The sequence below is a fragment of the Saccostrea cucullata genome, unplaced genomic scaffold (assembly GCF_032062105.1).
Source record: "Saccostrea cucullata isolate Sc308-1 unplaced genomic scaffold, CSIRO_AGI_Scuc_v1 ctg4508, whole genome shotgun sequence".
Taxonomy (NCBI): Eukaryota; Metazoa; Mollusca; class Bivalvia; order Ostreida; family Ostreidae; genus Saccostrea; species Saccostrea cuccullata.
The window spans coordinates 1291-73379 of record NW_026934015.1 but is presented as its reverse complement, the minus strand read 5'-3'; the positions used below and the strand labels follow the sequence as shown (position 1 = coordinate 73379).

At 35.2% G+C, this 72089-nt stretch overlaps 1 protein-coding gene, 1 long non-coding RNA gene and 1 pseudogene across 5 annotated transcripts; 1 reads left to right on the top strand and 2 right to left on the bottom strand.

Annotated features, from left to right (window-relative positions):
* Positions 1-16538: 16538 nt before the first annotated feature.
* LOC134239804 (uncharacterized) lies at positions 16539-25337 on the bottom strand. 3 transcript variants are annotated; one of them, XR_009986298.1, is made up of 5 exons: positions 25176-25337; positions 24740-25009; positions 24077-24240; positions 21238-21312; positions 16539-17002 (listed from the first exon to the last, which is right to left on the bottom strand). It is a non-coding gene; the product is annotated as an uncharacterized LOC134239804 (long non-coding RNA). The 3 variants fall into 3 exon arrangements; XR_009986297.1 differs by having other exon boundaries at positions 21242-21312; XR_009986299.1 differs by lacking the exons at positions 16539-17002; positions 21238-21312 and adding an exon at positions 23832-23857.
* Positions 25338-26498: 1161 nt separating this feature from the next.
* Positions 26499-45732, top strand: LOC134239807 (uncharacterized; annotated as a pseudogene).
* Positions 45733-53341: 7609 nt separating this feature from the next.
* On the bottom strand, positions 53342-71500 carry LOC134239803 (probable E3 ubiquitin-protein ligase HECTD4). 2 transcript variants are annotated; one of them, XM_062721946.1, is made up of 6 exons: positions 71323-71500; positions 55238-55381; positions 54639-54927; positions 54431-54530; positions 53657-53805; positions 53342-53506 (listed from the first exon to the last, which is right to left on the bottom strand). In XM_062721946.1, exons 1-5 carry the CDS (start codon positions 71347-71349, stop codon positions 53676-53678), a joined length of 690 nt encoding a protein of 229 aa, XP_062577930.1. In that variant the 5' UTR covers positions 71350-71500; the 3' UTR covers positions 53342-53506; positions 53657-53675. The 2 variants fall into 2 exon arrangements, 1 of the variants encoding a protein (XP_062577930.1); XR_009986296.1 differs by lacking the exon at positions 53342-53506 and adding an exon at positions 54076-54237 and having other exon boundaries at positions 53672-53805.
* Between the last annotated feature and the right edge of the window lie 589 nt (positions 71501-72089).

The following is a 72089-nucleotide window of genomic DNA, read 5'->3' as shown; positions in this document are numbered from 1 at the left end:
AGCGACTTGGTCAGGAGAACAAGGTAATTAGCAATTATGTATGCATCTTATATATGCTCATAGCAACGTTTAACGTCCCTGATCTTGTTAGTTAATGTTTCTGATTTAGTATAGATATAACGAATACTCTATGTAGAGCATCTTTGTACAAGCATGGCTAGGGTGGTTTTATACATGGCGCCATTTTTGACCCACGTGTAGTGAAATGTTGATAGATAATTATTTGTCCCATAGCAATTTGTATTTTATATATCAAACCAATTTAATGATTAAATAGAACTGATTCATTATGTAAATTATCGGTTGTGAGATTATTTGTTGTGCACATGGAATTTTGTGTGATTATCAACTTAGAGTTATTGCCCTTTGTACGGTAATGTAAGGCAAGGCGCCAAGTTTGTTTACATGTTTTAAGTGAAGTAGGAAAGTCATATTTTCTGATTGTCACTGGTAATAATTTTACTGAGATTAAGTAGTGAATTAAACTAAACGTATAGATGTTATTTATATTACATATTACTAGTCAATTAGCTGATATTATTTTGAATATTGAACTCTAGTCTACATGTGTATGTATACCAAAGGGTCATCTTAGTGCATGTTTGTGTACTTTTTGTAATTTAGATTTTCTTGTTAATTATTACTGATAAATTTTGTATTTGTTTTACAGTTCTTACGTTGATGTAACCATCCTGAACTAATAAAGACATCATCAGTATATATGAACGTTCCTTTTATGACCAAGCCACTAATACTCTCAGCAGACGTAAAACTGAAATAAATTAATATAACAAAACAAAATTTTACAATTATAATATTGCATAGGGTGTGCATTACTGTGCAAACTGAATGCAAAATTCTCATCAACAACCTATGATGGTTAATTGGCGGGAACACCCCCCCCCCCCCAAAAAAAAATGTATATATACTATGTTTCCCAGTTTGATTTTATTCCCACAACATTAAGCATTATATACATATATTTACATCCACTGAATATTTTCTACCTTATTTCTTAAGAAAACCCATAGCCTTAATCACTGCATGAACTAAATTAGGCATGTAGCCTGTACAGATTTCTTGATCAGTGGCTGTTCCAGCAATGAAACGTATAAAGACGTTCGCATCATTAATACAATAATTTAACTTAATTTAAATCCTTCTTTAAATGATTATTTTAAATATATAGATACATGTATAATACATGTATATATACATAATATATAGATATAGATATAAACAGTAAAATGGCTTACGCGGGTTATGTATTTTTTACTGCAACAGCTCCTTCCGTTAATTCCAGTAATAACAAACAAAGAAAGCATTTTATTGTTTAAAAAGAAAGAGAATGTCAGATGTGTGTTCTTTTTATTTTAAGAGAGAGAGAAGAGAGAGAGAGAGTCTAATAGTCATAACTTTTGATTGAGAAAAGATAGGGCTTTTATATTAAACATGAGTATTACATGTGACAAGAGTTTTCTAAATACACTTTCAAATGTACTGTAGTCTAGTGTAGTCTATGATTTTTGACCTCATGACCTTCCTAACCTTTATCACCTTCACAGTTTGACCTACTTTTCAAAAACTTTTAACTTGGTCATAACTTTTGAATGAGAAGAGATCGGGCTTTCACATTTCACATGTACCCGTGACAAGACATTTTAAAAACACTTGGACTTTTGGCTCGGTGGCCTTGAACCTTGACGTTTGACCTACTTTTAAAATTAAATGGTATTTTTCCTTCTACCTTATGAAAGTAAGTACATCCTTTATTATAGTGACATGTGTTATAATACAATATAACGAGAAACATTGAATACAATTTATATTCAAACACCCGGCCCATTGGACCTATACTCGTATATCACTTTTAACAAAAATAAATGAAAACAAATATATTTTTACATGATAAATATAAAAGTAATTTGCTATCTAAATCTGACATGATAGGAAAAGTTAGGTTGTATTTAATACTAAGAAATAAATCTGATCTGCATAAAAGTATCTCTAAATCCACAAAGTTATGTAAATTTATCCACAGTATTTTAAGTTTAAGTTTAAAGTTAATCATATTAGACAGGGAAAATTGTCAAATCTCCAATATTTTTGCAATTCGAGTATTCTATACAATGTTACAACAAGAGGCACAGGGGCCACATCGACTCACCTGAGCAATCTGGCTAGGTAAAAGCAAGATTTTCCAAAACATTTTTCCTATGTATTCCTATGTTAAAAACTTTGATACTTGACTATGACCCCATCCTACCCTGGGGGTCATGATTTGAACAAACTTGAATCGGATGCTTTCATATAACTATGACTAATAATGGCTTCAAATAGAAATTCAATAATTTGCGACGTTCAGCTATATTATGCGCCTGGATCAATAAATCGGTGTGTATTGTGTTTGTTCTGTCTGTTGTTTGTCTTTTTATCCGTTTGCCTGTTTGTCTGTCTGTTGTCAAATTTAAACCCTCGCCATAACTTTGAACCGTGAGTGATAAGGATTCAGTATGCATACATGTACTCCACTAATGAAGCTCTTTCAAATGACACCAAGGTGAATGACCTTGACTCTGACCTTGACTCTGACCTTTATGCTAAAAATAGCTTTTTTTAAACTCTCGCCACAACTTGTTAACCATAGGAGATAAAGACTGTATATTTGGTATGCATACTCCATTAATAGGTTCTTTCAAATGACATCAATGCCACTGAACTTGTGACCTTGACAGTGACCTATATGCTAAAAATAGATTTTTTTGAACTACTATGTTGCCGCCGGGCACATGGTGGTTCGTAAACACATCTTGTTTAATACATATATTTAATTATAATTCCCAAAAGAAAACACGTGTTTTATTATGCGGTTGTCCTCCATTGTCAGTAAATGGTTCCAGTTTTGTACAGCGTGTCCATGCAGTGTCCATGGAAAGGTAGCTTCCAACCGAAATGTAATGCTGGTATAGATGTAAATTTGTGTACCCCCAAGTATGTGCGATTCTGTACCATCTCAATGCAGTGATTGTTTCGAAGGCCCTATATTTCACTAAAATAGTCCAAAAACTGGTCAAAGTCGAAATCCCTACATCTTTATATGAACGAATTTTGGAAACCATCCCCCCGAAAGCACGTCCATGCACCTCAGTTATAGTAATACTTCTATACAGAGAGAGCATTTTTCATTGGTTTCCGTATTTTATTTTTAGGACCACAGTTATAATTTCAGAATACTGAATTAAAGGAAACTCTTTTTTTTCTAGTGCGCATGATGCAACTTCCTGGATGGTATGAAGTCTGTTTGTCAACATGTAAATCCCCTACTTGTGTCTCCTGACGATTTTCTATCTTAAAAACTGTATAGATGAAATTAAATCATATTTTCACATCTCAAGTCTGTGTCTAAGCATTCAATTTCATTATCTCCTTCATTAATTTTCTGCCGACAGTATAGTGAATATATATTAATTCAATTAAAGCTATGGTTTAATTAGGCTTGGTTCATTTGTTATATAAGAAAGATACTGTAAAAGCACAAATATTCGGGGGGTTAAATTATTTCGTTGTTATCAATTATCAACGAAATTATATTCTACACGAAATTTTATATGACTATATATTGAATAGGCTTACTCTCAAAACAACGAAATTAAATGCCCACGAAACTATTTTTGATGACAAATCAACGAAATTTTATCCCCACGAAAATTTGTGCTTCTACAGTAACTCTTCACACGGTTGTGAAAAGTATTTCAACTGATTGAGTTTTAAGAGTTACTTCCCTTTACGCATGTTTTTGGCATTATAGGTAGTAAGGATTCCAATATTTATTTATGACAAAATTTTAATGATTCTTTAATGATATCTGTTATAATAGTATTATATATTTATTGTACCATGATAGTATTATTGTATTTAATATTAATTTTAGAGCCATTTATATGATAAATACATGTATTGATGATTAATATATTTTTTGTGTTGTTTTAATATCCCAGGATTTTCCATCATAATTATATGAAAAATGGAATTACATGAATACTGATAACATATAATGTATTTTCTGAAAAAAATATAAATTTTCAACAAACTTTAATAATTACTCCCCGGAGGTGCCAACATTGTTCATTCTTAAGTCTTTTTTCTCTTTTTTAAACTTATTCGAATTTGTATTTAAATCTAACTAATGGAAAATTAATTTGAGTTTTTCTGACCTAATTTTGAGAGCTAGATTTCAGACAAAATGTATTTACCACTCAGAACATCCAACTTACTCCTTTTTGTTTAAATCTGAGATAAACACAAAGGTTATATGACATCTTCAAGACCATGCACAAACTGAGAACAAAATATAATTTATAATCAAGTTTTAGGTTTTTGTAGTTACACAAGTCACACAGTTTTATAACTGACATTTTAAATTCAAAATTAGGTTAAAAACTGAGTAAAATTAATCGAATTGAAGTCTGTTTTCATGTGATATATTCTTGAGACTTGTATTTCCAACCTTCATGCCAGAACATTGTACACCTTGACCTCATTTAGCTGATACAAATAGGTCAGTAGGTCACATGACTGAGGTAACCTTTAAAGAAAACTACTGACATATTTGTATCATAGCTTAGTGAGACCAAGGTGTATGTTAATTCTCTGTACTTCAACATAACAAGTAGAATACACACTGTACATGTAGAATACACACTGTACAAGTAGAATACACACTGTACATGTAGAATACACACTGTACATGTAGAATACACACTGTACATGTAGAATACACACTGTCAAAGTAGAATACACACTGTACAAGTAGAATACACACTGTACATGTAGAATATACACTGTACAAGTAGAATACACACTGTACAAGTAGAATACACACTGTACAAGTAGAATACACACTGTACATGTAGAATACACACTGTACATGTAGAATACACACTGTACATGTAGAATACACACTGTACATGTAGAATACACACTGTACATGTAGAATACACACTGTACATGTAGAATACACACTGTACAAGTAGAATACACACTGTACATGTAGAATACACACTGTACATGTAGAATACACACTGTACAAGTAGAATACACACTGTACATGTAGAATACACACTGTACAAGTAGAATACATACTGTACAAGTAGAATACACACTGTACATGTAGAATACACACACACACTGTACAAGTAGAATACACACTGTACATGTAGAATACATACACATGTAGAATACACACTGTACAAGTGGAATACACACTGTACAAGTAGAATACACACTGTAAATGTAGAATACACACTGTACAAGTAGAATACACACTGTACATGTAGAATACACACTGTACATGTAGAATACACACTGCACATGTACACACTGTACATGTAGAATACACACTGTACAAGTAGAATACACACTGTACATGTAGAATACACACTGTACATGTAGAATACACACTGTACAAGTAGAATACACACTGTACATGTAGAATACACACTGTACACACTGTACAAGTAGAATACACACTGTACATGTAGAATACATACTGTACAAGTGGAATACACACTGTACATGTAGAATACACACTGTACAAGTAGAATACATACTGTACATGTAGAATACACACTGTACAAGTGGAATACACACTGTACAAGTAGAATCACACTGTACATGTAAATACACACTGTACAAGTAGAATACACACTGTACATGTAAATACACATTGTACATGTAGAATACACACTGCACATGTAGAATACACACTGTACATGTAGAATCATACTGTACATGTAGAATACACACTGTACATGTAGAATACATACTGTACAAGTGGAATACACACTGTACAAGTAGAATACACACTGTACATGTAGAATACACACTACAAGTAGAATACACACTGTACATGTAGATTTTACATGTAGTACACACTGTACATGTAGAATACACACTGTAAATGTAGAATACACACTGTACAAGTAGAATACACACTGTACATGTAGAATACACACTGTACAAGTAGAATACACACTGTACATGTATACACACTGTACAAGTAGAATACACACTGTACAAGTAGAATACACATTGTACAAGTAGTATACACACTGTACATGTAGAATACACACTGTACAAGTATAAACAAGTGGAATACACACTGTACAAGTAGAATACACACTGTACAAGTAGAATACACACTGTACATGTAGAATACACACTGTACATGTAGAATACACACTGTACAAGTAGAACACATACTGTAGATACACACTGTACATGTAGAATACAGTCACCTCATTACTTTTTTCTCGATGGGGTGATTAAAAAGAAAATTGCATTCAAAGGTTTAAGAAATTATTTAAGGGAAAATGCTTGAAAGTGTTGCAGGTATACATGTATATATCAATTTGTTCCAGATAGCAAAGTTCTGGTTTACAAGTATATATTTAATTAACTCCCCTTTCAAGATTTTTTTTCACTGATATAAAGACCCCAGCACTACTGGGGGAGGTTATACAATTTGGATCATGACAAGGACACACGGCGGGTGTGACCGGTCAGCAGGAGATGTTCACTTCTCCATGGCACCTGATCGCACCTCTGATGTTTCAGAGGTCCGTGTTTGCTCTGATACTATTTTGTATTGTTTTATGGACTTTGAAATTTATTACTGTTCGTTATCTCTATATCCTTCATCTATACTTCTTGGCACCCGGGGGCCATTGAGCAGTGATGGAACTTTTTCTTGCCAACACAGGATATTAGTTTATACAGGTATGGTCTCATCCGAATAACCAGTCTCCATATCCCGCTGTGGGATTTGAACCTGCAATGTGAGGGTCAACACTTTACTCCACAACTCTAGAGAAAAGGCTCTAACCATGTGCAGGCAGCTTATTTACAGACTACATGTACAGTTACCTAAATGGATGCATTCAGAAAAGTACACAACTACCAAATACACATTTATTTACAATAAAAAAACAAATAAATACCTGATGTATAGCAAATAAAAATGCTATGCTAACAATTGCAGGAAACCTAAAACAAATCTTAAGATAATTCCACCCTCCTATGATTTCACAGGTTTTTGCAAAAACTGTAATTAGTTTAAATTCATATCTAAGGCAAAAAAAATTAATTTGGTCTCTCAGGCCCTCCCTCATCTCTTCCAAGGTTGCCTCACTGACCCTTTTTATTGCTAAATCAATAAAATAAAAACCTCCATCATCATTTTTTGAGGTTTTGTTCAATGTAAAAAGCTGCCTCATCATGTTTTAATTAGGGGCAATAAAAAAATGAGAAAAAATGCCTCCCTCCCTCATCATATTTCTTGAAAATAGGCCTGAGAACCAAGTAATTAACTTTGCATGGCCTAATAGAACAATATTTTTTGGAAGTATGCTGACCAATAGGTGTAATGATAAATATTGTTGAGTAAAAATTTTTTAAAATGCATATTTTCTTTATTTAATCAATTTTTCATTCTTTAAGAAATGTTGACAAAGGCAATAACTCTTTCTAAGATCTCTACAGGCATTTGCTAATTGTATACTTCTAATGTAAAATAGTTTCCCTGACATTCACAATTCAAAAGTATCTTATAAGAAGGAAGTATTTAGGAACATTTAGCATCAGAATTATGCGCTTTAACTACTTTTTTTCATAAATACTGTTTACAAAAAATGTGCGTGTTTTTAATGCTGAAATACACTTCTGTTTATTTATGTTTCGCATCTTAAATAATATGGTGACCTATACATTTTTTGCAATAATTGGAAAATTTAGAGTATATTAAATGAAAATAAATGCAGTTTTTGTACTTTGAACCATTAAAATTGAGAGGATGGAAAAACCTTAAGGTGGATGTACATGTACACCTGAAAACAAAGCTTAAGGTGGATGAACCCAATAAACTAAACTGGTTCTCATTTACTTGCCACAAAACCAGTAATTATGAAATAGTGTAGATTACATCATATAATATACTAGGTCAGATACAGCATACAATGCTGCTTTAAAGGCAGAGATTTTTTACCGGGTGGTAAATTCCAGGTGAGGGAGGGGCTTATTTTAATTGTACAGGTGTGAATGCCTTAGGGGCTAGCAGTCTACCCGTGGTCATCTGTCTCCTAATCCCTATACACAGGAAGTGATTTAATACACAGTGAAATACCCCAGGTGTCAAACTTTACCTGTGTTGGGGATTTTGAGACAATTTTAAATTAGAAGTGAAAAGTTGTAAGGAGAGTCTAAATAATCTAAAAGTATATTGATTTATTTTTGAATATTTGAAAATCCATTTACAAAAAATTATAACGATATCATAATATAAATTCAAATATAAAAACAAAGATTATTTTAGATGTTATTGTATGTATTAATTAAAAAAACCCGCCAGTAACAAGCAAATTAGAATTAATTCTTTTTATACCCAGGTAAGGGTCCGATCTATTAAAAAAGAAAGTGAAATTAACTACATTTCATTAAAAATCTTTTTTTTTTTTTTTTTTTTTTTTAGATTTATCCATGTTGTCATAATCTTATTAAGGCTCTTTCACATTCAGTAAAATTGCTTGTAAATTAAATTCTTCTGAATGAAATCTGAATAACAAAGGAAAATATAAACAACCCATGATTAGAAACATTTATGAATATTTTCCAAATTTAATTACTTAAATTCACACAGTGCTGCTCTAAACTTAATCAATAACATTTTAACTTTGCCATTACCATTTAGCATATTAAAATTAAAATCAAAATTTCACTGGAATATTTTTTTTATATTTTTTGAAAAATGAATATTATATCATAATCCTTTTAAATACGAAAGGTATCTTTAATTCGTATATCATCAAGCAAAAATTTTTCATAGTAATGCAGTTTCTCTATACCATGTTCGGTAAACATCAAAGGATCAAAAGTTAATTTGAAGGTCCCCACGAGTCCCTTACAAGGTGAACAGGGTATACACAGGGACCAGTTTAAGTAAATGTCAATCAAGTTCCAGCATCCAATGATGAACCTTCATGCACTTGATTGACAGGGCTACCCCGACAAGGTATTTTTGAAGGCGGTGCTAAAAATCTCTGCCTTTAACCCTTTCTCTTCCGGCGCATTTTACGTGTTTTTGAAGGCCTTTTGACATGTCATTACTAAATTACTTCTAACTTTTTTATCCTAGGTGAAAGCTAGGCATAATTCATACCATTTTGAAGGGGATTACATAGAGATGATATTTTATGACTATTTAGATGCTCAACCACTGACCTTATTAGTAAAAATTGAGGTCAAAGGTCAATTAAGTGCAAAATTTTATGGAATTTTTTGATACTTTTTAATCTTCAAGCTAAATATTAAGTATTATGTATGTTGAAATAGGAAATTTGGGATATACCCACAAAAGAGCATTATACTGTAGTACACGAAACACATAAACTTTTTTTTCAATTCTGCATATAACTACTTAAAAGTGGTTGCTAAGCAACGCAGAATTCTTTAATTTTCGGGCAGAAATTTTCATTTTTTACTCAATCTAGATACATTTATGCATCCAAGCACATATTAAAGTTAGATGTGAGGTCATAAAATTACAAGGGACATACAGTAGATAAATTGTGTTAAAGTTTGACCTCATTAGATCTATTTTTAGGAGGTCAAAGGTCAAATAAGTGCAACAATTTCATCAACTTTTTTCAACACTTTTCAATATTCTTGCCATAATTTTATACAATGGGTGCTGAATTGGAAAATTCTGAATATACTCTCAAAAAGGGATCAGAACTGCAATATCCATGCATCATTTTAGTTCAAATATCTGTTTAATGACCTTTTAGTGGTTGCTAAGCAACAACATTTTAAAGGTTTTGGCTATATACATGTTTGTTATTTCACATTCTGGACACATTCTAGTCACTTTTTGTATATTTCATGATATTGTTTGTAAGATATATATGGGCCATAAAGATGAAAGAACATTTTTGTATTAAAAAAATTGACCTTGACACTCTTGTTCTTCAGGGGGTCAAGGTCATATCAGTACAGAATTCTTCTTTAAACTGTAAGTAGATATCAATTTTGAAATGCTTCAAACAAGGATAAATCATCTAATAGTTGACGTAATTAATAAAAATGGCGAACGACAAAATTTGCAAGCAAAGAATTCTGGTCTGCTTCTTACAAACCCCTAGCAAAACATGTATACAATCTTTTTGTTAAACAAGAAATCCATTCTCTTGATGCCATTAAAAATAATCTTTATTTTTTATCTAACAAGAAAAAAAAACTAAATGATTTCATTACAAGATTTTTCTGGTATAACTGAGCTTAAGGGGTACAATAAAGACTTGACATGTTATCTTGGAGGGAAATAATAATAATAAATAGCATTGGCAATATTTAGCCCAAAACTGTTTAGTCAATAAGTTGAAAATTTGATGCTTATATCCAAATATACAAATCCAGATATATTGCAAGATGAATTCCAAATCAGACTGAAATCTTCAACAAAATGTTGAAGAGCACTTTTACTTTATGTCCACCATTCTCTTATCAACTGTTACTTCTCTGTAAGACTGGAGGAAATTCTTTGACTTGTCCAAGACATTAAAATTTGCTTTCAAGTTCAAGTGATCAGCTTCTATCCTGTAAAAGATTTGAATATTTTGAAACAGATACATGCCATTGTGTATATGAATTTACATTTATAAATAAAATTAAGAATGCTAAAATTACTACATTCATTTGATTTTCCTTTTAAAATTAAGATTGCATCTATTGTGTGATTCAAGTAGTTAAATGATATTGTTAAGTCAATGTATCAGGACTGATAATTCAACAACCTTGTAGTAAACCATTATAATGGTAAAATTACTGAACTAAAACAAACAGCATATATGGCAATCTGACTAAAGCCAGACCTCTGTTTACGCTATCGCAATATGTAAAAAAAAATTTGGCAGTGGATGGAAGATCTAATTTTAATTAGATTGCTACGAAAGCCATGAAGGGACACAGCAATTTTTCAAAAAAGTAGAAAATGAAATCTCAAATTAGACAATCCAATTCCACAGATACTAAATCATTCCCTCGATTTATAATTCGAGATCTCGAATTACACAATCCGATCTTACAGATTACTAATTCGCCCCCTTGATTCATAATTTGAGATCTCGAATTACATACTGGTAATTCATTTTCACAGATTAATAATTCTAGATCTCGATTTGTTACAACGTCAGTCCTATGATTTTGGCAATCTGTGCTCTTGAATTTTATTACATATATGTACAGATACATCCAACTATTTTAATCAAATAGTGCGTTCACTTCTTTTTATTTTCTTTCAGCAACCGGTCATTTCCAACCTCTTTCATAACTAATTCAACGTATATTTATTTTAGAAATATTATGATTACACAGGACCCATATTCACTTTACTATATCGGACTTTCAATTATCTTAATATACACGTAACCAAAAACCTCTACGATTTTTTGTTGTACAAATATCAGTACTAGCATATGGATTTGAAAATGTTCATGTATTTTTCTCATTTTGGTAATATGTAATAAAAGGTTGGATGTAAAATACTACAATATTCTATTCTTTAAACATGTATTACCATATCCGATATGTACAGATAAATAATTTTAATGAAATCATGGGAAGGGTTTACATTCCGAGGGAACGTGTCAATTAAACTAAGAGAATGAATTATACAATCTGAGACAATAGATTGTGTAATTTGAGGGAAGATAATCTGTGAGAATATGAATTGGCAATTTGTTATAACAGATTGTCAATCCGAGAGAATGGATTGTGTAAATCGAGAACTCGGTTTACTTTTATAAATTTTTAAAAATTCTATGTCCCTTCATGGCTTTCATAGATTGCACACCTGCATGGCTGCCAGGGTTGTAAAAAGAAGGGAGACAATAGACTGCAATGTTACTTCAGGGCAAAATTCCTAGGGCAAGGCTGTTCGTGAGCATGGGAGTGTTGATAAACCATCCAGTGAGTTTGACCACCCATATATATGATGTACGATAATTGGAAAGTGTCTGAAAAAATGAGAAAATGGAAATTCTAACCACAAACTTTATGCAGATTGGAAATACAACAGCAGTCTATAAAAACAGCTTGTTTCATATCTCGGCATTCATTCAAATAGATATTACGTGTTTAAATAATGTGTTTGTATGAATAATCAAGCATCATAAGTATTATGTGTTTCAAACACTTATTTTTCAAAATATAAATCAAATGTTTATAAACTCATATGAATGATTTATCATGAGAATGACACAAATGAAATTTGACTTTATTTTTTTAAATTTTAGAAATACAGAACTTTTTAACAACAAAACAAAAATTTACCTGTTCATTGTGGTGTCCTTACATATTAATTGGCATTTGTAGATCATGGTGGGCTTAGCAAGTGGGTCTTCACAGATGAAAGTATTGTTGCATATGTTGCCAGCACCCTAAAAATTTAAAGTGAAAGTGGTAAATGTACACACTGGTACACACATACTGAAAACAACTATCTATTTAATATAATGGCAACTTTGATTTTACTTTGAACTTATGAGTGTTTGTCAAAAGCATCAAAGTTCAAAAGCAACACAAAATTGGCTGAACAATACGAAATACGCACACTGAAATATGAAGATCTAGTACATGTACATGTCTACATTTAGTTTTCTTTTGAACGTGAACTAATTGCGTTTTAAACTTAAACTTTTCAGTCAATATACACGTATTCTCACCTGCTAATACCAAAGGATGTCCGTATTATTCGATTCATTGATGTGATGATCTTCGTCGTGAAATAATCATGAAAATTGACGTTCAGATTTCGGATCACCATCATGTTGTTTGTTTACTGCTACCATAGCGGAAACACGTGGTTCTTTCAATTCGTATCAACTCATACAGTGATGAGTCGTATTTATTAATAAATGCGAATTCTTGTTTTGTTAAATTTCGTGCTAATATAGATCTAATTAATTTGCAAATTAAGTATACAATATAACAAGATACAACTATATTAAAATCTGATTTTTTTTTTAGTAAAGATCGACGTTTAGGGAATCTACAATTTTTCTCAACATTGTACATCACTACATGAAATTTTCATCATTACATGTGGATGAATAAATTGACATTTCATTTCACACAAAAGGCAGAACGATAGTAAATATTTGTTTTTTTAAATGTATTTTTGTATTATGCATTTATTTCAGTAAAAAATATATATTTAAATGGTCAAAAAAGTCTTATAAAAGAATTTGTTGTTTCGAGTAAGACGCAACAATATCGACCTTGACGTTCCATGGTAAATATTGACCGATTTTTCCATAAAAACTATGCGAAGGTCACAAATTCAAATTATCGTAATTAAGAAAATACTGAGCGTAAGAAGGCCTGTAAGGGCTTGTTGGAAAGGAAATTTTCTCCACTTTTACCAGCTTTATTTTGTTTTCCCTATTTCAACACAGAAATAAACGTAAAATTGAGCTTTGTTTAAACATTACAAATAAAACCGAGAAAAAACACATAAGTGCAAGAAAATTCTTGTTTTTAAAACATGCCTTAAAGTAATAACAATAATTTTTACATATTTTAAAAGTAGAGAAAATATGCTTTAAGAATATACCATGCTTTCTTCATAAAGTTAAACAGGAAAAAATTGTCAATCGTCTGGAAAATCGGCAATCGCTTTGGAAAATTACGCCATTTTCAAAAAGTCACGTTTGTCTTTACAACGTAAAATCGATTAAATACCGGCAATCAAGACATAATCTTTTTAGATATTTTAAAAGTAGAGAAAATTTCCAAAAAGATGATATATAGTTTATATACCTTCATGCTACCATTAAATAGATACGGAGATCTTATTTTCGCGAAGTCGTGTTTTAACGCGCCACCGGTCAATTTGACCGGTACGGAAGTGAAGGGGTTAAGGCAAAGCATTCATCTGTGTAGGCACTCAATATGTGCAAGTATTGGTTCAATACACAGCTTAAAGTACTTATTGAAATAAAGCTTTATCACACAAAATAGGTGTGTAAAAGCACAAGTATCCATTGGCAAGAAGGATTGTAAAATGATTGAGATGTTTAGTTCTGGAGAGACATTATCATTTACCAAGCTTCATTAACAATTTAGAACCCATAATGACTGAGCATACTCTGAATCTCTGCAAACTTGACTTACAAACCAGTTCTAGATCTAATCTCTGAACAAGACTTAATTCTCTTCAATGATGCACACCTAAAACAAGTTGGTTAATCACTATTACTTTTACCGAACTATGTGTTCACTAAAAAAAGATCAAGCATTGATCATTATGTATGACTGCAAGTTCATTAATGTGTAAATGCATTTAAATGTAAATCAACCACATGAAAACAAAGCGACATTTTTCATACAATATACAATGTTAATCAATTTTAATCCACAACATTACTTTTCTATTTCTATGCTTCCCCCCCCCCCCACACACACAAATTAGACAAAGAACTATATGCGGTATAATTTGCATATATCCCATTAACCCACAAAAGTCAAATTTTGAAAACTTCCTGCAATGTGCTGAATTCAATAAATTGTATGAGAAATATAAATTAACACAAAATAGTGTCAAAGCAGTGTGTTCTCAATTTTTGTTTTTATGACATCACAAACTAGACCGATTTTATATCTTTTTCAGAAAGTTGACAAAATGGACAAAATTTCAACAATTTTAGCTTTAAAATTTATAGAGCGCAAGTTTGTTCAGAACAAAATTTACATATTTCATTGATATTATCATTCTACACATTATATCAAAATATTGAGCTTGATCAGACCTGTGCTCAGAGACTTTTACTCAAAATATCGACGAAATATGTACATTTTTCTGTAAACTTCATAAAAAACTGAAATTTACGTAATGTTTGTGACGTCATTACGTACATATGGCGTCATTACTTCTGAAAATATTCAATGCTTTGAAGTCAGCATATACTCCCCTGTTTAAGAACTTAATTAAATATTTCTCCATCAAAGTTTGATTTGGGGGGCAAATATTGGTTATTACCGAATAAAGTTCTTACAAAATTGAATTGAAAATGGAATAAATCCCATAACCCCATACACACATTCATAGACAATATGACATGCAATACTAAAAAAAATTCCTGCAACACCAAATCAATCCCCAGTTCAAAACTATTACTATAGCCCCCATAGTGCGAGAAATGTTGTGTGTGCAATACGGCCAATAAAATACCACATCCTTATAATTATAGCCCTAGATCAATTTGACAAATGTGTACAATATTAATACTGCAATAATTATCTTTTAACCCCAGATAAATTACAGAAATGTTATGTGTGTAATACTACATATTAAAGATTTTTTATAACCCAGACATATAATTGAAATGCCATGTATTTGGTGTATTAGATGCTACAGCCAAAATCCCATACTTTAATGTGATATGTAGAGAGCTTAACCATGTTAACGGTAAATTTCAATAATCCTCCCGAGATAAGCCCTATATACATGTAATGTGTATCATATCAATACCACTAAATCCCAAAATTCTAGATGATTAAAATAAATTAATGACATAGTACTACATGTAATAATTATACGCATTTACTCCAATAATGTCAAATGATCTGAAAAGAAATCATACATTTAAAAAAAAACATAATTCATAAAAAAAAAAGACAAGTATACAATACTCTATTATTCTGAAACTATGAAATATACAATATACAATACTGCATGAAAACCCACGCAAATTTCTATGATCCAAGACAAAGTTCATAAATAAAGTACACAATTATACTATATGTCCTGATGCCAACCCCAAATAAATCACAGAACCTAAAAATGAAATTTCCTAACCCCATTCACCCCAACCCCATTAAAAAAAATCATAGAAATTAATAAAGAATGCAAAAGTACATGAAATTCTAAATACATCCAATAATCCCAGATCTACGATAAAAACTAACAAGTTTACCATAATTAATGAAACTCCCTAACACAATTAACAAAAGCTATTAAGTTAATACCTTATGCTTATCATATATACGGTAATTCCCATATCCTCAATTACCCCCACCCCAACCCATCCCCTAAATACCATAGAAACAATAGAGTAAACATTAATATTACTACACAGAGTTTCTATAACCAAATGCATCAAAGAAACTATAAAATTTACAATTTTCTATGCATAAATTCCCTTAATCCCTGGATAACCCCAGTGGCCATATGTGTATTATAGTAACACAAAATTACAATTTACACAAATAACCCAAGGCCAGATAATTAATATATATATCATATAAACTATTAAGTATACAATAGTATGATATTCCCATTGCCCCAATAATCCCAGATAGTTAAAAAAAACTGTAAAGTATACAATACTATGATATTGCCATCGCCCTAATAACCCAGATATATAATTATAACCCAGATATATTAACTGTAAAGTATACAATACTAGGATATTGCCATAGCCCTTATAACCCAGATATATAATAGAAACTGTAAAGTATACAATATCAATTGAAAAAATTCTGAAATCCAATATCTGCAATATTCAAGTCTAAGGTTCCGTCAAAGAGTATTGTGGTGGATAAAATGCTCTGCTCTAGGCTAAATGGTAATCCTTGGAAGAACACGGAAAGTTAAAATATCTCCCGAGTCTATCTCACATGGAAAGCGAAAATTTCTCCTGAGTCTATTTCACATGGAAAGCGAAAATTTCTCCTGAGTCTATCTCACATGAAAAGTGAAAATATCTCCCGAGTCTATCTCAAGACCAATAGACAATCCTTGGAAGAACACGGAAAGCTAAAATATCTCCAAACTCTGCTCCAGGCTCCATCAGAATTCTTGGAAAGACACCTTTAGGGAAAATGTGTCAGGAATCAATCCCAACAGCTCCAGTTTGAGAAAAATACAAGGCAAGGCTCCAGTTGTCCAACACTACAGAAATACAATGAATACATTATATACCATGATATATTTAAAGAACAAAGCATTTCTGGTACCTTATTTATGATGATATTGATAGAAACATTCTCATTTTGCCAATTTTTAGACTGAAGAAATTCAATTACTAAATTTTTTTTACTATATTATTTATTATAAATACAAGTATTAAGGTCTATATGCAACTAATTTTTAGCGATATTCAATTTTAGTGACCTCAGCATCCTTGCTAATAATGCCAAAATTAATTTACAAAAAATTCTACTTACCGTATATACTCACCTATAAGTCGGTCCGCCTATAAGTCGGTTGTATTTAGTAAGCTTATATATCAGAGGGACTGACCTCATATAATACCATTCATTTGATAGCTCGCCTTTAAGTCGGACTTAAAGTTTTGGACCAGATATTTACTCCCAACAATCCGACTTATAGGCGAGTATATACAGTAATATACCATCATATATGAAAAAGAAAATAAAGATTAATTCTTTAAAAAAATCTAGACCCGGGGCGTACTTGATTGGGGGCCTTCTAGAAGCAGAGGGGAATGTTGGAAGGGTTGGAATTTGTATGTCTAAATCAAGTATTCAGAAGGGTATTGAAAATGTTGGAATATCATCTGCAATTTTTTTGAAAAACTGCAGTTGTTGTTTTTTAGAGACTGATTTTAATATTTTAATTTAAAGCATTAAATGCTAGTTTGAAAGGGAAATTTGAAGAAATAACTAAGAGTGGTAAAAATATACATGATATATTAAATATAAAAGTATTGGAAATTTTTCATTTATGTAAAAAAAGGTTCAATAATTAAAAACATTAAGTGCCTGAGACAGAAGAATATTAAACTACATGTATAATTTTTTTTAAAAGTTGAGAGAATATTCAGGGACCTACATACAGGTCACATCTTCACCTCATATTACATGGTAAATGAAACTGTGTTGGATGGTTGATTTTTCTGTAATTACATAACAGGAAAAATGCTTCTTAACAGAATTAACACTAATGCATTATAAAAAATGCTTTCTTGCAATTGAATTTTGTTTTAGTTTATTCATTTGGTTTATTTACAATAATAAAAGTCCCCAAAGTTTTCACCCATCCCCTTGACACCATATTAGAATGCTATCCTTCCCTCTTTGGTGCGGAAGGCTCAGAAGGCCTTCTCAATCTACCCTTTCAAACCAATCAAGCGGAAAGAATACTTATTCAGGAAAAGGAAGGGTTCCAATTGAGTGCGCCCAAGAAAAAATACTTCTTAAGCAGCTTTTAAGAAAAACAAGAGGCCCAAGGGCCTGAATGGCTCTTCTGATAAATTGTACAATCTATCATTTCTATTTGAAGCCTCTAACCCTATGTATCCTAAGACCCAACTTACATCATTTGACAAAGTTTGATGATTCTGAGCCAATTAGGACTGAAGATATTTTAATAAAGCTATGCCAAGAAAACATAAGTAGGCCACATTAACCTACTTTAAGATTGAAGTTTTCTGATAACTCAAGATGCATTAATAGACAAAGATTGAAGATTCTATACAATAAGTATTTGATATACTAGTATTTAAAAGTAGGTCACTGTGACCGACATTTTTGTCTACATTCTCCAAAAACCCAATATGCATCAACTGACAAAGTTTGATGAATGTAAGCCAATCAGTACTCACGAAATACTTAAATACTGTAGAAGCACAAATTTTCGTGGGCATAAAATTTTGTTGTTTTAAATTGTCATAAAAATAGTTTAGTGGGCATTTAATTTTGTTGTTTTAAAAGTAACCCTATTCAATAATTATATAGTCATATAAAATTTCATGTGGGATTTAATTTCGTTGAATTTTGTTAACAATGAAATAAATGGAATTTAATACTCCACGAATATTTGTGCTTTTAGAGTATAGCCATAAAATGTCAAAAGTAGGTCACTGTGACCTAATTTTTATGATTTTCGAAAACCCAAGATACATCAACTGACGAAGTTTGATAATTCTAAGCCAATTAGTATCTGAGATACTCAAAAGTAGGTCACCATGACCTACTTTTTGGTCGACATTCTCTGAAAACCCAAAAAGCATCAACAAACAAAGTTTGATGATTCTTAACCAATAAATACCAGAGATACTTAAATAAAGCCATAAAATGTCAAAAGTAGGTCACTGTGACCTACTTTTTGGACCTCATTCTACAAAACCCAAGATGCATCAACTGACAAAGTTTGATGATTCTTAGCCATTAAGTACCGGAGATCCTTAAATAAAGCTATAAATTGTAAGAAGTAGACCACTGTGACCTACTGTTTGGTCGTCACTCTCCGAAATCCCAAGATGCATCAATTCACAAAGTATGTTGATTCTAAGTCAATAAATACCTATGATACTTAAATATAGCCATGAAATGTCAAAAGTAGGTCATCGTGACCTACATCTTGATAAACTTTTTTGAAGTCCCGAGATGAATCTACTGACTAAGTTTGATGATCATAGGTCTGAAGGTAATCAAAATATACCTTTTAAACAATTTGAAAACAAATGCCTGCAAAATTCAAAAAGTAGGTCACAGTGACCTACTTTTTCCTATATATGTTTTAAGTAGTGTTGGAAAATCAGACGATTTTTAGTAACCGGTTACTCGTCTAAACTTACGACCGAGTACCCGGTTATTCGGATGGTTTTTTCTATAGTGTCCATATTTATTATTAATCTCATCCTTTTACTTTTTGGTAGCAATAAACCACAAATGTTACGTATATGAACATTAAATGAATACAAATTAAAAAAAAAACACACACACAATATCTTCAAAGAATTTTGATTTTAAATGTCACTTATAACAGGTAATATCTGCTAATGTTTGAGAAAATAATTTTATCAACACATGAAGACAAACGATTTTACAACTTTATGATAGCATTTTCTGTCATAGAGAAAATGTGTTCTGATGGTAATGAACTAGCGGAAATGGCCAAGAATCGTCGAGCGAAAATGGATAGCCGGTTTATTTATTTATTTTTCAAAATGAGTTTCAATCTAAGGTGATTTAGAATATTTGTAGTTCCACCCGAACACCACAACTTCTATTTAAAATGATTTGCATCTGACAGATTTTGAGTCAGTCATTAATTAACAATAAAAATCAAAGCTTTAGATGTTTGTGGCGGCATCTTGTTAAATTATACATTTACAAATATAACTTAAAAATTATTTTATACGTTTTTACCATGAAAAATATGTTTTCATCTGAGTAACCGAATAGCAGTTTTGCTAAACGATACTCGCATCGTTCGACGGTTAACCGATTAGCCGGGTACTCATTGCCAACACTAGTTTTAAGGTCTCAAGATGCATCAACTTACAAGATTTGATGATTTCTAAAATAATGGGATTAAATGTTTTAAAAAGGATTATAGTCATAAAGTTCAAAAAGTAGGTCAAGGTGACCTACTTTTAAGTTAACGTTGTTCAAGGACCCAAGATGCATCAACTGACAAAGTGTCCAAAATATGCCTTCAATTCAATTTAAAAACACATGCCCGCAAAATTTAAAAAGTACGTCAGTGACTTACTTTTTTTATATAATACATATTTTTTAAGGTCCTTAGATGCATCAACTTACAAGATTTGATGATTCTAAACCTCTCAGTGTCTAAAATAATGGGATTAAATGTTTCAAAAAGGATTAGTCATAAAGTTCAAAAAGTAGGTCATCGTGACAGTGACCTACTTTTGTTCTTACATGATGTGAAGTCCTAAATTGCATCAACTTACAAGTTTTGATGATCCTAGTCCTTATAGTAAGGAAAATATAAACGTTAATTAATTGTAAATTTGGGTCAACTTTGAAGTGACCTTGAGACCACGCCCTTTGCCCCCGTGTAATTCCCTGTGCAATTTTCAATCTTCGACATATCCTGATCCATGTATGTAAGTTTGGTGAAAATCTGCCTGGAGGTTCTAGAGAAGATTTTTAGCAACTAATACTTTTGGGTTTTTTTTTCCTGATTATCTCCCCTTATTTAAGGGTCCCAACCCTTATTTTACTATAAGTGGTAGCTGGCCTTGGGCCTAGGATACCCTGTGACAAATTTGAGACTGATTGGTTAAGGGGTTCTTGAGTTATGGCCCATATTCTAAAATGTTTACACACACAGCACAAATGGCCATAGCATTAGCTCTTTGAGCCTGTGGCTCAGAAGAGCTAATAATTGACAAAATACATGTACATATATACCTACCCCAAAATACACGTGGGTTTCACATGTTAACAAACGCCTATACACCATCCAGGAAGCTGCATCATGTGCACCTAAAAATAAGTACCCTTTAATTCAGTGGGATAATTCTGCTAAATTTAAAAAGGATATTCAATGTTTTGTAGCAGTTGAGTATGGAATTTATTTCATGAGTGGAGCAGGATTTTTTTATATGCAAAGCACGAGTGAAAATATAAAAACATAGGTAATCAGAGATTATACAGAGCTCAGTCCTTAACGAATGTTGTCTTTAAGTAAGGCAAAGTCAAAACAATTATCCAACAAAAAGTGTACAACCAAAATGCAAAATTTATACAATTTTGATTTGATACTTTAGAATAGATCTATATAAAAACTTCAAACAAGTTCTTCTTCATGAAAATGTAATTAAAATCCAGCATCTGAACAAGGTTGAGAGATTTCACCGCATCATTTGTACAAGTTTGGTTTATATAAGCCTAATAGTTTCTTGGTAATAGACCTGCACCCATAACCCATACCTTTTAAGAGGTTGATGATCTGAAAAATGTATGTCGAATTCAGAATCTGAAGCAAGTCCATTAGTGTGCATCCTAAGATGTATCATCCATGCAAGTTTGCTCAACATAGAGCTCAAAGTTACATGGAAATGAAACCTGTATAAAAAGCTTATCAATAATCCAGAAAATGTAGGTCAGATTCAGTATCTGAAGCCAACCTGGTAGAATGCACCCTTAGATGTACCATCCATGCAAGTTCGGTCAGAACGAGGCTAAAAGATACTTGGAAATGACACCTGCACCAAAAACTTGAACCTATTCACTCAAACGGAAAATGTAGGTCAGATTCAGCATCAGAAGCAAGTCTGTAAGTATGCATCCCTAGATGCATCATCTATGCAAGTTTGGTCACTATAGTGTCCATAGTTACTTGGAAATGAGTCCTGCACCAAAAACATAAACCTGTTCACTCAAGCGGAAAATGTAGGTCAAATTTAGCATCTGAAGCAAGCCTGGTAGACTAGTGTGCATTCTATGATGTACCACCCATGCAAGTTTGGTCAACATAGGGCTTATAGTTACTCAGAAATGAGACCTACACCAACAAAAGGCCCATGGGCCATATCACTCACCTGAGCACTAAGGCTAGGAAAAAGTAGAAATTGGTTTATTATTGTAAAGTTTAATTCCAAAAGTCCCATGATCAATCATGGATTTGCTATTCTTTAGAAAATGATTTTTAAAGAATTTTCCTATACACTTCTTTGTAAAACTTTGGTTGGCTATTTTGCCCCTACCCCCCGGGGCTATGATTTGAACAAACTTGAATCTAGACTACCTGAGCATGCTTCCATATAAATATGATGAATTATGGCTTTGTCATTCTTGAGAAGAAGATTTTTAAAGAATTTTCCTATATATTTCCATGTAAAACTTTGGTAGGCCATTTGGCCCCGCCCTACCGCTGGGGGTCATGATTTGAACATACTTGAATCTACACTACCTGAGCATGCTTTCATACAAATATGATGAATTATGGCCTTGTCATTCTTGAGAAGAAGATTTTTAAAGAATTTTCCTATATATTTCTATGTAAAACTTAGGTCTGCCATTTTTGCCCCGCCCTACCAACGGGGGTCATGATATGAATAAACGTGAATCTACACTACCTAAGCATGCTTCCATATATATATGATGAGTTATGGCTTTTTCATTCTTGAGAAGAAGATTTTTAAAGAATTTTCCTATATATTTCTATGTAAAACTTAGGTCTGCCATTTTTGCCCCGCCCTATCCACGGGGGTCACGATATGAATAAACTTAAATCACACTACCTGAGCATGCTTCCATATAAATATAATGAGTTATGGCTTTGTCATTCTTGAGAAGAAGATTTCTAAAGAATTTTCCTATATATTTCTATGTAAAACTTTGGTCTGCTATTTTGGCCCCACCCTACCCCCGGGGCTCATGATTTGTACAAACTTAAATCTACACTACCTGAGGATGTTTCCCCATAAGTTTCATCTTTCCTGGCACAGTGGTTCTTGAGAAGAAGATTTTTAAAATATGCCACCAAATTTTCATTAATTCCCAATTATCTCCCCTTGAATGAGGGTGTGGCCCTTCATTTGAACAAACTTGAATCCCCTTTACCCAAGAATACTTCGTGGCAAGTTTGGTTGAAATTGGCCCAGCGATTCTTGAGAAGAAGTCAAAAATGTGAAAAGTTTACAGACAGACAGATGGACGCCGGACAAAATGTGATCAGGAAAGCTATCTTGAGCCTTCGGCTCAGGTGAGCTAAAAACTGCATCAAAATGTTAACCTAGCTGCTCCAAAAACATTAACCTGGTCATTGCAGCATCTGAAAGTTTGACTGGTACAATGAAACACACTAGAAACATCTTCCATGCAGGTTTAATCAATATAGGACATAGAAGTACTTAAGAAAACTGCTCCAAACTAAAGGCCCATGGGCCACATCGCTTACCTGAGTAACTTGGGTGATGCAGTTCTTTACCAGATTTCCCCTCTTGCTATACCTATCGTGGCCCCTACCCCTCCCCTAACAAGATTTAAATTCTTTAGAATCTGCCCGCATTGTGATACCTAACAACTGCACATAAATGACCAATGTTAGAAAACTATGGTGATCATAAATCCAATCTCAAAACAAAACATATTTTGTCAATACCTAGTGCAAAAGAGCAATGTGAATGCAAGCACTTTTATCCCTAAGTTAAAATTTCCATTTTTTCAAAACAATCATCCTTTTTCAATAAAACTTGTGCTCTTACAAGACCATGAATATGTGAAGTATTTTAACAAATCTTACTTGACCAAAGAACTGTAGAAGTCTTTCCTCTAGGTAGGACATGGGGCCGGGTCTGAAGATGTAGCGACCTTTGTTGTCCGAGTTATTGCAGGGAATCAGTGAACGCACCAGGGGGCCACTGATTTCTTTGGCAGCTTGCCATAAAAACTGTCGGAAGGAGCCACCTTAAAAAAAAAACAATGGCCATATAAATTTGCATGTCCAGACATATTTACTAGAATGTAAATAAATTTTAAAGGATTGTGAGTGCAGCTTTTCTTATCTGCAAGATATCATAATCTAGGTCCAAATTCCTATCATCAATTCATCATAGAGTTCTATAATGTATGACCAGGGTCTAAAATATAATTCTTCCATCCAATTTGCAACTACAAGTAAATATTTCATCATTTTGCTAATAATACCAGTTGTCTTAATTTCTGTCAGAATACTGTATACAGGGTTATTTTTGCCCCGCTTTATATTCGCCCTTTCACACTTGCAAATAATTTTGCCCTGTTCAAAATTCGCCCAGTCAGTTTTGTTAAAGAAATTATATGATATTCTTTGAATTCACCCCTTTTAAATTCACCCAATCAAGGAAAGGGCTTAAGGGGCGAAAATAAAACTGTGGCGAAAATTTTCCTGCATACAGTACTACATATATTTTTGATGTTGACATACTAGTTCCATGGACCTCCTCCCCCGTTAGGTGGACATTGAAGGCGTAGGTCGGGTCTCCTCCACTGGCCAGTCTCACACAGAACTGACTAGACGGAACGGTCAGCAGCTGTCTGTAGGCCTGACACAACCAGGTCGCCGGGCAGTCTCACATAGAACTGACGAGATGGAACAGTCAGCAGCTGTCTGTAGGCTGGACACAACCAGGTCGCCGGGCAGTCTCACACAGAACTGACGAGACGACTCCCATGCTTCTCCTTGAATCCCAAGCACCTGTAAAAACACACACTCACTTAGGTTTGCTGAAGAGGAAAATATTTTTCAACTTTTGATTTAACTTCAAGAGAGAATTGAATCCATAATTCTGAAAATGCATACTTTTCCTTCAATTGTAACCTGAAATCAACAAAACTATTAACACAAGCTTTAAAATAGCTACCTGAGGATTTTGGATACAGTGACAGCTCTGTGTAACCACAGTATATCCTCCATTTTGACATTTGTTCCACTAGGATCCCCCTTTCCAGGATCACTCCCGGCAGTGGCCAAGGAAGTCCCAGTGGTGGAGGGGGAAGCAGAGGCCGCTGAGGCAGAGGAAGAAGACGGAGTCACATCCGAAGAAGTCGCTGGGCTCAGAGACATGGAGGAGTCGCTCTAACTTGTACGCTGAGCAGGGGTGGATGTCTTAGGCACGGCTCCTCCTCTCTCTTTATGTCTTTTTGCTTCGAGTTTCTTCCTCTTGGCAGAAGATGTGGGACTGCTGAGGGGATGTAGAGAAGAAGAGGATGCAGACTCCAGAGTTGAGGATGAGGAGGAGGACTGAGCTCTGAGACTGGGAGGAAGTTTGAAGTAATCCTCATATCGCAACTCATCACTGCCAGATTAACCTCCATCAGAGCGTGGAAATATGTGGAGAATCTACCTTTGTCTGATACACCAATAACAATTCCTGTTCCACTCACTAAAGTACCAGACTGCCATCCTAGAAAAGTAAACAAATCGTCTTTCCTATGTGATATGAATAGTCCTCATATGTATCTACATATCAAAAAAGTTTCAGATTTTTTACAAACATCCATGACAATATAAAATATACAGTATAATCGAAAATTTTCATATGTACACAATTATGATACATAAAAGTCAGCCATTTTGGCCCCACCCTAGCCCCGGGGGTCATGATTTGAACAAACCTAAATCTACACTACCTGAGGATGATTTCACATGAGTTTCATCTTTCCTGGCCCCAGTGGTTCTTGAGAAGAAGATTTTTAAAGATTTTTCCTATATATTCCAATGTAAAACATTGATCGGCCATTTTGTCCCCATCCTAGCCCCGGGGGTCATGATTTGAACAAACTTGAATCTACACTACCTGAGGATGATTCCACATGAGTTTCATCTTTCCTGGCCTAGTGGTTCTTGAGAAGATTTTTTTTTAAATGCCTTTAATTTTTCTCTAATTCATAATTATCTCTGCTTGGAAAAGGGTGTGGCCCTTCATTTGAACAAACTTGAATCCCCTTTACCCAAGGATACTTTGTGGCAAGTTTGGTTGAAATTGGCCAGGTGGTTCTTGAGAAGAAGATGATAATATAAAATGGTCAAATTTTATTTCACTGATTCTATCACTTACTGATATTGTCTTCTTGATTCTGTGAAAATTTCATTAATTTTTAAATATTAGAAATATGAGAAGAATCCTACCTTCAAGAAATGCCAAAATTCCAAAAAGGTAACAAGTGTGGTTTCAAACCCCAAAATGTGCCTCACAAATCACAATAAGGGGGTGGAAAGTAAGCAAAAGGAAAATTTACCTGCACCGTACAGGAGACTGTCTGAGGACATGCATCAGATGGTGACGGTGACTCCCTCAGCTGCTGAAAGGCAGGAAATGATGGTGCGACCCAAGTGCCACCACCTCCTCAGGCCAAGGAAGCCAAACAATGAAAGTGTTCAGGAGGGCCTAAATGAGAACGAATCAGAACAGTAAGTCAAATTTCAAAAAAATTAATCACAATTATCACTTTTTCTCAAAATATTCTTTAAAATTAAGCATTTTATATCTAAATATTACCTAAATACTAAAAAAAAGTCTAAATAAGGGTAGGGTACAGATTACACATAATTACATGTAAATACATGTAAATACATGAAGGGTTTAATTTGATACATGCAGTTAAAAGCCTTATCAGTATTTCACAAAAATTTAAAAGTAATAATTGCAAGAGAAAAAAAGTTACACAATGTTAAATTTCTCTATGTCTTGTTAGATAGTCTAAGGGAAGTAACTCTAAAATCTATTCACATGCTCTGCACAATGCCAACTGTTTAAAGTAAATGAAACATTGAATATTTACCTAGGCTGGCTAACCAAAATTCCCATAGACTCCTACATCTAAGAAAAACAGCCGAGATGTGGAATGAGGTCATGCGAGTCCACCGGCATGAGAAACCAGGCTGTGATGGACCGGGACCTGGCTACCGAAGAGAGGCGAGGCCTGGGAAGCAGATTGGGCCTCTACTGCGGTACAATCTGTATGAGGAGGTAGAGTCCAAATCCCGAGGTAGAAAAGCTGCAACTGTTAATCACGGGCTTCAGGTGGGCCTAAGTCAAACCCCCATAGGCAATGACGGGATGAGGAAAATTCTTCTTTCTACTAACACTCCCCCTCCTTCTCATAGGTCCCTACAAAAAACATCAAATAAAATTATGCCCATAATAGAGACCCTAAATGAAGCTGACATGAGTAACTGGTGTCTCCAGCTGGTGGATGTCAACACTCTAAGGGGAAGTGGCTCCCCACATGCCATCCCTGTACAGTGTGATGGCATGTACAATAACCCCCTGTACTCGGGGGGTGGGTGAGACACCCTTCCAGCTGGCGACACAGACTGTGTACTCATTTGCTGAAAATGTCACATCAAAACACCAAATTGTTAAAATGGTTACAAATAATACAAGAGGCCCAGGGGCCACATCGCTCACCTGAGTGAACAACCTTTACATGTACTTACAAGAATTGCACATATACATGTTAGAGCAAGAACTTCCTCTATTTTATTATACTGTAATCATGATAAATGGGCTTGATTTGAGTATCAAATTACTAAGAATGGCATAATTTCTTTTCAACCGATGTTTAATGCCTATCTCAGTATCAATTTACTCATAACAAGGTCAATCTTGGTATTTCTATACAATATATCACTTGTATCGTCAACTCTGAAGACTAAGAAGCTACCATTGCACAAAAACATTTCTATCTTTCCTTTGGGAGGGGGGGGGGGGGGGGGGGGGGGGGGAAGTAAGATAATGATGTATAATATAAAATTAAAAAGATATGAATAAGATTTTTCTTTTATTTCTTTACTTCTTTACAAAATTCAACATATATTATGAAAATTTATCGAAAATTGGTCGATGCTAGAATAAATTTAAGAAGCGCTAATAACAATAAGCTATAATTTTATTACACCATCATTTGAAATTTTAAAGTATGTACATGAAGATTAATTTTGAATTCAATTTTAAATGAATTTCTCAGACATACTTGCACACAGTATGAATACGCAAGATTATAACAATTTTATGACAGAAATGCAAAACTTCCTGACAATAACATTACATGTATAATAGTAGATGCTTAATAATTGGAACATTTGTTTGAAGAAATTTTAATATGTCAAAGTAATTATTTGAAACATACAAAAATACCCTCTAAATGTATTATTAAAGTTCACTTAATAGTAAATCTTTCCTATATATATAACGAAAACGAAACTGGAAAGATTACAAAGTGAATGGATATATATATGATGGTCAACAGACTCTGACTGTAAATATCAACCATTGTTTTTAATATATATACCTAACTTTCAAGTACCTGCATGAATCAGATTATTAAAACTCAAGATGGTAATATTCCACAATGAAATACGATGTTTTTGCAATAGGCTAAATTGTGATTTTAAAGACCAGTCATGAGAAATTGTAGTGATCCACCTTTATTCCCCCTCTATTTTGGGGTTAAAATTGAAATGTATAAAGAGGTAGGTTTACCTCCCTTTACGGGCTGTCCATTGACCCCCTCTTTTCATACTTACCTGAGTTAAGTGTATCATATATAGTTGATTCTCATTAGATTGTTATAATGGTGGTCACCTATCAAATATCAATGCTGGTCAGTGGAGAATATCAAAGGAAAAAATTCAATAATCATAGAGTTAAATGAATTTAGCAATTTCTCTGAGAATGAGTCATCAGTTTCTCTCTGATTATGCAGGTTACTGTCCTATTTTATACAGATAACTTTAGCAAGTAAATGTTAAATGCAATTTCTGAATGTTTGAAATACAAAAATACATTGAACGTAAACAAGACATTAACATAGTAAAATAGATAAATAATCAAGTCAAAAACTTGGACACAATTTAGGACACAATACTCCATATATACATGTACAAATTGCAACAAGAATGATGTAAATTTCGTATTTAAAAAAAAATTCTTAAATCATGAAAATAGTGGTTTCAAATTCTCATGTATTAAATTCTAATTCAGCTATAAAAATAAATAAGTCACTTTTAACAAATCTCGAGTAGGCTGGATGGTCATGACCAGTAAACCTTCTGGGAGGTTTGTATAAAATTATAGAAAATGGCTTTAAATATATTGTCATTTGCGACTTTTTACTTCATTTTTTTAGGTACATCCATTGGTAAATTTGTTGACCACCAAGCCTGTTTAAAGTATCAACAATCTTTATCATGTTTATATCGACAAAACTGAGGATGAATATAAAGTATTAACATAGATTTGATCTTATGATAAGAATATTGACAATGACATTGTTATTGCATTTGCTCTCAGAAAACTTAATATTCACATAAACTGTACATATTAATATATTCATGCACTCAAGTAATGTTCTGTAGTGCCTAAATGACATAAGACACAGTGCATATGATATAAATCAACTTACAATACATGTACATGTACTTTTAAACATCATAATTCTTCATGAACAGACAATTTGTGTGTGTCACAATTCAGTGAATTCACTTCATAAAACTTAAAAGAATACAGTGTTGAACATATACCTAAGACACCAATTACTTGATGTAAGTGTACAGTTAAACATTGTATATGTGCCATCATACAAAAGTCATGTAATCTAAAAAAAAATATCATATATATTCAACATACCAAGTTCATGATATTCATGCATCATTAAGGATTTAAAGAATCTAACAGTAAGGGTATACATGTAACTTACTCAGAGACATTTATACAGTATATAATACAATTATATCATTATCTTTTTGACATGAATGATGGATTATATAATTTTTCCTTAACATTCAGCAGACCAATTATTTTATACAGTCATATAATGTTAATTGCCTGAAAATTGGTCCATGATAAACAGAAGCTATGATCAAGATTTCCTTTTCACAAAACTTTTAAAGTCAAGTTGTATGTAGTTTTTTTTTTGGTTATTTCATACATGCACATAAAAAATTATTTAAGGTATACATATATGCCTAAAAACAAAACAAGATTTTACATCAAGGAATTGGTGCCTGTAGGATACTGTATACAGGGAAATAATCGCCCCGTTTTATTTCTGCCCCCTTCACCCTTCTTAAAGGTGGGCAAATTTAAAATGGGGCAAATTAAAAGAACACAGTATGATTTGTTTAACAAAACGGTACAGAATTGTTTGCTGGGGTGAAAGGGTGAAAATAATACGAGGCGAAAATAACCCTGTATACAGTAACCAATATGCCATATGTCACTAAGTGACACTGGCACATTAGTAGGTGGGAGAGGGGACAAGAAGATGTATCTCCCCCAAATAAATACTCTTGTGTCCCTTATATCATATTTAAAAAGTACAGTAGACAATTTTGTGGTCTGACCAAAATGCTTCAATTACATCAGTTTCAAAATGAGGGATGTTTGTGAAAATCAAATCAAGTTGTGAACCTGAATCATGAGTTCCTTTTTGTACAATTTGTGTGCATTTTAGAGTCAACTTCATAAAGTTCAGAAAATCTTTGTGCCCTGTAAACAAATCAAAATTGAAATCTCCAAAAATTACCAATTTTTTCTCTGTGTCTACAAAAGGTATCAAGTGCAACATAATTTCACGTTCAAACTCTTTAAAAGAACATGCTGGGAACTTGTATAAAACAACTATCTGCACTTCTCCAAAGTCTCTGAAATTTATTAAAGCTATGATGAACTCAAGCAAAGTGTTGCTGAATTTTGAGATACAAGTCACGAAATGGTCCTGTTTAACATATAATGCTGTTCCATGATAAGGACGATTTCTGTCACTTCTCTCTTCATGATTAAACAAACTCAAGTAACCTTGTATCACAAAATTCTGTTCATCACTGATGGTTAATCTTGTTTCTGAAAAACCAATAACATCAGATGCTACAACATTGGGTTCATTTTTAATTTCATTGAAATGTTTGTGAAGTGACCTTGCATTATTAAACATAAGTTTTAGTTTGTTCTGGTCTGCTTTGTACAATGGAAGATAACACAGTTTTAGAAGTGCTTCCTTCCTCATTCTTTCCATTTCTTGTACAACTTTTTCATCCACAGTTAACGCTTGCTCATTGAAATTTAGAATATGCAACTTGTCAACAGATCTCACTCTACTAAGAGCCACATAATGAATGTGTGGTGTTTTCCTCGTCCTTGTCTGAGACAAATCTACTACAATTTCATCAACAGTGCAGCCCTGTGCCTTATGGATTGTTTTACCAGCAGCTGGTCTTAAAGGAAACTGTATTCTTTGATATGTGGTTGAATTGAAAACAAAAGATCGCTGACAGTCAAATATTGGTGTCCAATCATCCTTTACATCATCATTGAAAAGATGTCTGTATTTCTGTCGAGCAATTCTCCCTACTGCAGAATCCAAAAACTTCACCCACACTATACTTGGCCTTGATACACCCTGCAATCTGTTTTCAACAAGACGTACAGTACATGAAGAACCGTTTGTCAAGCCATCAGTAACATCAATATTAACTGTAATGTCATATATCATTCCAATGGCTAGAGTTAGTCTTGTCATGAGATTTGCAGTTTTGCTAACGTCATCTTGATTTTGCAATGATCTGAGTAGTCGGTCTTTTACAGACTTACTGTGGTCTTGGAGGACAATGTCAACAGCTTTAACAATGACTTTTTCACCAGGAAGTTGCTCTATAAGGTTATTGTTATATTCATCTACTTTTGCATTCATTGTGAATAGATGGGGAGCATTTTGTGGATAATTCGGACTATTTTCAGCAATTATGCACTTGTGAATTATATCCAAGTCCTCAGAAGTCATCTCATTGTGACGAAGACGGTTCAAAAGCTGTGCGAATTCTAAATCATCCTTTTGTCGCATTACTTCATCTAACTCAAATAAGGTGAAGTTTTCTTTCCAAAGATTACATGCAAGTGCTTGGGCATTTTGTTTTAAATCTTGAAAAATCCATCCATCCATGATTGGTTTAAGTTGAAAGAAATCTCCAACAGCAATAATACTAATGTCTCCAAAGGGCCTCTTTAACCCAGTAAGAAGCTGAAGTCTATCATTGATAAATTCCAACTTTGCATTGCCAACCATTGAAATTTCATCTATGATGACTACTGACAAATTTCTATACTTAGTTCTAAATGTGTTCAGTTCATCACAATGCATGTTTTGCTGCCTTTGGTTAATTTTCTGGTGAAATGCAGAAGCAATTGTTTGACCACCAATGTTAAATGCAGCTTTACCAGTGTATGCACAAAGAAGTATTCGTATATCGTCTGGATTTTCACCCTCTTTAGCACATAAATACCGATGTAAAGCTTGATAAAGTGCTCTGATTAACACCGACTTCCCAACACCTGCACCTCCTGACAGATATGCATGAATAGGTTCCTGTTTACATTTGATCCACTGCATAACATGATTAAAGAATTCACGTTGCTTCAAATTCAGACTGGCCACAAGCTTTAAATACTCATCATCAGGTAATCTAACAGAACTCATTCAGTTGTCTTGTTGATGGAATTCCAACATCACTTCCCATATCATACTCTCTCTGTTCAAATGGCCTTTCAGGATTAAAGTGAACAAATTTTTCAGATTCAACATTTCCTTCATATTCATCTTCTGCCTCAGTTTGTTGAGCACCAGGAGCTAATTCATCATATGCTTCTGTCAAATCATCTTGCGCTATCTGTTCTGCCTGCTCAAGTACATCAGCATTGTGTTCATACTGTTTGATTTTCTGGGCTAAGAAAAATTTCTTTTGGTTAAATGACTTTTCAAAGCTCTGTTGTCCACATAGATCAGAACATTCATTTCGCCATGGAGTGAACAGCATTAGTTTTTCTCTGTAGTAATTTTCTGGGTCTGTCTTTAAACTATAGCGCACATATCTTATAACTCTTGGTGTTTTTCTGCGCTTGATTTTGATTCCATTCCTCAACACAACTAATGTGCTGTCATCTTTGAATTCATCCTCACTATCAGAACCACTTTCTTCATTTTCTGACTGATGCCTCTCATCATCATTTGTTTCCATTTCAGACAGCTCAGTTATATTTTCTTTTGGAAAAACTACATCTATTTGTGATACATAGTCAGCTAAACACCAGTTTTCAAGTTGTTTTGGACGTTTTGCATATCTTTTGACTATGTTACTGCATTCTATATCTGTGGAGTTTGCATTCAACTTTTCAAGTTCTGAATCAGGTTTGACAAGTATTACACGCTCATCAATTGGAGATGTGTTTATAAACATTACATCTCTTGATGCTTTTGTAAGTGGCATTTGCAAAACCAGATATGCTGCTTCTTGTGCTCCAACTTCAACACTGTTGAGAAATTGATTTCCAATGTGTCTAACTTGTCTCTTAATGTCAAGATTGCCCTCTCTTGCTTCTTTTGCAGCTCTACTCAAAAGATCACTCATACCCCTCTGGGATTTACTTATGTATGAGACAATGTACATTGCACAAGCATATGGGTCCAAGACATACTGAATGTCAATATTAGCTGCCCATGCATGAAGAAGGGTACTGTTGTAAGCATTCACTCTAAGATCGCAGGGTTTACGCTTCAGAAATACTTTGGGTCCTCTCAAGGAACTTCTGATGCATTTGATGTAATCATCTTCAGATAGCTGTAGTACATCCTGCAAGAACTCTTGGAAACTGAAGCTTACATCACATCCATTTTTAAATTCATTCATTTTGTCCTGCATAGTTCGATGCATCTTTTTGTATTTCTCAACTTCACTGTCCAAAGGTTCTAATATCATTGTAGTTTGGAGTGGTGGAAGTGAAAATCCAAATCTACAAACAGCCTTTCCTCTTTTTTTGCATGTTTGAGAGTGTTTATGCACCTGTAATTCTAGCATCTTGTCTTCTGCATTTCTTTCACATTTCAAGTAGCTATCAACAAATGCAACAATTTCCTTGTTATCATTTTCTAGGTATTTTGGAGCATTTTCAATCCAAACAATCATGTGAACATGTGGTGATCCCCTTTGTTGAAATTCAACCCTATAGAAGAAGTCCTGTACCTTGCCAATAGGATGATGATCACTCTTAATCACAGTATTCAAAAAAGTTCTAAAACGATGATCAAAGTACCTTGTACATGTAATTGGATCTTTTTGAACTAACTTTGATTTTTCAGTCCATGTCATGCTCTCAATTTCAGAATCTGTGTACTCTCTGTCATCATTTAGAACTCCTAATGCCCTTATCAGATCATTCCATCGTGTATCTGCAGCAGAAAAGGACATAAACCAAGTTGGTAGACCAAGCTGTCGTATCATTGCAAAAACATCTTTCTTTCTTGTTTCAAGATAGGGAGGAGAATTTCTCAACTGTTTAAATACATAAAATCCCTCATTGTGTCTAACAATGTTGTTAATTTGATCAGGATTTCTTATTTCATTTGCAGTAAAGGTTTTCCCCTTTGTTTTGCACTTCCTAAGAGCTAAATTGCATTTGTCTGTTACCTGTTTTAGTTGAATTTTTTTCAATTTGAAAAACAAGTTTGGAACAGACTGTGCAGCACGTCTATCAACACTTCGTAATTCCCACTTGGCAATATCGGCATATGAAACAGGTACTTGACGCTGATTGTGTTCAACTCTTCCTTTACCACAAAATATTGTTGGAAATGACAAATACTCAGCCATCTGATCTTGATACAAACTAAGTGGGCGTTGTCCCTCTCCTGGAGCAAATGTGAAGATCTGATTCATATCATATGAGTCACTGTCTAGAAGTGTATCACAATTTCCATCCTTACCACTACTATCAACTTCACAGAATTCGTCACAGTCCGATTCATCTGATTGGTCATGCACTGTTGAATCTTGTTTGCTGTGGCCCTCTATAAACTCTTTCATTATTTCGCTTGCTGAATTGGTAACTTCATGGAACCAGTTGTCATCTATGTTTATGTTTGAATTCTGATAATATTCACTATTTTTCATTAACCAATGTAAAGCAATCAAAACCTTTGTAGGTCGGATATTTTCATGACAATAAGAGTGCTGAAAAGATAGTTTTCTTTTTAACTTCACAGGTATTGTGATATTTTCATCAAGTCTCCTGGGAAGACTATTGATTGTTGGTTGTATGTCAACTGGCACATTTACAACATTTCCCTTTACAGAATACTGCCCTCCTCTTGGTAATTCTCTTATCTGCATGAAAGGAATTCTTAAGGATACAAGTCTTTCTTCCAATGGTAACAAATTAAGTTCACTTGGTTTTTGTATCCACGTCATTCCATTTGCAAAAGAGAGTTTTGGAGTTCGACTTTCTTTTAAGCTTGAATTGCAGGTGTTGCATATCCATTCCTGCCCATTTACAGACTTTGTATTAGTAAGATACTTTCTTTTGATTTCAGCATCCAACAAAACATTATCAACATTTGAAACACTTTCATAAAACCAAGTCTGATGGCAATATGTGCATACAAACACAGGACCCAATCTTACATTGTTGTGAAAATTGTCAACACACTCCACTGCATCAACTCCAAATTTAGTTTTTCTGTATCTTTGTTTTTCAGTTTTTATATAGTCCAAATTCTCCCGTGAGTGTGCTTTTGATTGTTTTGAAACAATATTTTCTGATGTTCTATATTCTTTATTTTTTCTTTTTTCTTTCATCATCAATCTCTCTTTTTCTAACTGTTTAGGATTTTGTCTCATTTCCTTTTTCTTCATTAAATCTCTTATTTGCTCATCATGCCTGTACTCTTCTTCTTGCCTTTTAATTCTCATACTGTCTCTTTCCTTGTCTTTAAAATCTGGATCTTTTCTCTTATTTCTCTTGCTGTCTCTTTCTTTTCCTTTATACCCTGAATCTTGTCGCTTGTTTCTCATACTGTCTCTTTCCTTGTCTTTAAAATCTGGATCTTGTCTCTTGTTTCTCTTGCTGTCTCTTTCTTTTCCTTTATACTCTGAATCTTGTCGCTTGTTTCTCATACCGTCTCTTTCCTTTTCTTTAAACTCTGGATCTTGTCTCTTGTTTCTCTTACTGTCCCTTTCCTTGTCTTTAAACTCTGGATTTTGTCTCTTGTTTCTCTTATTTTCCCTTTCTTTTCCTTTAAACTCTGGATCTTGTCGCTTGTTTCTCATACTGTCTCTTTCCTTTTCTTTAAACTCTGGATCTTGTCGCTTGTTTCTCTTACTGTCCTTTTCCTTGTCTTTAAACTCTGGATTTTGTCTCTTGTTTCTCTTATTTTCCCTTTCTTTTCCTTTAAACTCTGGATCTTGTCGCTTGTTTCTCATTCTGTCTCTTTCCTTTTCTTTAAACTCTGGATCTTGTCGCTTGTTTCTCTTACTGTCCTTTTCCTTGTCTTTAAACTCTGGATTTTGTCTCTTGTTTCTCTTATTTTCCCTTTCTTTTCCTTTAAACTCTGGATCTTGTCGCTTGTTTCTCATACTGTCCCTTTCCTTGTCTTTAAAATCTGGATCTTGTCTCTTGTTTCTCTTGCTGTCCCTTTCTTTTCCTTTATACTCTGAATCTTGTCGCTTGTTTCTCATACTGTCCCTTTCCTTGTCTTTAAACTCTGAATCTTGTCTTTTATTTCTCTTACTGTCCCTTTCCTTGTCTTTAAACTCTGGATCTTGTCTCTTGTTTCTCATATATTCTCTCATGTACTCCTTTTTATCTTTCTTTATCTCTGTTGTTTTTAAGTGACCAGTATTACTACATGTATCAACAGATTGTTTGTATGTGAAAGCAGTTGTTGTTGACTGATCTAATCTACAATATTGATGTACACTTTGATTATTGCTAGGGAAGCTATGAATAAGTGTATGAAAGGCAACAGGCATCACTTCAAATTCAGTTGCAAATTCAATGTGCATACTTCCATATATTGCATACAGAAACCCTAACAAATCATCTAAGCAGCAACTGTGTCTCATCAGAGACTTTCCATCACAATGAGACAAACCATTTTCCCCATGAGAATGAGAGTCAAAAAAATAAAAATCATTGTCTGAAGCTTTGTACAATGCTGAACATATTGAGCCAATCATTATTAGTACATATCTAGATAACCCCAAAGCCTGTTGCAGACATTCATGTAGAGTCTGAATTTGATTTTTGCTATCATCTGTAACTAATAAGCCAAACAATGTATCAAACTTATCAACCATGTGGTGATTTTCACCAGAATCAATATGAATTGGTAGCTCATCAAACATCAGTAATTTACTTTTCAGTTTTCCAGCACTCTGAAGATTCTTCACAACTGTGTTGTACAAATTATCTCCCTTGAGCAGAGTTTGATCTAAAAAGGAACTAGTGAATGAAAAATTTTCATATGAATTTGACAACATCATAAGTGAATTGCATGTACACTGATTACCTCTTGAAAATGATGAAAACCTCATACTTCCCTGATGGAAAGACCCAAACACCAGATTATCTGAATTCTGATGTATACAATTACCTTGCAGTGCATGACTTTGTGTCCTTTCATTTGGAATATTGTTCATTGTAAATTGAGTAATATTCTGAGTTGTAATCTGAGTTATATTCTGAGTAAGCAACTGAGATGAATTCTGAGTAAGCAACTGAGATGAATTCTGAGTAAAAATCTGAGTCAAAGTGGTCTCAGGGAGAGCCGCAGAGACCACTGTCACAGGGGTGGTAGAGATCACCCCTGCCGGTACAGATGTCATAGGTGTTAGGACGTGGCCTACACCCAGAGGCACAGATGGTTGGACGTGGCCAACATCTGTGGGGTACTTGTCACCCACATCTGCCTTACAAGATTTCGTCTTCTTCACAGCAGCCTTCTTCCAAGTCTTCTTCCTAGGCATTCTGTGATCTACAAAAAATATAAGAATGTTATAATCTATACTATAAAAGACTGATTAGAGTAGCCTATACTTGATTCATACACACATTCTCAATTTAATAATGCTGCCATCACTGACACTTAAAAGTTACATGCAAAACATAAGCCAATATTTATTGAAAGAGGGTCCTTTGGATGAGAATGTATAACCCACTCCTGTGTCGCAGTAGGTGTTGGCACGAGAAAGATATCAGTCTCCCTGCTCAATGGCCCCCAGTGCCGAGTATAGGACAAAATTTACAGCTCTCCACCAGCAAGTGGTGGTGTCTTCATACAAATAAAAAAATTCTTCAGGACGTTAAGCAATATACAATCATTAAAGAGGGAGTTACATGTAATTGGTAAACCTTTTCAAATAAAACTTACCTTTAAGATGTGTCACATATTTCCAGAAATTATACATACCATATAAATGTATCCAACATTTACTGGCAGTGTTGGTGTAATCATTCAAATTACACACATGTACCTAACTATTGTGGTATTTTATGAAATTTGACAGATTTTTTTATTTGTTTGAATTTTTAAGAAAAAGCTCTACTGTTTTGAACTTAAAACAGAGACATTGATTTGATAAAAGTTACTGCTTCTTAAAGGTGCGTCATAACTAAATATCAAAAGTCATGACAAAGATTATCATATTGCATAATCGCACACCAAAATAGTATTGTCACAAGTAATGCACAATGACATGTGAAAAAAAATATATGAGTACAAATATTATCAAATAAACAAGAAATTGACACTGGATCAAATCTATACAAAAATGAATTTCACCATATGGTACACCTCAACAAAGAGCCTGCTGAAATTTCAAGCATTGTGATGAGTTGTGCTGAGAAAACTGTGACAAAAATTGGTTGTGTATGGTATGAACAGATAATCTGGAAGTTGAAATCAGATTTGAATGAATAATGAATGAAACAAGGTGAGCCTAATAAAAAAAAAATGAAAATCAATACTAAAAATATGCATTGAACACAAATTATGTACTTATTCTCTCAGTGACCTTTAACATGCCCAAATGACCTTTGTAGTGTTAAATCTAAAGCAAACTAGCATGGCGCGGCGCCATGCCCCTTTTTCTCGGCGCCATGCCCTTTTTTCCAGCACCATGCCCTTATTTCCTAACCCAAAATAAATAAATATGCCCAGTTTAGGCAATATTCCTTTGCTGTTCTGTTTATTCAGTGCATGCTAATAATCCCTTTGTTTACACAACGACAGGAAATCACTTCACGCTTGAACGCACCACACAGCCACCTGGCTAATTAACATGCCTCAGGCTGTCAGGGTAGAGGAATTTTAACTTGAGAAACTGTCATTTGATTGCATTGATTATGCAAGAATAAGCCCAAGACCAAGGATAAATTGACTTGTAAATTATTTACTAATTAAAATCAGGATCGTTTTTTAAACAGAAAGTAGAATAAAACACATAGTTGAACTTGAAGAAAAAACGGATATTTTATCTGAAAAAATTACTTACAGTGCACCAAAAAAAACTGAATGTAATGTTATAAAAAGGCTTAAAAACAACAGACTAAGTTAGTTTCTTTGATTGAACAGATAGATTTGATAAGCTGAGAGTCAATGTTTCTAATTGAAGCCAGAGTTTTTTTTAACAAAATATATTGGGAGTAAGACCAGTTTTCACTTTATCCTGTTGGTAGAATATTTTCCAAGTTAATAGAATGGTCTCTACATGTATTTTTCAAAATGTCCCTCCCCCTCTTCCCTGAAAAAAGTATTTTTAAATTGACTGTACTAGTACACAAATAACACAGTCCAAGTAGGTAAAAAAAAAAAAGCACCTCCAAACTTTATAATAATTTTTGAAGATGTTTCAGCTAGATTAATACCATTACTTTCTCAAGTGTAACCTTACTACTTTTTTGATTAAAGAAATTGGATGTAAATGCCTTTTTATATCCTTTTTTGTTTCAATAATTGTCATGTCAGCCCAGGTGTGCTAAATGTGTTGATATTTTTAAAAAAATGAATGGAATACAGATATATGAATTTATCTTTAAAATACTTGTTTAAATAAATATTTCAGTATGAAAGGATATTAAAAGTAATTAAACATGTTAAAGTATGTAAAAATTAATGATTAATATAATCTTTATAAAGACATTTTAATACATTTGTTTTAAAAGTGCCCTCGTGAGATCCCGTCGCGACACAAAGTGCCCTTTTGATTCCTTGATTACCATGCCCTTTTTAGGGTCTAGATTTAACACTACCTTTGGTCTAGGTCATGACACACCCTCAGCCCATAATCAATCTTTTTTTAAAAAATGGAACTCACCAAGTTTATCCATTTATAAGAAAGATATGGACTTCAACTGGATGAATATTTTGTTTCAGTGATCTTGAACTCGCCTAAATGACCTTTAGTCAAAGTCATGACACATCCTCAAGTCACAAGCAATCTTTGACTAAAATAGTAACTCAAAAAGTTTATCCTTAATAAAGATACACAAATTATGAATTTTTTTTTATCGACCTTAAACTTGCTCAACTTTAATGATCTTGGGTCAAAGTCAAAATTCAATCTTTTAAGGACTTTAAAACTATAACATCTTATAATATATTTAATATAGTTGTCTAGATGTATTCTGTAAGTCAATTTAGATGTGTTATCTCCATAGTCAGTTTATGAGCTCTACAGAGCTCTTCTTATTTCATTGTTAAAAAATGACGAATTGAAATAAACCTACTTCATTTCATGATTGAGTAGGTTTTAATTAAAAACAGTTAAAAACAAGATGTGTTTTTGAAACACTATGCGCCCGCCGGCAACATAGTTCAAAAAAGCTATTAATAGCATATAATTCACCGTCAAGGTCACTATTCACTAGTGGAGTATGCATACCTAATATGAAGTCTCTATCTTTCATGATTCAAAAAAGTTATTTTTAGCATATATGTCATAGTCAAGGTAACAAGGTCATTAATCTTGATGTCACTGGAAAGAGCTTAATGAGTGAAGTAAGCATACCAAATATGAAGCATCTATCTTTAATGGTTCAAAAGTTTTGGCGAAGGTTAAAGTTTGAAGACAAAAAAGCTATTTTTAACATACAGGTCACAGTCAAGGTCACAAGGTCAATGTCCTATGTATCATTAAATAAAGCTTAATTAGTAGAGTATGCATACCAAATATGAAGTCTCTATCTGTTATGGTTAAAAAATTACGGCGAATGTTAAAAGTTTGCAGAAAAAATCTATTTTTAGCATATAGGTCACAGTCAAGGTCACAAGGTCATTGACCTTGAAAGAGCTTCATTAGTGGAGTATTCACACCAAATATGAAGTCTCTATCTCTCATGGTTCAAAAGTTGTGGCGAAGGTTAAAGTTTGCAGACTAACAGGTAAACAGATAAACAGACAGACAGACAGGACAAAAACAATGTACGCCTCGGATCTATCCATCCGGGCGCATAATTACCTCTGGTCACTGCAACTGATATATTTACACACACGCACACCCACCCACCCATACACACATATATATATATAAAGCACTAAAAATGACCAACGAACAATAAAAATTGTCAAATTTTCGGGACGCCCTGTCCCTTCCTCAGGACAAAGAAAAAAGTTTAAAAGTCATAAGAACAAAGGAAAAAGAGAAACAAAAACAAAAACAATATTGCTTTTTCCTTTTTTCCAGTCAAACACACACACACACACACACCCTCACACAAACAAGGGTAATACATTATACCCCTCTCCTTTTGAGTGGAGGAAATTACCTGTACAATCTACTTATATTAATATACTTCATCATAATGTTTTCAACTATTTGCATATGTTTGTAATCCACATTAACTAGCATGTCTTTGTTGCCTTAGACTATTAAAAAGACTTTGCAAGTGATGTCATATTTTCAGCTGATTGGAATCGGTATTCATCTACCATTCTACTTTCGTTTTAAATCCCGCGAAAGTCAACATGATTTTGACAGCTGAAAAGATGGTAATTGCTGTAATATATGCGTATATATTTTAAACAAGGGTGATTGGTTGAAAAAGATTGGTGATGATGTGAAGTAAGATATAATTGAACCTTTACTATGACTTTTATTCGGGTATTGTAGATAAAATTACACCGATTGACCAGGTCAATAAAAAATCTGCAAAATTGAAAAAATAAAACCCGCCGCCTGCCTCGATTTTTAAAAAAATTCGGATGAGAATCTAACACAGGGCTAGACAAATAGCACTGCCCGACGCCCAGGGCAACCAGTTTTGGTTGGTGGGCAAGTAATTTGATAACAGGTACCTGTCCGCGGACAAGTGATTTTCCAATTAACCAAAAAAAAAAAAACCATGTCCGATATACTCAATTATCTTTTGCGTTATCACTTTAAAAGTATCATGAATCACAGAAAAGTGCTTGTTTTTCACTGCTGTTGACCACTGCATCGCTGCATATGCGTACATTGAATAGTCGGAACTCCTCTAGATTTTACCAATTAACATATCGTTAAAATATGCAGATGTCATAAAACATGGAGTTACCGATGTCGTCAAAAATATTGTATGGGAATTTAGACATTTATTAAATTCAAAATATTAAATTCGTACTGTGAATACAGATGCTAGTGGTATTGAATTTGTTGTTAATATCAATACTTCAATTCTATGTAATTTAAGAACAAGAAACTTATTGACGCAAGCGTCGCAAAGAAACTGAAATTTGCGTGATCTGTTTTTTGAATTTTCTTACATTTATCTGTTAAAATATCCTCGTTACATGAAACACTTGTATAAGACATTGCCGATTTTCTTCATGCATAATGCATGTACAGTATATGTATAAACAAACTGTCCACAGACCTCTGCGTCTCTGCACTTTAATAAAAACGTTTTAGAGGATGTTAACACCTCCCCCCCCCCCCCCCGAAACTCCCTCTAGATAAAATAAATATAACAAATCCTGTTTAAGCTGATTAAAAAGAGAAAGTAAAATTGTTGATATACAACTCGTTCTTTGTTTTAGACTATGCCTACACATAAAGTTGCCGCACTTCTGTCATGTAAGAATTTGTCAATCAGGATTGGATGAAACATTTATCCCCTAATATTTACAAAATTTTGATTATATGATTATTGTGCTTTTAGTAAACATTTAAAAAATCTTTTTTCAATTTTCTATTAATATAAATGTTAAATGTATTTATTTCAATTTTTCTAACTCCGCAGAAACGCACGGCCACTTGAAACTTTCATATCAACTAACCGACCGCCTCTTGGCGGCCGGTAAAAAGGTGGGACAAGTATATTTTTGGGTAGGACAGGTAGTTTTACGATAGTAACCTGTCCGAGGGTAAGTACTGCAAAATTGTATTTGTCTACCCCTGTCTAGCAATTTATTTATTATGGCCTAATGCTAAGAAAACCATTCTATTAGTACCTGAATACTGTCAAGATTCCACCTGTTCATGATAAACAATGGTGAAATATTTTGTTCATCTTCATTTTCTTAGAAGTTGATTAAGACTCTTGATTATATTAAACACATAAATCAATAATTAACAACATATATATCTAAATTATCTTTTTATTCTATTAGTAATTTTTTTTATTACATTTTACTATACTTTATTTTAGCCAATGGCAAGCAACCTTCAACCTGTAGTAATATTCATTTCCACTATCAACACAAAATCACATGCATATATGTATGATATATGTAGGAGTTTCCTTTCTGCAAACTTTTATAAACAAAATGTACTTCTACTTTTACTAACAATAAGTTATCCAGATACCGGTTCTGAAACGATTGGTGGAACTAGATACAGGAGTTGCATGAATGTTGTACACAAACTATAACGTTTCCTTCCACCAAGTTTATTAAATAAATAGATAATTAATATTTTTTTATAATCTTGTAACACTAGTAAAATATAGCAGTGACTTGTTCTTCTCCGTGCGACTTTTTTCCGAGAGACTATAAACTGCGCAGTATATAAACTCCGCCGAAACATTCAGCAACAATGCTGTATGAATAAATATACTACAGGTTGTAATTATTCAGATAAATTCTACACTTTTCAAACCTTACATAATGAAACCAACAATCAGCAATGATCAATAATTTTGTCTCAGATCCGCGTTTCTTAACACTTTCTTCCACTGTGCGACTCCACATCAAAAATGGCTGAGCCTCGTTTTCGGATATCAGTACACCGCGCCCGATCGAAAAAAAAAATAAACAAACTCAGGCCTCTGTTGATTTTATTCCTGACACAAACTATACAAAATTGATTCTGCATTTAATAATGCAGAATCAGTTACTACCTGAGGTTGCTTCCATATAACTATAACCAATAATCGCTTTGCTGTTCTTGAGAAGAAAATTTTTAAAGATTTTTCCTATGTATTTTTATGTTAAACTTTGACCCCCCATTGTGGCCCCACTCTACCCCTAAGGGTCATGATTTGAACAAACTTGAATCTACACTACCTTAGGATGCTTCCACATGAGTTTCATGTTTCCTGGCCCAGTAGTTCTTGAGAAGAAGATTTTTAAAAGATGCCATTAATTTTTCATTAATTCATAATTATCTCCCCTTGGAAGAGGGTGTGGCCCTTCATTTGAACAAACTTGAATGCCCTACACCTAAGGATACTTTGTGGCAAGTTTGGTTGAAATTGGCCCAGTGGTTCTTGAGGAGAAGATGAAAATGTGAAAAGTTTACGACAACGACAACGACGCCAACGACGCCAACGACGACAACGACAACGACAACAGACAACGGACAAATTTTGATCAGAAAAGCTCACTGGAGCCTTCGGCTCAGGTGAGCTAAAAATCTGTTCAAAACATGGCCACTTACTGGAGGAGGGTACTGCTAACCACCATTATAGTCCTGGGGTGTGTGGGGCATACCTACCCATGCAGCATACCATAGGGGATGAGTTGACATGAGCTCGGGAGGGAGTGGCGGAACTCCTCTGCAAAGATGACCTCGAGGTAAGGGAGGTAACCACTGACCCGGACAGCTCGGTTGGTCGAGCTGCAGATTCCCTCTACAAGGACGGTTTGCTACAAGATAAACCAGTACATTATATTGACACTCGTCACTTGTCTGAAAATATCAGAAAGTCAATTAAAAAAGATCAAAAACTCTTAGAGGTCATCCCAAAAAGAACCAAGGCAAAAAAAACCAAACTTTTGTACAACTTTGCCCTTGATGCTGTTGACAGATGCATGGCAGAGATAAACCAAGCCCAAGCAGCATATGCCGGAGATACAGATGAAATGAAAGACAAAATATCTTATTCCAAACATGCAATAGTGAGGTGTTACATGGAGGATCATGCATCATGCAGAAAGCACTCTCTAGTGTGCAAAGGCAGAGTTAGTAACAATTGGGTTAGGAAGAGTTCTTATTCAGGTCATGATTTCACAATACCGTCTTTTGTCGAGAACGAGGCAAGGCTCCATGCCTACATCTCAAAGAGGTTGTCTCCAGCTGTACTGGACAGGACGATCAAAAACAGCAACTCACAAAAGTCGAAAGCTTCAACAGAACTCTACGACGATCCCTGCCTCATAATGTTACTTTAACGAAAAACTTTGCTGGTCGGGTGCACAGTGCTGCTCACTCTTCTAATCACGGTCCGGGCAGCTCCATCAGAGGTCTCTGTGCAGGTGCTGGTGCACCCATTCCCACTGGTGGCCAGGTTGACCATACCCTAGATAAGATACAAAAAGATTATGAGTTAAGTAAATCAAATCAGAAATCACAGTCCTACAAAACAAAAAGGGTTATTAAATGCAAAAAACTGTACAAACTGTATGAAAAACACCAGGAAGAAGTCAAATATAAAAAAAATATGATGCTAGTGGAATCTCGAACCCGAGCTCAGAAAAAAAAGTACCCTGAACACAACTATTCTAAATTGAGTGATTAATATTTTTATATTTATCAAATATTTCTATTAATAAAAAAAAATTACTTTAAAAAATGCACTTGGGGTAGTGGGCCTCAGTACAAAAACCCTGGCCTACGCAGTGAATCCTCTCCTGATTGATGGCATGCTGCTCCCGTGTCAGGTGCATCGGGTTGATACACAACTTCTTATGGCAGAGATGGCTGACCTCCAGTCCCCTACCTGGAAACTGAGACTTGGTCTGACGCATCTCTACCATAAGAGCAACCCGATGCACCAGCTCTACCTTCCTACCCTCCTCCGGCCATGTGACCCTCATGACCCCATACCCCTTACTATTGGTCCCCCCTCTCCACAGTATACAATCCCCCTCCCCTCCCCCCACCCTCTCACTCTTTTTTGCTTAATTCAATTTCAGCTTCTCAAAAATGTCTCCCATCTTTAAATCATTCGTTATAAACAACATTTACTTATTTTGTCTTTAAAGTCACATGACATTTCAAAAATCTCTTGCCCTCCCAGTGCTGTACTATTTCCCTTTCCAACAAATCCCTGGTATCATTTGAAACTACATTCTAAGCAATTTTTAAAAACACTGAAAAATACATGCCATGCCATGGCGTTTATAGGTCAAATTTGCAGTTATTTTCAACTTCCAGTGATCGGCAGTAAATGGCATTCTACTTTCAAAATCAACCCCACTCCTTTATTTATCCCCTGGTATTTCTATACTTCCTAGAATATTTCCTCATTCCATCATTTATTTCAAACATTTTCCATAGTATGGAACGCCGTCACTGCCTTATGAGGAGAACTTTCATTATATATGCTGGTACTTTGTCATTATATGATGGTATTTTATCATTATATGATGTATTTTATCATTATATGATTATATTTTGTCATTATATGATGGTATTTTGTCATTATATGATGGTATTTTGTCATTATACTACTTTTCATTATACTACTTTTCTTTATACATGTACTACTTTTCTTTATACTACTTTTCATTATACTACTTTCCTTTATACTACTTTTCAATTTATACTACTTTTCATTATACTACTTTTCTTTATACTACTTTTCATTATACTACTTTTCTTTATACTACTTTTCATTATACTACTTTTCATTATATGCTACTACTTTTTTATCATTATATGTAGTCTCAATCATCCAGACGCTTGTGTATAATACAAATTCTTGACAGTATATAGAAAAATCTGCACGTGTAAGATATAGTTGCTATCCGGAACCAAGTGTGCCAACGGGAGATGACCTGACACCTGAATCGGTGTTTCGGGCACATATTAAGATTAATATTCTTTGAGGTGCGAGCTTAAATTATTTGCTCGTCTTGTTTTGTGGTACCTGTTGTACTAAACGGCTCTAACATGTCTAAGATAGAGCTGCAGCTGAGATTCGTTTGAAGTGGGCGGGGCGATCGTCACATAATCGCACTGGGAGAGTTAATGCATGTGGCATCAGAGAAAGCGCATTGGTTGTTTGTTTAGAGCACTGGGAACCAGTAATTGACAGCCACCTGTTTCCTGATATCTGCTTTGCATGGTTTTCGCTATCACGGATTGTCTGATTTGTTAATTGATATGCTATCTATTCAAGTTTAAGAGCTCATTTAAGTTTCTATTTCGCTTGTATCCAATGATAGGAGGCATTGGGAATATTTCAGAACATTGTTTATCTTTTTCAATTATTTTCCAATGTTTGCATAGTGTTTTCCCCAGCTTTTTGACTGCAGGATTGTACTTATTGGTAACAAGCACACAGGGCGGTCTGTTGGATTTTGTCTTGCTATTTTTGAGCAATTCTTGTCTCTTAATTGTTTGTGTTTCTGAAGCAATACTGTCAATTTCAGAGTCCGAGTACCCTCTTTATATTAGTCATTCCTTGAACTGTGAAATTAACTGTTTGGTTTTGTGTGGGTCAGAGGTGTTCCTCTTATGACGGATAATTTCCCCTTGATAAATCCTCTGAAGGTAGCATTGGGATGTGCACTGCTACGATGCAGATACATAAATGTTTCTGTGGATTTGATGAAAGTTTCAAAGTCTAAGCCTCACCTGCTGATTTTTCTATATGCTGTCAAGAATTTGTATTATAGACAAGCGTCTGGATGATCGAGACTACAAATAATGACGAAAAAGTAGTAGCATATAATGAAAAGTAGTATATTGAAAAGTAGTAATAAAGAAAAGTAGTATAATAAAAAGTAGTATAATGAAAAGTAGTATAAAGAAATTTGAGTAGTATAATGAAAAGTAGTATAGTGAAAAGTAGTATAAAGAAAAGTAGTATAATGACAAAATACAATTATGTAATGACAGAATACACTCATATAATGACAAAGTACCATCATATAATGACAAAATACCATATCATATAATGATAAAATACCATCATATAATGACAAAGCACCATCATATAATGATAAAATACCATCATATACTGATAAAATACCAGCATATAATGAAAAGTACCAGCATATATGATAAAATACCATCATATAATGACAAAGTACCAGCATATAATGAAAGTTCTCCACATAAGGCAGTTACGGCTTTCCATACTATTTTGCTTTAAAATGAAAATATTTACATACCTGAATTCAGCCAATCAGGTAAAGCCTACCCATTTATTATTCTGCTTCATCTTGTTCAACCAGGAAATGATGTAAAAATCTGGGTCTTTGGTACTCTTTTTCCTTAACTAAATATCCTCATCTTTAAACAATATCTTCGTAAGAGAACACATCTGATTGGCTAAGCACTGAACCAATGAGGGTGAAGTTGTCAAATTTGTTGCCATGACAGTGCCATGGGTTAAAGGTGGACATAAAAGTTCATTGGACAATAATTGAAGGTTTTCAATGTCTAACTGTTGGAGGGCAGCACTGGCAGCCATTCCTGAGCCAAGACTGGCAGAACAGGAGACAATCTCGATATAGCTGGAGAGTTACAGTGGTCGATCAGTTTTAACAGAGCTGTCCTTCAGAACATCTTGGCCAGCAATGACTCACTACTCAACAGCTCTCTGTAAAATAATCAAACAATTACATTCAGAGTCAACAACAACACATTGCACTGGGCTTTTCACTTAATAAGACTTCACAACAAAATTCAAGATTTTCAGTGCATAACTTACACAAAAGAAAGCATCTGATTTTATTTGTTCTATTGTGATATCCCTTTTCCGTTTTCTGACCTGTGTATGAAGACATTAGAAGTGTCCACTATCTGTCCCCCGGTGATGCTGGACTTTCTCAGTCCCTGTGGGGGACTCTCTAACATCCCCCGGTGATGCTGGACTTTCTCAGTCCCTGTGAGGGGCTCTCTAACATCCCCAGTGATGCTGGACTTTCTCAGTCCCTGTGAGGGCCTCTCTAACATCCACCGGTGATGCTGGACTTTCTCAGTCCCCGTGAGGGCCTCTCTAACATCCCCCGGTGATGCTAGACTATCTCAGTCCCCCCGTGATGCTGGACTTTCTCAGTCCCTGTGGGGGCCTCTCTATCATCTCCTGGTGATGCTGGACTTTCTCAGTCCCCGTGAGGGCCTCTCTAACATCCCCCGGTGATGCTAGACTATCTCAGTCCCCCCGTGATGCTGGACTTTCTCAGTCCCTGTGGGGGCCTCTCTATCATCTCCTGGTGATGCTGGACTTTCTCAGTCCCTGTGAGGGACTCTCTAACATCAGGGTACCAGAACTTGACCAGGACACCCTCACTTCTCAGGTACACCTCAACCTGTACTATCTCATTAGACTGAAATGGAATGAATGAGGCATTTTGAAATACAGCAAAACTTGGTATTACGAAATCACTGGGACCTATATATTTACTTCGCTATATTAGTAATTCGTTATAACCGCATAAGAAATCGATCAATTTTACATTTCTGGGGATCCAAGATGACTTCGCTATATCCGTAAATTCGCAATATGCGTGTTCATACTAAACAAGTTTTGCTGTACTCATGTTACAAAATTTTCATTTTTTTTATGCCATTGCCTTATATCTACTCTCCACCTTAAAAACAATTGACTTTTACAAATGCTCAACTTACATGTGCAACATAAATAATGATAAATGAGAGCCTTACATTGTCAACATCTAGGATATTTCCAGTCAGACCAAATGTTTTGAACATACTGTGGACAGCAAACTTGGGCAGCACTGCGGTGCCTGCAATGGAGGTTTCTGCGGTGTTCCTGATCACCGCGGTGGTGCCCTTCCTCACTCTCTCTATTGTAAACTTAGCTAGATCCTCCTCAATGTTCTCTATAGTGGTTGGAGATCTCGTTGTATTCCTCCATTCTCTTCATAAAGAAACTCCACTGTATGTCTAGCAATATCTGTCATGCCTAAGGAATACATATTTACATGTATATGTAGGAAGAACAAAAAATACACATAAAAAGGAATTTCTCAAAGATAAACATTTACAACAGCTTGAAAGCTAGACAATCTTCTGGGTTGTACACTGAAAAAAAGGCTCAAACTTATAGAAGGGAGATTTGTGCTCATTGAAATTACAACTTCTTAAGACCTAACTTCACAGTTTCATACATATTGAAAGGATAAGAAAACTAGAGGTACTGTGAGCAATGGGCTCACTAATTGATAACCCCAGCCTCCCATATGTGTATAAATGGCAGTGTACATGTTTTGCTATGGGAAACCCAAAATATGTGTCAGATCAAAAAGTAAAATAGGAGGTGCAAAATGGCAATATTAAATAAAGATTCTGTGAAAGTTTCATCAAATTTCATTCAGTGGTATAAGAGGAGTTGCGGATAAGAGATGGGTACCCCAAAGCGTAACAGACGGACGGACGGAATTAACGATTACTATATACCCTCCCGCTTTTCAAGCAGGGGGTATAATCATGTTTCCCGCTGTCAAACTTAAGTACCGTTACTTTTTTCCGCATGGTATAAATTTACACTTTATTTGTGGTCACAAATTTTCCACGGAAATTTGTCCAAGCATACTTAACATAGATGCAAGGCATATAGTGACAGCCTAAGAAATCCATGTAATTTTCAATCCGCTGATTAAATGGAAATTGAGATTCCGCGGAGTTATGAACCAATGGAAAAAAAGTATGTCTACAGAAACTATAGTAATATTAACTGTGTAAACAGATAAAGTACCATTCTGTGGTTTTGGTAGTGTAGCAGTTTTACATGGGGGGTCCTTTCGGGGCTTTGATTTCCTCCACCATGGTGGTATCAGGGCTGGGGGCTTCCCTCGTTCTCACTGTCAGTGTGGGCGTGGTGGAATGGCAGGTGACAGAAACTCTCCTGATCTCTCTGGTCAGGTCATTCACTGCATCAGCCCCCCCCCCTTGTGTTGCTGTCCCTCGGCAAAAGCAAAAGGCCTGGTCCCGAAGTTCGCTCTCAGATTCTTGTGTTCTAAAAAATATACCCCCATATAAAGCATACATACAGATATCAAGTTATGCAAATTCTGCTGTTATCTGAATCTCACATAAATGAAAATAAAACATTGGAAAGAGGGGAGGGGCATTATAACAAGAGGCCCATGGGCCACATCGCTCACCTGAGAAGCTTTGACCATTCTGTTCTTTACCAGATTTCCCCCTTCTTATACATAATGCATCCCCACCCTACCCCACTGATCATAATTTAGACATTTTGAAATCTACACTACCCCATGAACTTTCCATGGGCACATATGTTTCAGCCTTTTTGGCCCAGTGGTTCCTGAGAAGAAGATTTTCAAAGATTTTTCATATATATTTCTATGTAAAACTTTGATTCCCTATAATGGCCCTTCCCCCGGGGGTCATGATTCCTACAATTTAGAATTTACACTACCCAAGAATGCTTCCACATAAGCTTCACTTTTTCTGGCCCAGTGGTTCTTGAGAAGAAGATTTTCAAAGATTTTTCCTATATATTTCTATATAAAACTTTGATTCCCCATTGTGGCCCCGCCCTTCCCCCGGGGGTCATTATTTGAACAATTTATAATCTACATTATACCAGGATGCTTCCACATAAGTTTCAGCTTTTCTGGCCCAGTGGTTCTTGAGAAGAAGATTTTCAAAGATTTTTCCTATATATTTCTATATAAAACTTTGATTCCCCATTGTGGCCCCGCCCTTCCCCCGGGGGTCTTGATTTGAACAATTTAGAATCTACATTATACCAGGATGCTTCCACATAAGTTTCAGCTTTTCTGGCCCAGTGGTTCTTGAGAAGAAGATTTTCAAAGATTTTTCCTATATATTTCTATATAAAACTTTGATTCCCCATTGTGGCCCCGCCCTTCCCCCGGGGGTCATGATTTGAACAATTTAGAATCTACATTATACCAGGATGCTTCCACATAAGTTTCAGCTTTTCTGGCCCAGTGGTTCTTGAGAAGAAGATTTTCAAAGATTTTTCCTATATATTTCTATATAAAACTTTGATTCCCCATTGTGGCCCCGCCCTTCCCCCGGGGGTCATTATTTGAACAATTTAGAATCTACATTATACCAGGATGCTTCCACATAAGTTTCAGCTTTTCTGGCCCAGTGGTTCTTGAGAAGAAGATTTTCAAAGATTTTTCCTATATATTTCTATGTAAAACTTTGATTCCCCATTGTGGCCCCGCCCTTCCCCCGGGGGTCATGATGTGAACAATTTAGAATCTACACTATACCAGGATGCTTCCACATAAGTTTCAGCTTTTCTGGCCCAGTGGTTCGTGAGAAGAAGATTTTCAAAGATTTTTCCTATATATTTCTATATAAAACTTTGATTCCCCATTGTGGCCCCGCCCTTCCCCCGGGGGTCATGATTTGAACAATTTAAAATCTACACTACCCCAGGATGCTTCCACATAAGTTTCAGCTTTACTGGCCCAGTGGTTCTTGAGAAGAAGATTTTTTAATGACCCAACCCTATTTTAGTCTTTTCTTGATTATCTCCCCTTGCGAGGGGATATGTCCCTTCATTTTAACAATTTAGATTCCCCTTCACCCAAGGATGCTTTGTACCAAGTTTGGTCAAAATTGGCCCAGTGGTTCTTGAGAAGAAGTCGAAAATGTGAAAAGTTTACAGACGGACAGACAGACAGACGGACAGCTAGACAGACGGACGGACGACGGACAAAATGTGATCAGAAAAGCTCACTTGAGCCTTCGGCTCAGGTGAGCTAAAGAAGCACCTCACCTTTTTTTTGAATATGAATGACAGGATACATTCCACCAGACACATCATCCATGTAGGAATTGAGGCGGTGCCCGTTATACGTGAAGTAGACCCTCTCCCTGGGGGTCTGTCCCTGTGTGGGGGACTCTCCTGTCCTCTCCCAACCTATACCCGCTACGTAGCCAGCATTCAGGGTGATGTCTAGTCTAACACTCCTCCACTGCAGTAGACTGGCCCCACTGTAGTGGACAGCCTTACCATTGCTACACAAGATTTATTGCTGATCACATTTTTTTTTTATCTTGAGAACAAAATAACCAATGATACAGAAAAAAATTCTCCCTTGAATTAAAGGCTACATGTTATGCAGATGTAAAACTATAGAAAAACTCAAATTATACTGAAGGACTTACTTTAGGAAGAGGCATGTTCCTACAGGGTTAGTCCAGGCTCCATCTTTCTTGTCGGCCAACGGAGCAAAGCCGAACGAGATGACCCCTCCACTCTCCTCCTGACTGTCTCCAAACGAACAGATCTGCAGCTCCCAGTAAAACGCTGGAGCCTGTATTAAAAGTAAAGAAATGGGGCAACTGTTTCTCTCTTAATATTTTTTGTTCAGTTTTGAATTAATGGGTTTCATGTACACATAGAAATTTAAAGGAAAATATAGGTGAATTCTAACTTATGCTAAATATTAAAAGAATAAAGATTAAATTCTTTATTTTTAAATTCAATATAACGGCATTCAGTGAGTTGTAATATAGAAGCATGTACATGAATATAAAAATTTAATGACTTCTATGAAAGAATATTTTTCCTGGTATTGCTCTACCTGTTGTGGAACTGGTTGGTTGGCGTAGATCATGGTGCCCCTGGGTAGTCCACTTCCTGTGCTGGGGTCACCAAGGAAGGTCACTCCAGTCATGTCCTGAGAGAATACCGAGGCCCGAACCGGGGGGAGGGATCGATTGGCATCCAGCAACATCTCCTGATTCTGTACAAAACACAGTTTACAATTTTTAACTTGACAAAGTGTATACTATATTTCAGATTCATACACATTTTACCTCACTTATTTAATGATGCGCAGCGTTTGAGTTTAAGATTGAGCTCTTTGTAAACAAAGCTTTACTTTAATTTTGCTTAATCCAGAAATTTTTCATTTTTAATCATTTCAACTTACTCACAGCCCAACTGTCAAGCTTGCTGGGTGGAGGTGGAGGTTTAGCACAATCCCTGTATCGTAACCTAAGTATGTTGCAGTGGGCTTCCACAACAGTCTACCTCCTGTAATATAAAAATACAAATTTTAGTACATGTAAAATGTCTCAGCTAATCATTTGTTAATAAAAATTTAGTGAAAAAAAAATGAGTAACAATTAAGATTTGACAAACCTGAATTACAATCCTTTGCCAGGGACTTCAGAATATCAATAGCGGATCCACAATGCTGAATGAACTCCTTAGTGAACTCGATGTCCTGTAGATACTGAGTGAGCACCATACAGGCTTGGGTCTGTAGCTTGGCCACCACACGACACACCTGATTACTGAGACTGTTACCATCCCCTGTCACAGGCAAAGTCTGTTGGAGGAGGCATGTCCCGTCGTCCTTGGGGAGCAGAATGGCTTTGATGGCCATCACCAGGGACTCCGTCACTGGCACACTGGCAGACTTGTAGATCTGGATCAATAAAAAAAGGCCTTAAACATTTAGCTTTATAATGTAATTCAAAATTGTCCAGTTTCTCTCTTCTTACATTGTATACAAGTAAATCTCTATACAATAATGCCATTAATATGTTTATTTGCATAGAAAAAAAAACTCCTATTTTTAATACAGCAAATTTGAAAGAATGTGCATATCCCTTAAAATTTAAAGATTTTGGTAATTTATTTTTTTTTATTTTAATAGCTCATTTCCACCCTGACTACAAAGAAATCATGTTCATGACACTTTTCAACTGCAAAATTTGTTTGTTCCTCATTTTTACCTCATTCCTGACAGGGAAGAGCCTGGTTAGCAGAACCTGAATGGTGTCACTGAAGCGTGGATGTCTGTCCTCTTCTGTCTCCGGATCTAAATGAACCGCGAACATCCCTGAACCACAACTATCATCTATACCTGGTCCTAGCATCTATGTCAAATAACAAGAGAAATACAGTCTAGAATAATTGCAGAAAAATTACATGTACTGAATTTACATACAACAAGAAACCCAGGGGCCACAGCGCTCACCTGAGCACATCGGCTAGGAAAAAGCACGTATATGATCAGAACTGAAAGTTTACTACGATGGGGGGCTTGAATTTTAACCCCCCAGCGGGTCATGATTTGAACAAACTAGAATTTACACTACCTGAGGATGATTCAATATATCACTAATTATGGCTTTGAATTTTGTACAAAATTTGTGTAGTCCTGGTTAGCTCCTTTGTTTATTCAATGTACACAGATAAGTCCCTTTGTTTACTTAATGCAGCAGAGGTGTGAAAACTGAAACCTACATCACAGGGGCTTGTCACGAAATATTTATCTTCTTTTAATAAAGTTACCCCTACTATAAAAATACAAAAGTGTATTTTTATAGTAGGGGTAACTTTATTAAAAATAAATAAATATTTCGTGACAAGCCCCTGTGCCTACATGTAGGAAATCACGTCTCGCTTGAACGAACAGAGCTGACTAGGTAACTATAGCTTGAGCAATAAAGGGTTACATAATTGTTTGAAATAATATAATTTGGATTAAACAAAAGGGGGGAAAGTGTTATTGGGAGATGAAGTTAGTAAATAAAAGATTTTTATCAACAAAATCTGGATCTATGTAGATTGTTTTTTTTAAGCCGAAAGTAGGGAAACATGACGAAAATTGTAAAGAATGGCTTCAAAATTTACCTACTGAAAATTGAAAAATGTGTACATTAATATACCATTAACTTACAAAGAGTGAAAAAGAAATTGGTTTGGAAACAGAATTATCTTTAGTATTTTAGTTAGTAAATTACACTAAATTAATTATATTTACAATAACATGAGCTTGCATATTAAACCCTGGAGTCTCCAAATTGTTTATAAAATAAAGTCAAGTTTCAAACCTAATTTTCATTACTTTTTAATTTACTTCTTTTCACAATTAATTAATGAAATGATGAAAATTTCCATTTTTAAAAAATGTCATATTTTTACTAGGTCTGTAGCCCCCCCCCCCCCCCCCCCTTCCTTACCAGGCAAAAAAAAATATAATCAAGAGGACATTTTCTGTCAAGAGTTGGCTGATATCAATACAATATTAAATTAATTGTGTAATTCAAACATTATTATTATTTTTTTTTAATGGATACTACCATAAGCTTTAAACATTACAATTTTAAAACAATGTCTGTGTCAGATAAACATAATAAAAAAAATTGAATAACAAAAAGTGCATTGCATTCGAGAAATCAGATGTAAGTATGCCTTTCCTTCAAGCTTGTGTCGTGAAAAATGGCGAAAAATATTTTCGATCCAGTGGGAGCCCTGCTTTGAAGTACAGTGAAAACTGTCTAATCCGACACCTGAATAATCCGACATACTGTGAATTCCGACGTTAAACTTATTTCCCATTTTAGTATTTTCTTTGTTTTTAACACTGTGCTATCCGACACCCTGTCTATTCCGACACAAAATTTGTCTCCCAGTACATGTCGGATTAGACAGGTTTCACTGTACTTGAAAAAAAGTTTTCAAAAGGTTTCCCTAAATATTCTTATGTAAAACTTTGGTCAGCCATTTTGGCCCCACCCTAGCCCCGGGGCCATGATTTGAACAAACTTGAATCTAGTCACTACCTGAGGATAATTTCACATGAGTTTCATCTTTCCTGGCCCATTGGTTCTTGAGAAGAAGATTTTAAAAGATTTTTCCTATATTATCAGACATTCCTACATAAAACTTTGGTCAGCCATTTTGGCCCCACCCTAACCCCAGGGGTCATGATTTAAACACACTTGAATCTACACTACCTGAGGATGATTCCACGAGTTTCATCTTTCCTGGCCCAGTGGTTCTTGAGTTGAAGATTTTTAAAGATTTTTCCTATATATTCCTATTTAAAACTTTGATCAGCCATTTTGGCCCCACCCCAGCCCCAGGGGTCATGATTTGAACAAATTTGAATCTACTCTACCTGAGGGTGATTCTACATGAGATTCATCTTTCCTGGCCCAGTGGTTCTTGAGAAGAAGATTTTTACAGATTTTTTCCTACATATTTGTATGTAAAACTTTGATCGGCCATTTTGGCCCCAACCTAGCCCCAGGGGTCATTGGCCTTTGGCTCAGGTGAGCTAACATTGGCCTTTGGCTCAGGTGAGCTAACAAGAGATATAAAATTTGTAAAACACTTATGCCCCCCTTCCCCAAATTAGAATTTTTCCAAGTCCAAGGGGCATAACTCTGACAAAAATGGTGCACTCATACCCAAAACAAAACCAGCAGATAAATCAGTATACCAAATTTCATTTCAATATGTGCAGCCTCTGCAAAGAACTTAACCTAGGTATACATGTGATAAATCTGTGCTGTGAGTAAAACTCATTTAGTATGACCCGTACGAAATTCAGAGACGTATTACGCCTGGATTTTTTCCAAATCCTGGCGTACAAGAGACGTATTCTTAAAAATACGGTTCATTTTCAGGCGTACACGTATTTTTGCCAGAAATACGTCTCCTTTTTTCCAGACGTAAATTCTAAATCCGGGCGTATTTTCTACTTAGTCTCTTTGGCACAAGGAAATTAAAACTTAGAAAATTTCAAAAGGCGTATTTTTTAAAATTCGGGTGGATTTTTCAACTTCGCCAAAAAAACTTAGTCAACTCATTCTCTTTTTTTAAAGTATTGAGTTGCATAAGAAACATTTTTATTATATTATATAACTTAAACAAAAAAAAAACAAAGTATTGCATGATTGTATACATTACAATATTGCATTTAGTTTGTTGTATTAAATATCAAAGCAATTATTTTTCATAAATTAAACTGATTTTTTCTTTTAGAACTTTTTTTTAGAACATTATCCCATGGACCTAAAATTTTGTCATTCCCATTTTTTTTTTAAAAATCGATATTATTTTTCTTAACGCAAATGATTTCTATAACTGTAAAGTAGATAGTTTATTGTTTGAACTTCATGATTAATTGTTTAGTCAGGCTATAAACATACATGTTATTAAAATTAAATGTTTTTCTTATAAAATGATTTATATTTGGTATATTTAGATACTCTGTTACATTACCATCAACTTTCACTTCCCTAGCCTAACCTGCTGGGATTGTGCTAATTACTTACAGATGTGTTGAGCATGTTTAGGAACGACTTATCTGTGATGTTGTAAACCTAAGAACGCCTTATCAATTTATATCCGGTTTGTGTACAGCAGTTCTATTTCCCACCCTAGTATCTTTTTAATTCATATAATGAATACACCTTGTTTATACATTGATGGAATTTTATTTTTATGTTCTAGCTGTAAACAAAACAGCATTTTTCTTCAAAATTACAAATTGTACTGAGTAGAACTTCCAGAAATCATAAAAGAGTTTAGCTAACTAGGGGGTTGTAAATAACAGCATCTGCATCCAAGTATTTGCGCCAATTTTAAACCACCAGGCAGGTCATGCCAAGAACAATGAGATTAGAGAAAGCCACAACAAAGCACAGATGGTGTAGAAGAGGTAAATATTTTGAAAACATAGCTTAACATTGAAACTTTTTATCTATGAAAATAAAAGACAGCTGCATTTGCTTTTGATTTGCAGAGCCAGATCTGTTAATGATTGAAAATTGGGTCAGTAGTATTTTGAATTACATAAATTATTCTTTTTCCAGAAAATGATTTACATCTAAATCCTTATCACAGTTGGAAAATTGATTGAATGATGAAATGGTCATAAGAGGAGGAGAAAAGATCTTGCAATATTAAGAGTTGACCAGCAGCATAGCTTTCCATAAATGCAATAATGCCAGTCAACTGTAGCCATTTGAAGATTGCATCAGGAAGAAGATGACCGTTTGCAATGCCAGTTATAAAGCATTCAAACTTCTTTTTGTGAATATTTCAATCTATGAAAATGTGATTGGGAAATGTGATGTGAAACGTGAATGACAGAATTGCTCGTGATTTGCATCTTTTATGCCAATTTAGGAGTAAAAAGAATGGCTGGAGTACTCGGCATGATTTTCAAAACTGTGATTCACTGTGATTATTGGAATGTTTCAACTGTTTACTATAAAACTCAGCCTTGGATGTTAAAATGCTGTGAAACGGTTAATATATTCTAACATGTAACTGTGCTTTGAAAAAGTAAATGTAAGATTATGATTTTTTAAATTTTAATGACAATCCTTAAAGCTGAACACGACTCGTAAATAGACATACGCCATTTTTGATAGCATTATCTACGATACATCAATACTATGGTATACTCGTCGCTTTCGTTACACCTGACTGCTTTATTGTCACAGGTATCGGCGTGGAATGGCGACCCGTGTTCGTGCTGGTTATCTTGCATTACCTTTGTTTATATTTTATTGCAGTTACGTTTGTCTATGCTGTTTGTTTACTGCTCTGACTTATACAGCTATAATTGTAAATTTATTTGGTATCTTACTTTCCTGCATTAGACGAAGTATTACGATATTATTCTCTCTACCAAGTCCTGTATAGCATACGTCCGTCTACACCGGTGTCGACTGATTAAACTGAACAGTCTCTAATTCTTGCCCTATTTATATGGGTCTGCAGGGTAGCGAGTCTCGGGAACTAAAATGGCGGATACATTTCTTTTACGAATCGTGTTCAGCTTTAACTAATGAATCTCATTCACATTTTATCACACTGAAAAATATTAAGAAAATAAAAGTGATGTATGCTTAGCTTAATTTGTCTAATCTTTTTTTGCATATGTAGTCAAAAATCTTTGTACTAAAGTTGATTGTACATTTATATTCATACTTAATAGTTGTAGCTCCCATTGCTGTAATGTAATTAATATTTAATTCAAATCTATTTAAAGCAGGCGTATTTTTTGTACAGGCGTATTTTTTTGTACGGGCGTATTCTTTTATACGGGCGTATTTATTTTGCAGGCGTATTTTTAAGGGTATGCTTGAAATCTAGGCGTAATTCTATTTTTAAAATTTCCAGACGTATTTTGAATTTCCAGGCGTACTCATTTGCATATTTCGGCCAAAAATACGGGAGGATTACGCCTCGTGTACGCCTGTATTTTACATTATACGCCTGGTTTTATATATTCATTTCAATAGAGATTTCCACAAGGATTTTTAGATTAAAATACGCCTGGATTTTTCTAAAAATACGTGACTTAAATTTCGTACGGGGAGCACAGATATTACGAATTAACAGATATAGCGAATTCATCTTGGATCCCCAGCTATATAAATTTAATGAATTTCTTATAAGGTTATAAGGAAATATGGTTATAGTGAAGTAATTTATAGGTCCCAGTGACTTCGTTATAACCGAGTTTTACTGTATATCAATTTCTTTCAGTATGTGCAACGGTTGGGAAGAAAATTGACGGAAACTAAATGGACCAACAGACAGCAGCAAAGCAATATGCCCTTCCTTCTTTGAATGGGGGCATAGATATACTTAATTCCCTATTTGGTAGATTAAAAAGGCAATTTAAAGACGTACAACACACTGGGGGAGATAACTCTTGCGATTTCAATTGAACGTTTGATGTGACGTCAAATTTAACGTCAAAAATAAAGCGTCAAAATGACGAGTAAAACGATCCCGATGTATATCAATCATAAAAGAAAAATTTGATATGGGGCTTGGCTGTGATTATGAGTACTATTGTAAAGCCTTTTTAGTGATCAATAACTAAGGTGCTTTTCATCATGTGATTTATTGCAGAATAGTAGTAGGTATGTTGTATAGTGAGAAACTGAAAAATAAACAACACAGTTATAAGTACAATGTTACAAAACAACAAGTAAAACAGCACAATAAATGCAACTCAGGCAGACTAGTACATATCATTATGTGTTTCATTCTATAAATGGCTCAATAAAAATATCTCTCTTAATATTAACTTGATTCTTATGACATTTTGTAAATAAACAACTTGCTAAACTTAATATGTAATGAGATTTAATGTTTTGACTAGATAATTCGAGTTGACAATACTTATAATCTCTCGTACATGAATTATTCGACTGAATACGTGACATACAAAGACCATGTGCGCCCTAACCTTGACATTAGCTACCGTTTCTAAATTTAGACAAAACATACCAAATCATGTTCCATAAAATTCTACACATACTACAAATGCATACATCTTCATCTTGCACAAGGTTTATAATAAATCACTAAGACACATAATAAACAAGAAAAACTTACTCTATGCCGGACTATAACAGCAAAATATGACATAAAACTTGCAGATTTGATGCGGGCGCCATGCCGTATACAAAACACAAACGGAAATTGTGTGTGAAAATGGAACAGATAACGGATTCAATCCGGAAAGCTAACTAAGGGAAACAACTCAATTTCATGTAACACTACACTCCCCGTCTGATTTATCACTCTTTACAAACTCTGCCCTACATTTACACTGATAGCACAAAAAATACTACTTGTATGTAGAAAATACATGTTAAACAAAAATATCAAAACATAGTATACTCAAAGAATGTTACATGTAAATCAAGTTCATGTACTACATGGTTACACTGTAATCAATGGAATCACTTCCGTAACGGGTCTGATGAAGAGGTATGGCTTTCCTTCCTTGATGATACGTACTTCGATTTTGCGTACCAGACCGTCCGACTCACTTGGAAATACACGGTTTATGATACCAACTGGCCAGTCACCGCGCGCACTTTCTTTGTCATGAAGTAGAACAACATCCCCATCTTTAAGATTGTCTGTTGAATCTTGCCATTTCTGACGAGGTTGTATAGTGGAGAGGAACTCGGCTTTCCATCGCTTCCAAAAAGTGTTAGCCATGACCTGGACCATTTTCCATTGACTTCGGTACATGTCCTTGACATCGAGATCCTGGAATTCACTTGGTACTTCATGAGTTTTCTGTGTCAGTAGAATCTGCAGCGATAGAACGAATGGTGCTTCAACATCTGTAGATACAGGCACCAGTGGCCTTGAATTCATTATAGCCATGACCTCTGCCATAAAGGTCGTCAAAACCTCATGAGTCAGCTTCCCATGTTTGGTATCCATAAGCATTGCCTCAAGGATGCGACGGGCAATGCCTATCATCCTTTCCCATGTGCCTCCAAAATGGGATGCGTGGGGAGGATTAAACCTCCATACAATCCTCTTGTCCGCAAGAAATGTCTTCAGATTGTGGTCTTCCACGTTCACTACATTCATCTGCAGCTCAGCAGCAGCCCCCACGAAGTTTGTCCCTCTATCTGACCTGAATTCAGAGACCGCACCACGAACTGCAACAAACCTTCTTAAGGCGTTGATGAAAGAAGACGAGGTCATCTCCTCAATGACCTCGATGTGGACTGCTCTGCTATACAAACAGGTAAACAACACCGCCCAACGTTTTGAGTGTGCGCTGCCCCCTCTTGTTCGTCTCGTGATGACACTCCACGGGCCAAAAACATCCACACCAACAAAGGTGAAGGGTGCTGACCTTGTAAGGCGGACTTTAGGATGATCAGCCATTTTCTGACATAATGGCTTCCCTCTCATCTTGCGGCAGGTCACGCAGTGATGAATGATTGAGGACACCAAGCGTTTCCCTCCAGAGATCCATAGGCCCTCACTTCGTATAGCACCTTCTGTCAGATGACGCCCTTGGTGGTAGATTTTCTCATGATGATGATGAACCAATAGTCGGGCAACATGGCTCTTGCCAGGTATAAGGATGGGTGTCTTCTCCCCTTCAGGTAAGTCCGACAATTTGATTCGTCCACCAACTCGTAGCAAACCGTCATCAAGGTAAGGAGACAGAGTCAGAATTGTACTGTCTCTTGGAAGGGGTTTTCCTGCACGTAATGCGCATAGTTCTTTCTGATAATACTGTTGTTGAACCTCTTTAATGATCAACATCTCAGTTTCTCGACGAGATATTTCATCCACTTTCCCTGCTTTCTTCCTGATGCATTTCTTGATGAAGGTAATGGCCCTCACAAGGCTCAACCAACTACCAAAACGACTGAAACGTGATGTTCCTAAAGTTGGCTTGGTTGATACTGATACAGTCTTAAGGGTCACTATCTCTGGTCGTACTTCACTATCTTGATCTGGGTTCACTAAAGAAAATGTCTCATTCTGGAAATTTTTTGTATTTACTTTGAGGAAGTCTGGTCCCTTTAACCACAAACTATCACTGAGTTGTTCTGGCAAAAGTCCACGAGTTCCTTGATCAGCAGGGTTTTCCTCTGTTGTTACATAATTCCATTGGTGTGGAGAAGAACTCTTACGTATCCTGGAGACACGGTTGCATACATATACATAAAAACGTCGGCGCTCATTTGACAGATACCCCAGCACTACTTTGCTGTCAGAGTAATACATGATGTCCTCTAAGGGTAAGTCAAGTTCTTTTGAAAGCATCTCACCAAGCTCCACAGCCAGGACGGCAGCACAGAGTTCCAGTCTTGGAATCGTGTGTCCACTTCTTGGTGCAACTTTACATTTGCCGAATACAAATCCTACAGAGATCTTCTCATCCACGGTTCTACCTCTCAGGTAAGCACATGCAGCTACTGCTTTTTCAGATGCATCACAAAAGATGTGTAACTTTGTGTCAATACACATGCTGTATGATACAGACAATAGGCACCGGGGAATGTGAACACCATCGAGTCTCGTCATTTGTTCTAACCAAAGTTTCCAAGCGCTCATAGTCGCTGTAGGTAAGGGATCGTCCCAACTCTCAATCCCAGTAAATGCTTCTCGCATGATAAGTTTGCCATTTAAGATAATGGGCGCAATGAAACCAAGTGGATCGAATAATCCATTTACAGTGGACAGCAGTCCTCTTTTGGTCAAGGGCTTCTGCTCTTCTGAGGCTGTGTATGTAAAGGTATCTGTAGCTAGGTTCCAACACAAACCCAAACTGTGGTGTACAGGTAAGTCATCTCGATCCAGGTCAAGCTGTTCCATGGATTTTGCAAGATCCGCAGACGGAAACTGTAGCATCACTTCTTCCCTATTTGATGCAATCTTGTGTAGTTTCAAATTTCCAGCTTCCAGGAGCGTTTTCTGAGTTCGCTTCAGAACATCAACTGCTTCACTAACGCTGGGAAATGACGCCAATCCGTCGTCGACGTAAAAGTTTCTGGTAACAAACTGCTTCACATCTTCCTTACAGTCAGTTTTCACACAACGTCTAAGTCCATATGTGGCAACCGCCGGAGAAGGTCGGTTGCCGAAAACGTGGACACACATTCGGTGCTCCAGTAATTCCTGTTTTGGATCATTATTTCGATGCCAAAAGAAACGAAGAAAGTCTCTGTGAGGTTCTGCAACATGAAAACAGAAAAACATCTGCTGAATGTCTGCAATCACAGCAACCGGCTCTTTTCTGAATCTCATGAGCACTCCATCCAGCCGATTCATCAGGTCTGGTCCTTGCATTAACACGTCATTTAGGGAAATGCCCTCATGTTTGCAGGAAGAGTCAAATACAACTCGTATTTTATCCCTTTTCTTGGGATGGTACACCCCAAATATAGGCAAGTACCAACATTCCTGCCCAGGTTGAATAGGAGGAGCGATTTCAGCATGTTCCGAATCAAAAATGCCTTGCATAAAGCTTACAAAGTGTTCTCGTTTAGTTGGATTTCGTTGCAGACTCCCTTGTAGCATCAGTGCTCGTTTCAGTGCCACAGATCGATTGTTTGGTAGTTTTCCTCGGGTCTCCCGAAATGGTAATGGGGCTGTCCAATTTCCTGTTGAATTCTTAGTGAAGGTTTTGTCCATCAACTCGAGGAACTGTGTGTCCTCTATGGACTGTCCTAATTCATTGTCACTGGGCTGACGTTTGAACATTGGGTCATTGTCTATACAGGTATTTAGGGTTATATTGTATTCGCAATTGTCAAATACACTAAAGCGTCCACTCTGTTGCACTGTGGTTTTCATAACGTTCATGTATGCTGGTGGATGGGCATTTCCGATACAGACGTTTCCTATGAGGACCCAACCAAGAGCGAGCCTCTGCGCGAAAGGGGTACCTCGTGGTCCTGTACGTTGATCTTCTATGTGATGTGCCTCTGGCAGGTCCCTACCAATCAACAATAGAACTTGGGCCTTTGAATCCAGAGGAGGAATCTCTACCCCACTCAGGTGTGAATGAAACTGAACTATATCTGGTGTTGCTATTTCACTCTTTTCCTCTGGAATCTGCTCACATTCTGTAACCAACGGAAGCTGTAATCTACAGGAACCATTGTTTGACTCCACCATAAGTCCGAGAGCCTGTCTTCCACTTCGTTGAAAGGTACCAGCACAGGATTTCAGTGAATACGTAGTAACTGAAGTCATCGGAATGTCTAAAGCATCAAACAATTCCGGCCTCGCTAGTGTATGAGTACTCTGGTCATCTATCAAGGCGTATACATTGAAGGATCGTTCCGGATGGTCCATTGGGTAGACTTTGACTAAGAGAGTCTTGGAGCAAGATCTACCTGTGAAGTTTTTACCACAGAGCTCTGTACAGAGTGAACTCATCTTTGAACCCTCCCCGTCATAATGTGGCCTGGGTGAAAGGTCAGATGACTTGTTGGATGTCTCCCCGCCATGATGTGACCTCCGTGCAGCATCTGGCTTGGTAGACATGTCAATGTGTAGAGCAGTAGGATGATTCTTGTTTCCGCAAATGTCACATTTCACAAGTGCACTACAGCTTGTATAACCGTGTCCTGTAGAATCACAACATTTAAAGCAGAAGTTGTAATCCTTCAGCAGTTTCTTTCTTTCACTTAGAGTCAATCTCTGGAAAGTCTTACACTGATTAAGTTTATGTCTGTTCACATGTAGAACACAGTTGTTTTCTAAGCTGGCACTATGATCTTCTTCTGTTGTTTTCAAAGTTGTTTTCTTCACCTGAACATCATTCTTGCGGTAGGTGTCTTTACGTCGTGACTCAGTAGAAAAGTTAGAGCGACTGGTGGAGTTAGCTGTTGGTTCACTGGTGTTTGAGTAATCAAAGCTGGGATTATTACGGGTTTTACTCATTTCCGTCACGAACTGGACCAGATAGGTAAAGGGTGGATATGTGACTCCATGTTGTGAATTATAACTTGTTGCACGTGTCATCCATTTTTCCTGCAAGCTGATTGGAAGCTTTGCGACAATGGGGCGCATGCCTGTGGGTGAATCCAAGTAGAGCAAGGAACGATTTAACGCAGGGTCCTCCATTCGCAGCTGGACTTCACTTATTAGATCTGCTAATTCAAAAAGCTTTTTGTTGTCTTTCACAGTCAGTTTGGGGAAATCCAACAATCTTGACTTCAATGAAGTTTCAAGTAGGACCGGGCTTCCATATCTGTCATCCAGGCGACTCCACAGCTTCTCCAAAGCTTTCTGTGGGTTGTTGATATTGGCGGTCCGTATGCTAACTGCGTGTTTCTTGGACTCGGGTCCTAGATATCGAATCAATAAGTTCAGCTCTTCTCTTGGATTAGCGTTCAGTTCTTTTGTAAGTACGTCAAAGCTATCCTTCCACGACTGATAAGTCTCTGGACGATCATCAAAGGTAACTAAAGACCAACGCAGCAAATCTTTCTTATTAATGTAATTCGCAAAGTCATTGAGTAAGGCAGGTTGAGGCTGTATCGGATTGCCATGATCGGTCGTTGTAGGCATAATGACTTGGTCCTCATGAAGTGGTCTTGTTGGACTACACTGCAGGAGTGCAGGAGTGCCAGTAACTGTTGGAGGATGATAATTCTCCAGGCTTGTATGAAAAACTGGTACGCTTGTATGAACAGCTGGTACACTATCTGTTATTGGCTGATCACTTAAGTATTTGTTAAGAATGTCAGTATTATCTAATTCATTGCTCACAGAAGTCATTTCATCTTCATCCCACATTCTGAATTCCTCTTTCATTCCCAGGTACTCTGCATCAGCTACTGCAGCTTCCTTTTTCACAGAAAGAACGTCCATTTTGGCCTTTAGTAGTGCCTCTTCTTGTCGCATCTTTGCTTCCTGTTCAGCAAACTTTAATTTTACTCTGGCTGCTTCTCTTTTTGCTCGTTGCTTTCCTAGAAGTGATGCAGCACTTGATGAGTAGCTGGAGCTTCTTGCAGACTTAAAGCTGCTGGACTTTACTTTTGTCTCTTTAACAACATCTTTATTGTTCACTTTTCTATTGTTCACTTTTCTATAGAACTGTTCAACACGTTCTGAATAGGTGGCTTTAAGTAAAGCCAGTGACGACTGTTCACGAGCACTATCCTCAGTGTTATATCTTACGAGAAAGTTTAATAACTCGGAACTCATGTTATTGTAGGTGACTGGTATATATCTGTAACACGTTCTGTCAATGAGTTTGTGTCTGTTTCTTCATGCACTGATTCACCGAGTAGACTATCTAAATGTCTTCCAACTTTTGTAAGTCTGTTTGAAAACCGGTCCACCTGTGCTTGAAAGAATGCTGCTCCTTTCTCCGACAGGGATCTTTGTTGTCTTGTCTCCATGTTTCCAAGCTCTTGCTGGGTAGATGGGACCTCCATATCCAAATTCAGCTCCTGCTGAGTATCGGAATGATCCATATGTTTAGGTGATCCTCCTGTGGCCATATCTGACTGGAAGTCCTAGATTTCTCACTGTAAAGCCTTTTTAGTGATCAATAACTAAGGTGCTTTTCATCATGTGATTTATTGCAGAATAGTAGTAGGTATGTTGTATAGTGAGAAACTGAAAAATAAACAACACAGTTATAAGTACAATGTTACAAAACAACAAGTAAAACAGCACAATAAATGCAACTCAGGCAGACTAGTACATATCATTATGTGTTTCATTCTATAAATGGCTCAATAAAAATATCTCTCTTAATATTAACTTGATTCTTATGACATTTTGTAAATAAACAACTTGCTAAACTTAATATGTAATGAGATTTAATGTTTTGACTAGATAATTCGAGTTGACAATACTTATAATCTCTCGTACATGAATTATTCGACTGAATACGTGACATACAAAGACCTAGTTAGAATAATCTAACTGTGTCTCGGTACAGGCCCTCACCACAGTTAGAATACCACCCATATACTCGCAATGTTGCAAAAAATTGCAGAATCGCACCGAAACGATTTTGAAGAATATAAAATGATTTGCACTGGGAATAACTACCAAAATAATCAAAACAAACCTTCTTGAGATTGCTTATGCCTTTTATCCCAAAAAGTAACCAATATAAATACGAAAATCCAATTAATTTTCTCAACGTTTTTCTCTCGATTCAAATTACCTGACATGTTTAAATTCGGAACTCTCTAGATTGTTCCAAGTAAATGCACTATGCGAGTTATCGCCCGTGTTTCTTTCTGCTACATTACGAATACACGGAACGAATTCTATCGTTAAACCGGGTCCGTAGGACAATATCATTTTAACGATAGAACATTCTATCTAACAAAGACCATGTGCGCCCTAACCTTGACATTAGCTACCGTTTCTAAATTTAGACAAAAGTACCAAATCATGTTCCATAAAATTCTACACATACTACAAATGCATACATCTTCATCTTGCACAAGGTTTATAATAAATCACTAAGACACATAATAAACAAGAAAAACTTACTCTATGCCGGACTATAACAGCAAAATATGACATAAAACTTGCAGATTTGATGCGGGCGCCATGCCGTATACAAAACACAAACGGAAATCGTGTGTGAAAATGGAACAGATAACGGATTCAATCCGGAAAGCTAACTAAGGGAAACAACTCAATTTCATGTAACACTACAACTATACTCAGTCCATAAGTATTTTTTTTAATTAACCGGATTTAAAAGCAAGACGTAAAATACCATCTCTTTTAAAAATGTATTTCATTTCATATACAATAAATTGTATTCTTGATTAAAGCGCAGTATTTTTTTCTTGAAAATTTTATTTTACATTGCCGAAATTCTCATCATGTACAATTGGCTATATAACATTCTGATTAATAGTCTTTATTATAACCTGTGCATTTACGATATAAATATTGTTTTTTCTTCTTTAATTAAATAAAACAACAATAAACAAACAAAAAACTATGTACAATTTAAAATCGATGTTGTTCTCAGACCCTTACTGATCAAAGAGGAACAACTCTGAAAATGTAGGAGATGTTTCAAATTGTTTTCTTCCCTTTATTCACGGTTTTCCGCATAGACAGAATCAAATACATTTACAGCAAGACCTGATAAATCCGAGAATTGAATACTATAGACCTCAAACACACAATGTAAGTATAGAATTGAAAAAAAAATTGTTTACTAGTACTGAAATTATCTGAATTTATGAATATCCTTTTGCAGCAAATCGTTTGACTTTCTGTCAAGTGTCAACAATGTTGGCTAGCATTTCCTCGAATCAAAACAAAACGTAGCCTATAAGGTTTTTAAAAATATCAAAGTGCGATTTGATATAAACTAAAATAGATGAAGAGTTTAATGTTTGATATTTTGAAAATAATGTGGATGAATACGGAATTTTCATTTTAACTTCAGAAGCAACGACATTGAAAGAATGCGTACAATATCGTGAGGGGTGTACATGTATGCAAATGTCGATGTATCCCCACGGCAACATACTGTCTTGTTTGAAATAATGACAAATGAAAGAAACTATAATTATTTCCATTTATATCACAGGAGAGTTGAACATACACCTTTTTTTTTTTTTGATAAATAAAATTGAAGAAATAAAATTAAAAATCAACATATTCAACATAACTTGAATTCGTATCCAGGTTTCATGTGATATGGAATGCATAACGCATACATATATGGTCTAAACACTAAAATCCTTCAGTTATTTTTCCTGATACATATAAAACCAGCAGTCTATATTTATTCTGCATTCATGAATTTAAAAACTAGTTAATGCATACCTCCGGGATTCAAATGAGGAAATACTTGTATATTTGCACTGTAAATGCTAATGGTCTGCGACGGAAAAAAAAATGAAGGGGTAGGGTGGTAGGGGTATTCAAAAATTGCCTAAAAAACTACATTTAAATACGCTTTACCTATGAGAACTTTTACATATGTAAGTTAATATATTTTTGAAGCAAAAGCATTATTCCAATTTGATTTTTTAAAAATGTGTATTTGTAGATTCATAGCAAAGTGATCGACCCCCATCTGAAAGACGCGCGGGAACGTGATTTATTGAGAAAGGGGGAGGGGATAATTTTCCGCTATTAAATCAAAACTGGTCGTACAAAAATTATACAAAAAATTATAAGGATTATTTTTACTACCAGCTACCTAAAGAAAGTTTTTTACCAAAATTAAACGACAGTTTTTTTCACAAAAAAATTTTGAATTTGAAAAATACGCAATTTTCAAGGCTTAGATAATTCATAGTTTTTCAGTTTAAGGTCTTTAAAAATTGTTTTGCTGATAATTATATAAAAAAGATGACTATGTTTTTGTGTTAAATGGTTAAAGGAATAAGTCAATGAAATTTGACAGTTATATCTAACCTGGCTTTTTTTTAAATCAAGGTTTAAGTAGTTCATTGATTAAAAATTTTCTCTCCTTGTAAACAACTAAAGGGCGGTAACTTTTGGAATATTCTGTCCAAAAACCACTCGAACGATTTTGTCCAAAATGTGCATACAAGCAGTAGATATAGTCATGTACTAAATATACAAAAATAACGAAAATTAAACGACAGGAATTTTTGGGGGTAGGTGTGTTGTACATCCTTAACAGTTAATATTTCATTCGTTTTTCACCATATTTGAAATGAATGTAATATACATTCCGTTTGAATTATAGTGCAATTATATAAGTATATGTTGCAGGCAAAGTAATTTCTTTAGAAGTTTCCTATCTTACTTTGACTTCACAGCCTGGTTTGATCATTGTGGTGAAGGCCCCCCCCCCGGAGCACAGAGAGCAGCGTTAGCCATCTTAGACATGGACAATTATGAGTTGTTGTTTGTTGTTACAGCGAGGCGACGACAGGGTGTCCAGAGAGGCCAGCAACAGGGGCAGGCAGGACAGGGAGTTGTGTAATACCTGAAATAAGTTTATGTATAGAAAAGCTTCCATAATTTAACCAAAAATGTTCATCAGTCTGTCCTAAAGAATTTTGAACCCTGTGAACATGTTAATAAAATAGCATAAATCAATTCGTGTTCTACACAGTTTGAAAAAAAAACATATTCCTGAATATATAAGTGATCTACGAAAATATAAATGTAAACAGAATTTGCCCCCAGGCTAACTTTCCCTAAGTTAACGTACCCTCTGTACATCGAATTGTGACCAGGACTGAGCTGTGTGTGTCTCGGAAGCATTCCACCCTACCCCCGGGGGTCATGAGTTGAGCAAAATTTGAAACTACACAACCTGAGGATGCTTCGGAGTTCCATATGAATATGATCAACTATGGCTTTGCAATTCTTGAGAAAAAGCTTTTGGCCCCACCCTACCCCCGGGGTCATGACTTGAACAAACTTGAATCTATACAAACTGAGGATGCTTCCATATAAATATGATCAATTATGGCTTTGTTATTCTTGAAATTTTCAAAAGAAGATTTTTAAAGAATTTTCCTATATATCTCAATCTTATGTAAAACTTTGGTCGGCCACTGTGCC

Coding starts and splice junctions, on each gene's coding strand:
- LOC134239803 (XM_062721946.1), bottom strand. CDS start 71,349: ATGATCAAACCAGGCTGTGAAGTCAAA. Junction 54,928..55,237: donor TCTTCCCTGTCAGGAATGAG/GTAAAAATGAGG, acceptor TTATTGATCCAG/ATCTACAAGTCTGCCAGTGT. Junction 54,531..54,638: donor GGCAAAGGATTGTAATTCAG/GTTTGTCAAATC, acceptor TTTATATTACAG/GAGGTAGACTGTTGTGGAAG.